At 43.9% G+C, this 57,877-nt stretch overlaps 1 protein-coding gene across 1 annotated transcript; it reads right to left on the reverse strand.

Moving 5' to 3' along the window:
- Positions 1-700: 700 nt before the first annotated feature.
- Positions 701-41,548, reverse strand: LOC138783270 (acetyl-coenzyme A synthetase, cytoplasmic-like). Its single transcript, XM_069957765.1, has 18 exons — positions 41,204-41,548; positions 39,320-39,515; positions 30,607-30,698; positions 26,114-26,217; positions 24,966-25,038; positions 24,430-24,505; positions 23,952-24,030; positions 23,107-23,244; positions 18,749-18,919; positions 14,937-15,070; positions 14,496-14,628; positions 13,874-13,930; positions 9,607-9,687; positions 8,744-8,852; positions 8,493-8,561; positions 6,577-6,753; positions 4,910-4,984; positions 701-4,252 (listed from the first exon to the last, which is right to left on the reverse strand). Exons 1-18 carry the CDS (start codon positions 41,355-41,357, stop codon positions 4,125-4,127), a joined length of 2,046 nt encoding a protein of 681 aa, XP_069813866.1. The 5' UTR covers positions 41,358-41,548; the 3' UTR covers positions 701-4,124.
- Positions 41,549-57,877: the final 16,329 nt, after the last annotated feature.

Consider the following 57,877-nt stretch of genomic DNA (forward strand, 5'->3'; position numbering starts at 1 on the left):
ATACCTTGTTTTTGGTGACCTAGGCATGTTGCTGTGATGAAAATGTATTGTAAGAGGACAAACAGCACCAATGCAAATAAGGAACATGGAAACTACAAAGCACCACAAACTGTTAATGAGGTGATACTGTGGGGGGTTGAACGACGGCTACAAAGGTGCACAAAGACGGACTAAACTGCTACAGTGAAAAAGCTCACTGACAAAATTATCCGGAGGCTAAAATCACAGGAACAGTCGCGTTTTGTGCTTTATTGAACAGATAGATGTTGGTGTGTCAGAGAAAAAACATCAGAGAACAAACATCCTGCAACCATTGCTAAAAGAACACAAACTGGTGGAGGCAGTGTTATGGCCTGGGGAATGTTTTTGTGGCAATCGCTGGGCCACTAATCCATGTGGAAGGCAATCTCAGCCAATTTGAGTATGAATCCATCCTTACAGGTCACATACACCCATACATACTGATCGCCTTCCCTGGGGGCACATGTGCTCTATGAATCTCACCCTGTGCCCCCTCCAGAAGCTATCAGGTGCACAGTAGTCAACATGGCTTCAGATACTTGTGACCTTATTGAGTCACCCCCAGCCCGTCTAGCTGCTGTCAGTGCTGCACATGTTGTTACTGTGGGTTTTTTTTATAAAAAAAAAAGTACAAAACATGAAAAAGAAAAGTGGAATACATGAAAAAATGGACACTGCAGTATATTACACTTATACAGTATTTATTGATTGGGAACTGGTTTATTACAATAGATTCATAAAAAGGCATCAACAGGTCATTAACCAATAAAAAGTCCCATTTTTATATTACAGGCCCTGTAGTATATGTAATTCATGTACAGTACATGGAGAAATTCAATCGTAAATACATAAAATACAAAGAGAAAGCCAATCACATAATTTAAGAATGATCTGTGCTGTGACAGGACAAGAATATCTTACATGGAAGGTCATATTGTGTATAAAATCAGTATGTACAGCCATTTATAGCCTCCCATCTACCTACACATCACCTGGTTGTTATTAAGAAAGGGACTCAGAACTAGTATGAAAGTGTTATATTGTAACAATTTCTCATTTACCCCAAAGCCTTGTGCCTAGAAGCAGTAAAGTGCTGTTGCCAGTATATGTCAGGTACATGAAAGTGTCCTTGTCATTTAGAAAACTTTTGCCATGTCAGACAGTGCTCAGACTCAGAGCGATCTCTATATTTCACAGGTAGAAGTGTGCAGTAGTGTGCTTAACTGGGCAGGGGGCACTGGGCAGGCTCCGTTATAAGTCTAGAGACTCACAACCAAAGTTGGGAGTGACAGATCCCCTTTAAAATAATGTAGAACAAACCTCTAAAGTGTTCTGTAAGTTGGACATGACTTCCCCATGTGCACACATTTCTGGAAGCACCCCTCAAATAAATGGGATAGTCACAGAGATGTCAGCAACAAATTTGGTGCCAGTGCGCTTACTCTTAGCCCTTGGTTAGATGACGGCTTTAGACCCACTATTTATAAATAGTTATCTATGGATTCAGTCACACTGTCTAAGCAACTCAACAAACAAAGCTGCAGAACAGGGAGAGAAAAGACATTATTGACTAGCACTAGACTTATAGACCACTACATTTCAATCAATATAGATCACAGACACAAATATATTATATACAGATGACTAATAAAGCACAAACAAAAAACACAAAAATAAAGAGAGGAAATAAAGAATGCTTTAGTGCTACAAAGAGAAAGTCTTCACAGACATCTTCATGTGTTGGATTGGAAATAGGGTCATACATTTCTCCAGAAACCGCACTACTCTTGTCCATGGGCTGTTTATTTTATTGCAACTCCTGATCTATTTCACTAGTTTTCCGCCCATGCACTTTAGTCAAAAGACGATGAGACGCTCTGACTTCTGCAGGTTCAACCAACTGTTTAAAAAAATCCAAGAACATTTCTTCAGGCAAAAAATACGCCCTGTGAACATACCCTTTAACTGCTTGGGTTGACCTTTACTGCTAAAAATATACCATAAACTGCCCGAGGGTAGTCACAAATGACTTCACTTATGTGTATTTACAACATTACCATCAATCTTTAGATCGCCTACAAAAACTGTGATTAAAAACACAATCACCATCAAGTACAGTGGTACCTTGGTTTAAGAGTAACTTGGTTTAAGAGCGTTTTGGTTTAAGAACTCACCGTTTTTCAAAATTGTGACTTGGTTTAAGAGCATTGCTTTGGTTTAAGAGCTCCCTGTACTGGGTGGGAGCGCGAGTGGGGGAGGGGCATGGTCTGCATAGCGGAGTCTACAGCACTGTACTCCGACCATGAAAGCCTCCCTCAGCTTCCAAATCATAGCAGATCCACTTCAGGCTGGGGCTTACATCAGGGGACAGGACTGTGGAGGTAATCTCTCCATAGCTGTAACCCCTCTCTCTCCCAGGACAGAGTGCTGCATGCATGTGCCCATATCTGCCCTGCTCATTCCTTCATGCTCCCTGCAGTCTGTCAGCCCTTGTGTTTCCCATCCTCTCCATTACTGTACAGTAACTTATAATATCACATATTCTGCTGTTTCTGAATGTTTGTTTCATCTGTTCTACATTATTCAGAATAAAAAATCATTATTTTTGGGGTGTGAAACCAATTGTCTGCATATCAATGATTTCTTATGGAAAAGTTTGCTTTGGTTTAAGAGTTGATTTGGATTACAAGCATGGTCCCCGAACGAATTATGCTCGTAATCCAAGGCACCACTGTATATGTAATTTCTCTATATACACCAATACTGGGGTGTATCGTATCCTAGGATATCCACTAGCAGACTATATACTGGATTGTGGTTGTGTTTGTTTGTTGTAGATGATCCAAATAAAGATGTAAATACACATAAATTAATGGAAAAAATAGGCTAATTAGTGGTAATTAACCCTACATTCTCTGGTCTCCAACTCACTACTGGCGCCATATTGCTACTCTATTATGGTGCTGTTTTTGACGGGGAAAAAAATTGACCCCTTTTCTAACCCTCCAAAGGTCCTTTTACATGTAAAGATTTTATTCAATCTTGGGCTTCACACAAGTGCGAGTCAGTGAGATCAGCGCTCGCTTGCACTGCCTTTACAAGTCACCATGAATCTCACGGCTGGGCTGCATGAACAATCGCTGCATCGTTCGTGCAGCCATTAACATTCATTGTTATTAGCTGCACATCTCCTCTTTACACAGGGAGATGTGCGGCTGACAATTCATTTTACCACCACACAAAAGACCAGATCAGCCGCCGAGCATCATCATCTGATCGCTGTCACTTGTACACAGGCAGATTATCAGACGAATGAGCATTTTTAGATAATCGACCTGTGTAGAAGGGCCTTTAGTCCATTATTTGATTTAAAAATTGGTTGACAAAGAATCCAGGAATAATTTGTTACAGTGTAGATTACATAGCCCATTAATTAATCCATAAGTGTAGATATTCCCTTATCCTGTGGTTTCTCTACCTGAAGTAAACATAAGACATTGCTACTCGCAGAAGGGCCAGGGTCCAAAAGCTGTGTTTTTTTGGGATGTGCATTGGACCTGGTATGACCTATTTTGACCTGAATATTTAATGGATTTGACTGACAGGTCACAAGACATATGCTGAGTAACTTATTTTCACATTATTTTACATTCACACTTATTAAATGTACAAAAATCAATGCGGCTTTTTTTAGCGATTTCATATATTACAACCTACAACCGCTATTTACTACTGCAATTTGCATAACCTGGAAAAAAAAAAGTAAAAATGAGGGCTTCAAGTAAAAATTTAAATTGTTGTTTAAAAAAAAAAAAAAAAATAAATCACTATAGTATTATATGACAGGGTTCCTAATGAACACATTGTTGGATTATTAAAACATGTTAAGTGATCCAGACAACACTTCATGTAATGAAACCAGGATGCACCAATTTCAGTAATATTGTGGCCAAAAATCTGGACTTTTCTTCACGGACGGAGCTTGATATTTTAAATATGTAAACTATAAAGTTTAGATATTTAAAATATATTTTAAAATATTAAATTCATAAAAACATTATAAAAAAAAAGATTGTCAAATACAGGATTGTGCTGAAGATCCTTCAAGCTGCTGCTTCACATCTCTGACTGAACAAAACTTCAACTATACTTGGGTCAGCAAGCGTTGAGATGTCTCCCAAATCCTTCTCATTCCGAGCAATCTGCCGCAGCACTCGCCGCATGATCTTACCTGCAATAATAGAGCATAGTTTATACCTGCAAGCTATAAAGCAATACATGTCACTAGTGTGTATTAAAGGGAGACTTAGAGGGGTTGAATGAGATTAGAAAGAATCTACTTTTTTCTAAAGTAGCTTCAAAGCGTAATCAAAGTGGATCAAGCAGAGAATATTTGTACAGTGCTGTTATATAGGTAATAAATAGCCACATAGACATGATAATGCACACAGGCGTACAAGAGGTACGAGTGCCGACTACATAAGACTATATCTGTGCTTCATGATAACACCACAGCTAAGGCCTATTTCCTGATATGTCTCCTTAAGACTTCATCCAGCCAAGCCAGATTTATTGTTGATCTGATTCTTGGAAAAACAATATATGTTATAGTGACAAGATATATGGGAAGTGAGTGAGTTATTACAGCTGGAAAGCTATAATCCTAGTCCCTAGAAAAAGGCTGATAACCCTTACATATAGGAGTGCACAGATAATACATTATATATATTCTGCGAAAATTGTTTGTCACTAATGACTAACTAAGCGATTAGTAATTCTGTCTGACTAAGTCAGTCAGTAAGGATCAATGTGCTGGCAATGGCTTCTACACATTTACAGGTCAGTACCAACCTCTATTCCATGGCAGAATGTAAAACAGGGGTTTTACCTGATCGAGTCTTTGGCAATCCCGGAGCATTCTGTATAAAATCAGGAGTTGCTATTGGTCCTATTTTCTCCCGAACTGCAAATAGTGAGATTAAACATGTCTCTTTAATGTATATGTATACTACTAACTATGTTTTATAAACACACAGTCAAAAAGAATATTAACAGTGTTCGGGAAGAACTAAAGATTTTTTTCCATTTATCTGCTCCACCATCGGAGTTGTAGAACAAAAAAAATTGAAATGGCAGATCCACCAGAGGGAGGACACTAATGCTGCGTTTACACAGACAAATTTATATGACAGCTCTTTGAAGCCAAAGCCAGGAACAGACTATAAACAGAGAATGGGTCATAAAGGAAAGCCTGAGATTTCTCCTCTTTTCAAATCCATTCCTGGCTTTGGCTTCCAAAATCTGACAGATAAATCTCTCTGTGTAAACACACCATAACAGAGCCCGATGGAGCCATTAGTCTATAATTGGATCTGTTACCTAACTGCTTGCTACCTTTTTTTGTCCGGTAATGTGGACAGAGTCTGTGACAGAGGCCTCCACTAAAGCCTCCAACCCAGATATGAACTCAGCCTAAGCTCTTTCGGGGAGATTTATCAAACTGGTGTAAAGTAGAATTGTCTTAGTTGCCCCTAATCAGTTCCTTAGTTGCAACCAATCAGATTCCACCTCTCATTCCTCACAGGTTCTTTGAAAAATGAAAGGTGGAATCTGATTGGTTGCTAGGGGCAACTAAGACAATTCTACTTTACATCAGTTTGATAAATCTCCCCCTTTGTGTTTAAATAAGTAGAGGACCCATATATAATAAAGGGGTTATCCAGGTTTTAAAAAAACATGGCCGTTTTCTTCTAGAAATAGCACCACTCTTGTCCTCAGTTTGGGTGTGGTTTTACTGCTGCTTACCTGAAGTGAATGGAGCAGACTTGTAATACCACACACAACCTAAGGACAGGTGTGGTGCTACTTTTGCAAGAAAGTATCAGTATTTTTCTCATCCTGGATAACCCCTTTAATCCCGTACCTCCTAAGGCTGATGACATCGCAGTTGCCAGTAAAACAACACTTGTTTTTCTGATGTTTTCTGGTTTTCACTAGAAAAAGACACTGTAGTCTGGCCTTTGCTAAAAGACAACAGTAAAATACAAAATACTCCACAGCAATGCTTTTTTTTGTGGACTTTTTTCTTCATTTCGGCATTTTAGGCCAGTGGTAGTTCTTTGCCTTTTTTTACATCCTTGAATCACATGATTTGCAATAGAAAAGATGCTACAGGATAAATGCAGACATATTTACAGCTGGTTTTTCAAGCAAAAAAATATTTTAAAAAGTGTGTTCAAAGGAGGCCTAAAAATTGCATTTTAAAGAGTAGTTGCTACTGTGAGACTGACCATGCCTCCCAGCAGAAGTTTAAAGTGACAACAAAGGAACGCACTAGGAGAGGCAATAATCTGATTGCCTAGGGAACCATATCACACTAAAAGCCTTTCCTCTCCTAAAACTGATGAAAGTGAATGTATTTTCAGTCATTACACTTCTGGAAGACATGGCCAAACCTGTAGCGGCAGTCACTGCTTACACCAGCTTTATAAAAGAAAAAAGTGGGTAAAACGACAGAAAAACTGAATGGGTCAGATAATGTATTCTTATTCTTACCTTGTTTTTTAAGTTCGTCAGCAATTAGCTCTGTAAATTTCTTCCCATCTTTCAAGATTACAAAGCAGTAAATACATTCTCCTTTCACAGTGTGTGGACGGCTGACCACCGCGGCCTCCACTACTGCAGGGTGCTCCGCCAGGGCAGACTCCACCTCTGCTGTGCTGAGCAGATGACCTAGGTACAGGTACAATATCTTACTGTACAGTGAAACTGCTGAAAATTGTTTACTCACATAACTATTACTGTTGAATCACATATAAAAGATGGTCGCTTAGGCTGGGTTCACACTACGTTTTTTTCAATCCGTTTTTGCAAGAAATGGATGAAAAACTGATGAAAAAAACGGATGCAACTGTGTGCATCCGTTTTTCCATTGACTTCCATTATAAAAAAAAAAAAACGGGTCAAAACGGATCCATTTTTTTTTTGACGGACACAAAACGTGGTCGACCTCATTTTTGTGTTCATAAAAAAAAACGGATACGTACGAGACGTCATACGTCATACGAGAGTACTGGGTATGACAACCATCAGAATATCAACAATCCATGGCAATTTTCATTCTTAAACTGCAATGTAAAGATACAAGTAATGGCACTGACTAAACGGAATTACAGCAAGTACAGGAACTAGAGACTTCGATTACAAGGTGAATTAATGCGCTTTTCCTTTGATGAACACTGAAGGCACTGCTCCGGAGTGACAGGCAGACTTGTGCATGTAGGTGGCAATGCAAACAAGTCATACAGCAGTGTTCAGGAATGGGTACAGATATGTGGGGGATACTGAAGTACTGAATTGTGGTTTCTGAATTAGTGTGGATGTTACAATATTTAGACACACATTGAAATATTACATATTAGGAAGCGGTTTTACCAAGCAGTAAGGACAATAAGGTGTGAGTTCACACGCTATAAAATGCCATAAAAACTGCCAAAAATATGTGAAAAAAATAAAAAGTGGTTTTTTTTTTTGTTTTTTTTTTATCTAATATTGTGTGACCAGTGTGTGAACCCAGCCTTAGAGGGAAACTAACTAACAGCAGATTAGAAGACCTGGGCTGCAGATGCTGAGAACGACGGTAATTTTCTCACCTTCATCCTCATTTTCTCACCTTTCAAGTTTTAGTTAAATCCTCCATTTTATTAGAAGAGGTTATCCAGCGAGCAGAAGATGGCCCCTCCCTTCTGATTCCACCCCTGGAATCTCAGGAAGTAAGTAGCAGAGAGCAGAAGCCTTCCTCAGTCTTCTGCTCCCCAGACAAACCCTTTAATATGGAAATTAGCTCCGATCAGCCCAGACCCTCCTCATAAATTTAGAGGTGATGCTCTGCAGTAACGTCACTCTGGGCACTTATTAATGGAGACTGCTTGATGAATATTCATAATGATAGCGGATCGATGCACTAAGGACTATAACACTCCCCCAGTGCACCAAACTGCCTAATTTACATATTAACAACAAGGAGAACATATCAAAAAATGATGCTGAGGAAGCAGGTAAGAAAATTACTTTCATTCTCAGCTCAGTGGGAACGTAATAGCAGAGTCTAGTCTTATAGAAGAGTTATGTAGGTGTACTATACTATATTACAATAAGAGCTTATCCACAAGAAGCCATAATGGGGCTCCCGCAGAGGTACACTAGTCCTCAACTGTACTGTATAAGTCCAGCATGCTCCATCAATGCCATATATGAGAGGCTGTAGTCCCAACTCCCACCCATACCATCCATCTATTATTGATTGATCGTGGAAATAAGCCAACAATTTATATCAGGATGGATATGGATAGAAATCATACACTCTTTACTCGGAGAGCCATATGGCTCTATGCACTGGGCTCCACCATGTACACAAACCCTCAAAATGACAACACACAGGTAGTGCTGTAACCTACTGTTCATTCACTTACCTGAAACATTCAGCATGTCATCAATGCGACCTGTAATCCAGATGTATCCATCTTTGTCTCGTCTGCATCCTGTTAGCCAGATAATAAAGAACAAAGTTACCAGTCATGGTATGTGAAATACACTGCGTCATGTACATGCATATCAATGAATATATTTGCTATTTAGCTCTTTCTTCAGTGCTTTTCTTTTTTTACAGTCAAACAGCTACTAAGATTTAATTTCCGGATTTTATATGTAAACTATAGCTTACCATCTCCAGCAACGTAATACCCAGGAAACTTTCTGAAATAGGTGTTTTCAAAGCGCTCATGATTGCCATACACGGTCCTCATAATAGATGGCCATGGCTGCTTGAAGACCTGAATGATTAAAAAAAAAAAAGAAGTGGGAAACTGGTAAATTTTAAGTTTGAACACATTGGTCAGTGACATGTAAGTGCACCACCCAGCGCCCACCACTCCTCTGAGAGGCAGGGCACAACTAAAGCACCTCTCTATTTAAGAACACCACAAAAAGATACCTAGTTTTCTTAAAACCTAGTACATCATGGGTTTGAGTAATATATTAAAGTGAATGTACCATCAGATACATCTTTCTTTTTTTATTCTTTACATAAGCCGATCGGCACCAGCTTGTGGATCCCAGTGGTGCAGTCCTTTTTTTGAACCACCACCTATATCCTGCACTCAGCGCCATTCCTTTCCCGTACAATGGCCCGGCTCAGAGCACTGGGGGCAGGCCGTTTTTTATTTGGACCTGGTTTCGTGGAGCTCGAGGCTTTGCTGCAGCACTTTTGAAGCTTCTGGACTGGAGCTTTATGGTATGGGCAGCATGGAAGCAGGGAAGGTAAATGTTTTTATTTACTACCTCCAAGAGCATAAGAGTCACACACAGTAAAATAAAATATGTGCACACATTGTACACAAAAAATGTTTTTTCTTTATACTTTTAGGCTATGTTCACATACCGTCAAAATGATTATATTGTATGAATAATGGCCGTTGTTATAAAATAAAATGACGGTCATCCAATAAAGACGGATGCCATTTTTACAGTGTGTGAAGATAGCCTAACATATCACATTATCAGATTAAGTAAATGGGATAAACTTACCAGGTAGCCCTCTGCTTCCCCTTCTAGCTCCTCTCCATGTTCATTCAGTACTGCAGGAACCACTCCAAAGAATGGAAAAGTCTGTAAAACCCAGAAACCGATCAAACACAAGCAGTGAGAAATAGCAATGTAAAGGAGTATAAGACAGAAATACAAATACGTTCAGCACTATTTATTAACAATGGGGGGGGGGGGGTTTCTGTGCCAAATTCAATAATTAAATCTGGAAAGCGTTTTTACAGGACAAAACTAAATCCTGAGAACACACAAAATGATGGATTTGTCAGGTTTTTGAAAAAATAGTGTTGCACACCTTTAGCAAATAATTCAGAACACCAAACCGGGAAAATGGACAAAACCTGTCAATTTTCTGACAGGAACACGTTAGTAAATCAGTTTAGTTATGTCGGGAGTAAACACCAGCATCATTTATATACAATATATTAACTAGAAATGATACATTGATATGACAATGAAACATGTGAGGACCAATTGAGCTGCTTTGGTTTACATGATATAATAGGAGCCATGTTTAAAAATGCTTGCCTGCAGATATACAACCTGGACATAGAACACTACGTGGAGGTTAGATCTTATAATAGGAAACATACCGGTAAAAACTGAAAACAGATCAGGAATGCTAATAACTTTCTGGTCTTCCCTGGACACAAAGGAATAGCTGTAAAATGCCTGTAGCTTTCTAACCCTAAGGGCCAATATATGTTTACATTCAGCTCCTGATTTATATGCAGCATTATGGTGGACAACAACTACATAAACAGAGAATTCACCAGGTAGTGTGTTGCCATAAGCCAAATGTTATTACTGCGCACACACCTCCAGCAAAACAGGCTACAACCCATTACCTCAAGTTCAACCCATTCTATTGTGTATTCCACTGATAACTATCGCTAGTACAAAAATAATCAATATTGTCCACTCAGTCATATAGAGCCTAACTTCTGTGATGTTAGGTAAGTGTATAGCAGAATTTACTGCCCTGATTGTCTTGAACATATGCTGACCACTCTATGCCTGGTATAAGCCATGTGCTGCTACCAGGGCCGGCGTCAGCACCCGGCTAAGTAGGGCAAATGCCGGGGCCCCCAGCTCCTCTAGGGGCCCACTCCCGTTTGTTACTACATTTTTTTTGTTAGTAAAAAAGAAAAAAAAGTGTAGTAACAAAGGGGACTGGGCCCCTAGAGGCCGCATGTGACAGTTAGGGGCCCGCCGATCCATACTGGGGCCCCCGAGCACCTGTCTTCCATCACAAATCTTCCCTACAGCCGAGTAGGAAAGAGGACCTGTGAGTCTGAAGGACCTTTGATGATGTCACGGGTCATGTGATCGGACACATGACCTGAGGGCAGCAGGTAGGCTCTGCAAACTAAGTGTCCTGTATGTGCTGGTTCTTCTACTTGTTTTGTGTATAGAGGTCCTGCTGTAATATATCTATATCTATTACAGCAGGATATATATATATATTACAGCAGGACCTCTATACACAAAACAGATAGATAGATAGATAGATACAGATATCTAGTTATCTCCTATCTATCTATCTATCTATCTATCTATCTATCTCCTATCTATCTATCTATCTCCTATCTATCTCCTATCTATCTCCTATCTATCTCCTATCTATCTCCTATCTATCTCCTATCTATCTATCTATCTATCTATCTATCTATCTATCTCCTATCTATCTATCTATCTCCTATCTATCTCCTATCTATCTATCTCCTATCTATCTCCTATCTATCTATCTCCTATCTATCTCCTATCTATCTATCTATCTATCTATCTCCTATCTATCTATCTATCTATCTCCTATCTATCTATCTATCTATCTATCTATCTATCTATCTATCTATCTCCTATCTATCTCCTATCTATCTATCTCCTATCTATCTCCTATCTATCTATCTATCTATCTCCTATCTATCTATCTATCTATCTATCTATCTCCTATCTATCTATCTATCTATCTATCTATCTATCTATCTATCTCCTATCTATCTCCTATCTATCTATCTCCTATCTATCTATCTATCTATCTATCTATCTATCTATCTCCTATCTATCTATCTATCTCCTATCTATCTCCTATCTATCTATCTATCTAATCTATCTATCTATCTCCTATCTATCTATCTATCTATCTATCTATCTATCTATCTATCTATCTATCTATCTATCTCCTATCTATCTATCTATCTATCTATCTCCTATCTATCTATCTCCTATCTATCTATCTATCTATCTATCTATCTATCTATCTATCTCCTATCTATCTATCTATCTATCTATCTATCTATCTATCTATCTATCTCCTATCTATCCATCTCCTATCTATCTATCTATCTATCTATCTATCTATCTATCTCCTATCTATCTATCTATCTATCTATCTATCTATCTATCTATCTATCTATCTATTTCCTATCTATCTATCTATCTATCTCCTATCTATCTATCTATCTATCTATTTCCTATCTATCTCCTATCTATCTATCTCCTATCTATCTATCTATCTATCTATCTATCTATCTATCTATATCCTATCTATCTATCTATCTATCTCCTATCTATCTCCTATCTATCTCCTATCTATCTCCTATCTATCTCCTATCTATCTATCTATCTATCTATCTATCTATCTATCTATCTATCTATCTATCTCCTATCTATCTCCTATCTATCTATCTATCTATCTATCTATCTATCTATCTATCTCCTATCTATCTATCTATCTATCTATCTATCTATCTATCTATCTCCTATCTATCTATCTATCTATCTATCTATTTCCCTATCTCCTATCTATCATATGAACATGGTGAGACCTCTAGTTCTCCTATATTCAGGCCCTGCAGTGATATACAGTGTGTGTGTGTGTGTATATATATATATATATATATATATATATATATATATACACACACACACACTGTATATCACTGCAGGGCCTGAATATAGGAGAACTAGAGGTCTCACCATGTTCATATTATAAATAAATATATATATATATATATATATATATATATATATATATATATAATGCTGGTGCTGCTAGTTCTCTAGTATACAGCTCCTGCTCTGTGTGTGTGTATGTATATACACACACACACACACACACAGAAGGAGCTGTATACTAGAGAACTAGCAGCACCAGCATGATATATATATATAATCCTGTGACTGGGTCTGACTCCTCCAGAGTCCTGACTACTGCAGAGATCAGGAGATACAGGAGGAGAAAGATATGCAGCAGCCACATGTTTCTTCTGCTGCAAATCTTTCCTCGCCTGTCTCTCCATGATTTGCTCCTCAAAGGGGCCCGCCGAGGCTCTGTCGCCCAAGGGCCCACAAAAAGCTGGAGCCGGCCCTGGCTGCTACCATAACAGGTATAGCCTAAGGCTATGTGCACATATTTTTGTGTCAATATTTGTTTTTTAAAAAGTTTTCCATTGTTACTTTTTTTTGCTGCAGCTAATACGATTATGCAATTTGCAATTTACAAAACAGCAGTTTGTTTGTTTATTGAAACAATACAAAAAAATGAAAATTTTGACCTGAAAATGACCTTAAAGGGGACCTTGCACTTAATTTAAGTAACATAAATGACAAAGTGTCTTTAAAGGGAATCTGTCACTGTAATTCACATCCCATACTGCTGACAATGTTAGATGGTGTTGTGTCACCTTTGCTTTTATTCTCTAGCACAAAGAGAGGATTTCCCAGGCTCCTGAATAGCTGCAAGCTGGAATGTCTCCTCTCCTCCTTGCTTGACTGACATCTGGAAGGTATGGGAGGGGGTAGTAAGGAGACCTTACAGCTTGCTGCACTTCAGGAGCTCAGGAAAGCCTCTTTGACTATTTTTATTATAGAATCAAAGCATTTTTTATGTTCTGGAAACACAGAAAGATATGAAAGGTACCTTGTGTCTCTTTGATCTAACAGCATCTAATAGTGTTAGCAGTTTGTCACCAATCCTCTGCTGCCGTTCCAATGCTCACTGGATCCCAGCCTGTTAACCATTGATTGGCTGGTAATATTGCGGCCAGTGATTGCAGGGGTGAGCATTTCCTTACAGGAAAGTAAGAAGCAAAGCAGAGCCAGAGAATGGAAGAACAGCAGTGGCGGGGGATAGGAGAGGCAAGTAACCAGTTGTTGGTTTTTTTTTGCCCCTTTTAAAAAAAATATTTTCCCTCCGGACAACCCCTATACTCTGCAGTATATATAATTTATAGCAATAATCACTTACAGCCGATCCTGGTTTCAGAGGTGTAGCTGCTGGCAAAGGCGTTATAACATGACCTCCCTGAAAATAGAAAGTAAACAATGCATTTTCCATAACCTAAAAGACTTGTTGAATTTTATCTTAAGCTTTTCTTGTTTCGGTGTCTACCATTTATAAAAAAAATCATTCCTGACAAGTCAGGTCAAGTAAATTCTCATATTTCCTGTTAACTAATATTGCTGGATCATCTTTTCTCATATCTCTGCATTGCGTGATTGTTTTGTCACTGGTGCTGCCGGAGAGTCACTGTCACACTCTGGAGTCAGCAGCACTATTAGCAAGCATCCACCAAGGATGCAATCATGCACTGCACACATGTTTTAGCGTGGGGGCCCGGGCCCCATAGCAACGGCGTACCCTGCCCCCATGGTAGCTACGCCACTGATTATAGTCGCCCTCTAAAGAAAATCATAAGTAGCTTCTTAACAATAATGGTGCAGAGTCTATTCTAAACTTCCATTTTTCTCCATTTCCAAGTTTATTAGAAACCCCCTCCCCCCACAAAACATCAATTCAGGGGTCCAGGGTACATTTAATCCACCCCTAGAACCTCCTCTGACTATAGCATCCATGCCTGACCACTTACTGTTTCTGTCTGCCAAAAAGTGTCAACGATGGGACATCTCTGACTGCCGATAACATTATAGTACCACAGCCACGCTTCTGCATTTATGGGCTCTCCTACAGTACCCAGAATTTTCAAGGAATTCAAATCATACCTGTGGAAAAATAACACAAAGGACAATATTATCAATAATTATAAAGTTCATGGACACCTAAAGGACCTTTTATTATTCCTTTTAAAAGCGCATAGACGTAGATCCTAAGAAGCTTTTCAACAAATGGGCACCACTGACAGAAGACGAGAATATTACAGAAGTAATTTTGTCAGGATGGGCGGTTATTAGGAAATGAGCAATGTATTATAATGTTATTATGTATTATATTATTATGTTTTTATATATACTATTATTATGTATTATAAATGAGCGATGGCGGGAGACGGCGTCCTGCTGAATAAACTTACTTTCGAATGACATCATTCCCGTACTTCATCAGTAAACGTATGGCAGTGGGTGCCGTATAAAATTGGTTCACTTTGTACTTCTCAATGATTTCCCAAAATCTCCCCTCGTGTGGATAGGTAGGAATGCCTTCAAACTGAATAACACAGGGAAAGCACATTAAAATAATTCATAAAAATATGACAATGCCGTCTAGAGCTCAAAATAAAGTTTGGTGACAATAAGGCTAGGTCCACACTGCGTTTTTGCAATCTGTTTTTTTCATCTGTTTTTTGCAAAAAAAGGATAAAAAAAACAGATGCATTTGTGTGCATCCGTTTTGATCTGTTTTTCCATTGACTTCTATTGTAAAAAAAACGGATCAAAACAAATCCGTTTTTTTGACAGACACAAAAACGTAGCTGACACTATTTTTGTGTCCGTTAAAAAAAAATGCATCTGTTTTTTTTTCATCTTTTTTTTGTGCAAAAAAACGGATGAAAAAACGGATTGCAAAAACACAGTGTGAACTTAGGGCCCTATTCCACCGGACGATTATCGTTCAGATTATCGTTAAATCGTTCGAATCTAAACGATAATCGTTCGGTTGAAATGCAGTTATTGATTAACGACCGAACGAGAAATCGTTGATCGCTTTATAAGACCTGGACCTATTTTTATCGTTGCTCGTTCGCAAATCGTTCGCATTGAATAAGACATCGTTCGGTCGTTCGCAATAGATACGAACACAATAGCGAATAAATACGGAAGAAGAAACGATCGCAATTACGATCATAAGTAACGATTATCGTTCCATGGAAATGAGTGAACGTTTTCAGGTCTTTCGCAATAGCGGTCGTTTGAGATCGTTAATCGTTAACAATTATGCTAACGATAATCGTCCGGTGGAATAGGGCCCTTGTGGCCCTATTCCACGGGTCGTTTTAGAGGAGCAAACGAGCGCTATTAGCGCTCGTTTGCTCCTCGTTCCCCGCTCGCTGCCGCCGCTATTCAACGCGGCTGCAGCGAGCGGGTGAGTGCGGGAGGGGCGGCGGAGAGCTGCGGGGGGGCTGCCCGGGTGATCGCTGATCGTCCGGGCAGCCCATAGGATATAGCAGCGTCTGCTGCCGATGCTCCTATTCAACGGAGCGACGGCAGCAGATCGCTGCTATATCAGTCGCTTGTTTTTCAACATGTTGAAAAACAAGCGACTGCAACGATCAGCCGACATGAACGATGTCGGCTGATCGTTGCACTCTATTCCACGGAACGATTATCGTCCGTAGCGGTCGATATCGTCCGAAAACGAACGATAATCGTTCCGTGGAATAGGGCCATTAGGCTTATTGAAATCTTTCCAGTAAGCTTAGCAGGTGGCTGGAGGAGCTGGATTGGCCAGATTACAGTCATTTATAACCAGGGCCGTTTCTAGGGGCGGACGAGCCGGGCCACCGCACGGGGCGCCCACAGCTAGGGGGCGTCTGGCGGCGCCCCCGACAGTACCCGGCCCGCAGCCCCCGCATCATTAGGACTGGCCCGAGGATCTGGAATCTAAGTTCCAGATCCCCTGGCCAGAGAGACCTTTAGCTGTGCGTACAGCAGGCACAGCTAAAGGAAACAGCAGCCGGGGCAGAGACAGAGAGGCTTCCTGTGCAGGCGGCTGTGTATGACAGGATGGCTGCCTGCACCGGAAGCCAGAAGAGGACGGAGGGACGAGAAGAGGAGCTGGAGGCAGCAGGGACAGAGGTGAGTATCTGGTGGGGGATCCTGTACAGAGGGAGCCCCGGATATGTCCCGATAAGCCCGCCCCCCCCAGCGATATGCCCCGGCGCCAGAGCTGACAAGTCACCCAGCTCTCCCCTAATCCTGTATGTCAGTATAATGGAGGTCACCCAGCTCTCCCCTAATCCTGAATGTCAGTATAATGGAGGTCACCCAGCTCTCCCCTAATCCTGAATGTCAGTATAATGGAGGTCACCCAGCTCTCCCCTAATCCTGAATGTCAGTATAATGGAGGTCACCCAGCTCTCCCCTAATCCTGAATGTCAGTATAATGGAGGTCACCCAGCTCTCCCCTAATCCTGAATGTCAGTATAATGGAGGTCACCCAGCTCTCCCCTAATCCTGAATGTCAGTATAATGGAGGTCACCCAGCTCTCCCCTAATCCTGAATGTCAGTATAATGGAGGTCACCCAGCTCTCCCCTAATTCTGAATGTCAGTGTATAATGGAGGTCACCCAGCTCTCACCTAATCCTGTATGTCTGTGTATAATGGAGGTCACCCAGCTCTCCCCTAATCCTGTATGTCTGTGTATAATGGAGGTCACCCAGCTCTCCCCTAATCCTGTATGTCAGTATAATGGAGGTCATCCAGCTCTCCCAGCATCCTGTATGGCAGTGTATAATGGAGGTCACCCAGCTCTCCCCTAATCCTGTATGTCAGTATAATGGTGGTCACCCAGCTCTCCCCTAATCCTGAATGTCAGTATAATGGAGGTCACCCAGCTCTCCCCTAATCCTGAATGTCAGTATAATGGAGGTCACCCAGCTCTCCCCTAATCCTGAATGTCAGTATAATGGAGGTCACCCAGCTCTCCCCTAATCCTGAATGTCAGTATAATGGAGGTCACCCAGCTCTCCCCTAATCCTGAATGTCAGTATAATGGAGGTCACCCAGCTCTCCCCTAATCCTGAATGTCAGTATAATGGAGGTCACCCAGCTCTCCCCTAATCCTGAATGTCAGTGTATAATGGAGGTCACCCAGCTCTCCCCTAATCCTGAATGTCAGTGTATAATGGAGGTCACCCAGCTCTCCCCTAATCCTGTATGTCTGTGTATAATGGAGGTCACCCAGCTCTCCCCTAATCCTGTATGTCAGTGTATAATAGAGGTCACCCAGCTTTCCCAGTATCCTGTATGTCAGTGTATAATGGAGGTCACCCAGCTCTCCCAGTATCCTGTATGTCAGTGTAATGGAGGTCACCTAGCACTCCCCTAATCCTGTATATCAGTGTATAATGGAGGTCACCCAGCTCTCCCCTAATCCTGTATGTCAGTGTAATAGAGGTCATCCAGCTCTCCCAGCATCCTGTATGTCAGTGTAATGGAGGTCACCCAGCTTTCCCAGCATCCTGTATGTCAGTATAATGGAGGTCATCCAGCTCTCTCAGCATCCTGTATGTCAGTGTAATGGAGGTCATCCAGCTCTCTCAGCATCCTGTATGTCAGTGTAATGGAGGTCATCCAGCTCTCCCAGCATCCTGTATGTCAGTGTAATGGAGGTCACCCAGCTCTCCCAGCATCCTGTATGTCAGTGTAATGGAGGTCATCCAGCTCTCCCAGCATACAGTTTGGGACCTTATAGGTGGGAAAGGGGAAGGAAGTTCCTGGATATGTGCGGATCCTGAGATGTTTGTCTGGCAGGTTCAGAAGAGATGAATTGTAGCTGCAAGAAACCGTCATGGAGGTCTGAGCCGGATGGAGAGAAAAAGTGAAAGTGACGCCTCAGATCAAAGAAGACGTCACCTGTGAGTCACTGTATGATGAATTTGTATTGAATAGAACATTATCTGTTAGGAGCGCTGCACTGCTCTATGCTGCAATACACACACTGCTTCTCCCTAGTATCCTGAATCTTGATAAAAGCCCCCCTACCTTCCCCAGAGCGGAACTGAGTGAGGGGGGGGGAGGGCGCTTTTATCAAAATTCGCCCTGTTGCCAAAATGACCTAGAAACTGCCCTGTTTATAACCTTTACTCCTTTCCACTGGCCTGATAATGATTAAATATACTGCATAAAAGGATATAGGTGGTTACATAGTTTAGCAAGCTTACCATCACACTGGTGGCACCATTAGCTAATGGACCATAGGTAATATAGGAATGACCTGTTATCCAACCAATGTCAGCTGTGCACCAGTAAACGTCATCTTCATGGTAGTCAAACACGTACTTGAAGGTAAGAGCGGTGTAGAGAAGATATCCTGCAACTGTGTGCAAAACCCCCTGGAGGAAATGAAGTCGAGCATTAGCAGAAGCATATATGCACAGTATTCTTTAAAGTTAGTCACTTTAAAAAAAAAGTTTTACTGTTTTGATCAGTCAGGGTCTTGGTGTCCCGACCCCCACCAATCACTAGATAAGGCCAGGATATGCACGTGGTCTTCCCTGGGCTTGCTGCTACTTTTTCCTCACCGAAGTACACAGGTTCCAAAGACTTAATACAGAATCCTGGAGAGAGCAGTAAGCTGGGGAGTGAAGCGCTCAGCCACACGCTTCTCTTGGCTCAGTCTAGTGATCACTGGATGCCCAGACCCCGACCAATCAAAACTTCTAACGTGGCTGTTTTGTATAACAAAGCTCAGTAATACATTGGGTATAATAACCTTACTATACAAATGTTATGGAAGTAGAAAGCACTTTTAGGCTGAGTAGTAGAAGAGAGGGAGGAAGAAGAAATAAATTGTATATAACAGTGCAGTTTTATATGTCCCTGCACATGTATGGAATGCTAGATGACTACCCCTGCAGACAGTGTAATGTGGGGTCATTATAATGTCACATCTGTTACTTATGTAGAGCATAAAAAATTAAGCATCATATACAATGAAGGCACCGGAGCAGAAAAATGGAGAACTTTCTTTTCCTGGTCACCTGTGGATTATAGGTGGGAGATACTCTGCGAGAGGTAGCAGGGTGGAGGTGACACTTCATGAAAAATGAAAACCATATGGATTTACAATAAATGTTCTTTGTTTTTCCATCCATAGGTTAACACATACTATTTCCACCAGTCTTTTTCAAACCAAAACCAGAAGTGGGTTGAAAACACAGAAAATGTTGCACATTTTCCCGTTATAATATTGGTCCACTCCTGATTTTGGTTGAAAAAAAAAAAAAGGCTGATGGAAATACTGTGTGAACACAGCCTAAAAGCAAGAAACAAAACAGTTATTGGCCATATCTAAGGGTGCTATTAGATAAAGTGATTTTTCCTTTTCTCCAATTAATGATAAACAATCCCAAATGAGCACTTATGGTAACAACCTGAAATCGTTCACCATAATACACAGAACGATAGTGGTTAGTTACAATCCCAGCGAACAAACAAAAGATGTGTGCATACACTGAAGGATTTGCTAACGATTAACAATGATTTTATGGTAAGCTGAAAAGCTGCGATAAGCGACACAAACATTTTTGCTGCCTGCATCACTTAAATTTAAATGATATAAAGATTTTTTTTGCATGAAAATCTTTCTGTATGATAATACCCTAACCTGTAAACATTATCCTCATAACATCCGGAGCAGCAGCTTCTTACAATAGATGAAAGAAAGAAAACATAGATAATGACGCCCGGAGCACTGACGCGTATTGAGAGGAGGTGTCCTCTGAAATCGTACTTTACCAATGTTCAACTTTCTGAAGAAGTGACAGGTTAAAGCGACTCACCCCCCCCCCCCCCCCCAAACCGCTTGTACCTTCGGATAGCTGCTTTAAATCCAAGATCTGTCCTTGGGTCTGTTCAGGAGGCGATGCAGTTATTGTCCTAAAAAACAACTTTTAAACTTGCCGCCCTGTGTCAAATTGGCGTGGCCCAGAATGTCTGTGCCCTAGTCCTGCGATGCCTCTCCTTTCTTCCTCCCTGCCCTCTTCATCTTTAAGAATGCCCCCAGGGAGAATTTCTCCTATTCATCACTTGTCTAAACACTGCACATGTGCTGGATTATTAAGGCCCATGTGCAGTGTTCAGACAAGTGATGAATAGGAGAAATCCTGTCCAGGGGCATTCCTAATTGTGAAAAGGGTGGGGAGGAGGGACATAGGGGTGTCACAGGCCTAGGGCACAAACGCTCTAGGCCACGCCAATTTTGGACAGGGCTGCAAATTAAAAAGTTGTTTTTCAGGACAATAACTGCATCACCTACCGAATGGACTCCAAGGCACATCTCAGATTAAAATCAGCTATCTGATGGTACAATCGGTTTGGAGGGAGCAGATTGTGGGTAAAGAGTTGCTTTAACCTGCCTCTGACAGTTCCTATGTAAGAGAGATTGTTATGATGTGTATCATGACTGCACATACTGAATTATAGCGCAAACAGTATGCCTTCCAGGATATTGTAAGAAAAAGAAAATAAATAGGTCACACTGCTCTAGCTAGAATGTTTAGTCAGGGAGTGGTGCGGTCTTACATGTCATAAAACAAAGAATGTGTTTATAAATGGCCCTATATACGTGGACACGGCTGACGTGACATTTTCTTGCCTGAGTTTCCTGGTACCTGGCTCTCAGACAAAGATGTTTGAAGAAAATCAAAAAACATAAAGTCCACACTTGTATTAGGGAAAAAAATAAATAAATTAGTACAAGGTGGATGTTAAGGAGTTACCCCAAGATTTTAACTTAGAGACTTATCACCAATCCTGGATAAATGCCGACTGTTGGGGGTCCGACGTGGGGATCCCCATCTATTAGTATATAGACTTAATTTTCAGGAGCTGCTCTATGGGGAAGAGGTGGATAAATTAGTTTTCTTCAGTCTAGAGGAGAACTGTCTCTGTTACTAGCCAAACCAGAGTCTCCTACAAGAAGAGTTACCCATCTGTAGAGAGCAATGGGGGGGGGGGGGTGTTCTTGTTTGCTACAGAGAAACACATTAGTTGCCTGGAGAGATGCCTCAAGCTGGCCATACACTTTCAGTGACTGTCAGCCAATGGTTATCTCTCCTGACCTTCCTATACATATTAACGTATGGAATGGCCAAACATTCGTGTGTTTTCTAGGCAAATTGGTAAGCCACAGCCAGACTCCCTCCCTTTCAGGCAATGCTCCATGAGGATAATCACAGATACGTGGTTACAATAATGCAATTCCACCGAGGGGTATCTGAAAACAACATATGATCACAGATAGATAGCCCAAAACAAATAATAAAACATAACTTTTAATCCAATAATTCAAAATAATATCCCCACCAATATCCAAAGCTCATAGAGCCAACACATAGACAAGTGAGTAATAATCCAGAACACGTATGACAATACAAAGTAATCCCTGTCACCAACTTAAATCAATCATAGAGTGCGTAGCTCAGTTAGTTACTCTGAGCTAAGCACTCTATGATTGATTTGAGTTGGTGCCAGGGATTACTTTGTACTGTCATACGTATTCTGGATTATTACTCACTTGTCTGTGTGTCTATGTGTTGGCTCTATGAGCTTTGGATATTGGTGGGGATATTATTTTGAATTATTGGATTAAAAGTTATGTTTTATTATTTGTTTTGGGCTATCTGTGATCAAATGCTACATGAGGAAAAAAAATTACGCAGATTAGTTTTGCTCAAGGAAGAGAACTATACTAGCCATGAAGTGGAGACTATGGTTTGGTCAGTGTGAAAAGACTTTTTCCTTCTGTAGAAGAGTGAATTTGCAAACAATTACTTTTTTCCCTCTGTCTAGATTCTTTTTTAGGGAAAACAATATACACATGGATCACAGACTACTAATCTGGCCCAAGAGGGTGCTTCTAAAGAGTCCTAATATATAGAACATAAAAGGGTTTGTACAGTATTAGTAAAATATCTCAGATTTCTTCTACACCTCTCTGTGACTTGTGCCTGGTACTACAGCACTGCTCTACTGAAATAAATAGAATGAGATGCAGCACTATACTCAGCACACTCAGATTTGATAAATTAAAATAAAAAAATAAAAAAAACTCCTTACTGCATCTTCTTGCATTATAAGAGCCCTTACTTACCCTCCTTGCTTCTGTTGTGCAATATTCCAGACCGCATTCTGGCAGCTTCTGATAATGTCACACTCCCCCGCTCTGCAATGTAAATGGCTGAACAAGGAGCGGGACGTCGCTGAAAGCTGGCGGAATGGACCAGTCAGAACCAGATGTGACAGCGGTAGCAGTGGGGAACAAGAGAGGCAAGTATGAGCTCTTTTATTGCTTGAGGAGGCAGTAAAGAGCGTTGGGCTGACACTGTGTCTGCAACTACAGAGCAATGTTTTTCTACTATCACTTTTAACTATGACTGGTAGTGGGTAAACAGTAAGTAGTGGGTGGTAGTGGGAAACACTCACTAATCTAATTCAATTTCTCAAGAAGGTTTACAGTAGCTATAGCATTTTTCATGGCTACATTACATTGCTTACATTTAGATTACCACCTAATTACCTTTGGCTTTCCGGTGGAGCCACTAGTATAAAGGATGAAAAGAGGATCTTCTGAATCCAGCCACTCAGGTTCACACTCCTCCTTCGCCTCGGCCATCAGCTCATCCAGCCACCTGTCAGTCTCCGGATTCCAGGCAGTCTGCAGACAGGGCCAAAATATTCATCAGCAACCAGCACTACCAATGGGCATGAACAGCTGCAAAACATAATGTACTCTGCACTGCACACTCATGTCAGGAATAGAAATCTACAGGATTATTCTTTCTTGAATAGCTACATAATATACTGGGGGTAAACACGCTCATATATCTATCAGCTATTTGCTTAGCTATTTATAGATATTTTTACTGTAAGGGGGCAGTCACACGTTTGCTGTGGACTTCATGCGGATTTGGGGCTGTGTTCAATGATTTATGTACAATACTTTACACTGTATAAAATCTGCACTATGAAATCCACAGGTCAGAAGGTATTAACAACTCAAAAGAAACAAACGTTATTGGCAAGAAGAGTAGACTATAAAGCCCGTCTTCTACAATGAGATGCAGAGTGCAGTGAGCCGGAGAGAGAAGTGCCCAGTCATGTGCTTCTGCTTGCTAGTTCTAGTGATTGGTCAATGTCTAAACCAAAACAATTAAAACTTTTAAAATTTCTATCAAATTTTTACGTTTTTTTAAAGTGACAATGTCACTTTAACGATTAGACAGGGCCACTAAAAAAAAAAAATTCATCAGTATAGGCATGGAGCCCAATTGTTATAATGATGAAGAATGGTGATGAAAAAGAAACATGCCCAAAGCAGAAAAGGAAAAAACTCTAATAAATAAACACTATTTCATAAATTACCTGAAGTTTTGATTTGTTCTGGTTGTTCAACCTCCCAATGAGGTGTCTCACCACAATGCAATTCTTCACAGTGTGTGCCCTTTGTGACAAAAAAACAACAACATTAACACATGCTATAATAGATATAATATATATATACAGTATATATATATATATATTTTTATATATATATATATATATATATATATATATATATATATATATTTGAGAACTTTTTCTCATTAATACATGAGAACATTTTCAATAATTTTATTATATATTTTTTTAATATATAATGTAATTATTGAAAATGTTCTCATGTATTAAAGCCTATTAAAGGGGTACTTTTACAACCAGCAATCATCACCTATTCAGGGAATATGCAACAAATGGGGACCATAAAATGCCTATTCTCTTGATCGTTGAGGGTCTCTGGGGTAGGACTCAAAATCAAATATAGATCATATATTACAATAGAAGCTAAAAAAAAAAGGCTTACTTTTCCTTGCATTTGTGCACAGCCTCGTCTGCAATATGTTTCAAGTTAATAGGTTTTTCTCCTCTAAACACACCATCTAAAAAAAAAAAAAAAATCTCTGATTGATAACCACACACATTCTAACTCTCAATATATCACAAATTCTATAAGGCAATGCTTACACACGGCAGATGAGCTGCAGACATTTTGGCAGCTGTTACATATACACTTAAAGGGCAACTCCAGCGAAAAATAATTCTTTCAAATCAACTGATGTCAGAAAGTGGCACAGTCTTCCAGTACTTATCAGCTGCTGTATGTCCTGCATATCTATGTCTATAACATACAGCAGCTAATAAGTACTGGAAGACTTAAGATTTTTTAATAGAAGTAAATTACAAATCTCTGGCACTTTCTGACACCGGTTGTTTTGAAAGATTTTTTTTTTCACTGGAGTACCCCTTTCAACAGGGTTTCTAAAAATCCTAGCAAAGACTTTTGAAAACCCCCCACAGACGTAGAGAGTGCCATCTGCAATTCTATGAAGCCTCCCATACCTGCAGTAATAAGGACGGCACACTGCGAGTCCAGGATTCTTTCACAAAGAGAATCAGAGGAAAATCCTGCAAACTAAAGCAATGAACATTAAGTGGAGCCTGTCGCTGTTACATTTCAGAATCTAGATTACAGGAATGAAAGTACAAATGTTTATATAACACGTTCACACAGGGTTAAACTGGCAAGGAAGGAAATGTTGTAAACCTTCTGCATTACTTTATTTGACTGATTTCTATATAAGTTTAGTTTCCTCTATAGTTAGGTCTAAAGCCAAATTTGGAATCCTTCTGGCATTGTTTGTTTCCATAGAGCACTGGATTAAGTGGGATTAATGTGCGTTACATATTAGCGTTCATGCACAGGACTGAGCCTCTCTGTGCTGTCATACATAAGGAAATACTCTTTTCTAGATGCCCTAAGCGAGAATGGTTCTGTACATACAGAGGTATAGTATACATAGGTATGGGAAGAGAATGGACACTGCATTACAGTTTACAGGTTATATGGAGTCATAATAGATCTGTGTGCAGGGCCCGGAGATTTGTGCAATCTTATTTCATTGACTCTGATCTGTCTCATTTCTCTAGTGAAATCAGACCGTCATGATGACAACTGATGGAGCAGATTTCCCTAAAGGAAGGTGTTCTGTTCTCTCCTCTAAAAACCCAAGATATAACTCAGAAGTGTGTTATTCAATCACCCCAACTCAGAGATAAAAGGAGTTATAGGATGGAGTCTGTGCAGAAACCCTTTAACATTGTTACCCAGTACAGTAGTGCCCGACCACCCACTGTGCAAGGGAACTGCAGCACAGCCTTATTCAAGGGAATGAGGGGCAGTTCCGTACACAGCCAGGAGGTGGGGACACTGGGCAAATTTGTGCTCTGGTCTTATTTCTCAGAATTGTTGGGGGTCCCAGAGGATGTGGGGCTCTTAGTAATATTAAAATGATATGATATCCTAGCAATGTGTCACCACTTTTCAGCATTTTGCTGCATATCTTTGCAAAACCTCAGCATGCATAAATGTAAAAGATATGTAAAAATCCATATATCTTGGTAATACTGTGTTCTTTTAAAAATGGAGAAAGACATGGTATCATGATGCAGTTCTAGCAACATGTTCCAGTGAACATAGAGGTACCTACCACTATAGAGTGAACAGCACCAATCCTTGCACACGCCAACATGGAATATACAAGCTCTGGGATCATTGGCAAATAGATGGCCACCCGATCTCCTTTCTTTACTCCTTTAAAGGAAAAACAATACAAGATATGAGACATTAGATTAAGGATTAAGATGAAACCCTATAATAATAGAATTCCTTTACCATACTTATTTTCTGTCAGACTTGGGTTTCTGCAGAATTGCCAGGCAAAGCAGTGATAACATTAACGTCAATGTGAATTCTATCTCAAGTTGATACATCCTGATTTACTGACGTTTGGTATGAATAGAACATTGCAGTTTTCCATCTTTAGGACTGGAAATTGTAACACACTGACAATTACTTTAAAGGGGTTATCCAGCGCTACAAAAACATGGCCCCTTTCCTACAGAGACGGACCCACTCTTGTCTCCAGCTTGGGTGGGGTTTTGCTGCTCAGTTCCATTGAGGTGAATGGAGCTTAATTGCAAACTGCACCTGAACTGGAGACAAGAGTCGTGCTGTCTTTGAAAGAAAGTGGCCATGTTTTTGTAGTGCTGGATAACCCCTTTAAGCAACCATGAACTTATCAGCCAGGGTGCAGTACTGTGTCCTCTGTGTTTCCTCACATGAGTAATAGGCCCTATGCATTTGACTGTGTAAATCTGTCCATATACTGAAGATCTGCAATTTTGGATAGTATAGGACCAAATTTATTTTATGGGCCATTGCACATAACTGTGGACTCCAAGATCCATGCATTTGCCAGGAGCCAGGACTGCAAAAATCTATGACATGTCATTATACAGTCCAGGGCTTCTATCCATCTATTATATGCATGGTCCAGGACTGTGGAGGGTTATCTGTGCCAACAGATCAGTGGTTTGTGGTCAACAAACCACTATGGTTGTGTACAGGACACCTCAGACTGGCTTCTGCTTTCAAGGGATCCATTATATTTGATCCACTTTAATCCATTTTGTGTTTTATCCCATTGACCTATAATGGGTCAGTAAGGTTAGTTTTTTTTCAAAGCAAATTGTGGTTATACAGTTGTCTAATAAATAGGTGAAAATTTACTTCCTAATGGTAAGTTCTTTTTTTACAAATCTTTTAACCTATCAGAAAATGTTAGCCATTAGTGGACATCCTAACAATATCTAAATTCAAGGGGCACTACATATCCTATGTAGTATCAAGACTCCAAACTGACGTCATATGAACAAAATATTTCCATTATACTTCTTAATGTAGGTTCTACTCTAGATATTTGCGTACAACTACTGACCAAAACACTTCTGTGGGACAGTGACCTAATTTGATTGGCACATAGGAAACTGATGGCCGGACATCCCATTGCCTGACCCGAGGCTTATTATAAAAAAATCAAAGACACCTAAATACAGTGCTTCGCTATCGCAGTCAGTGCCACAGCAACTGAATGGATAAGTAGTGTTAACGCTCAACTACTACTCCATTCAAATAAAGCACATAGCACATTTGTTCCCATAAGCTTCCTCAGTGATTGATGACCCCTGATGAAGCTGTGATTTCAAAGCGATACATGTGGGGCTCTGGGAGCAACACATGGTTTGCCTAACACTTTAAAGCTTTGTAACACTTGTTTCACCCATTTTGGTTGGATCTTTTGGTCTTTTTAATTCACTTGGCATTTAACCATTTATTATTTTTAGCTTTTTAAAGTGTTTTCAACTTTGATATGTTTTGCTCATGTTTATTTTTCTCACATGCGTGTAGCACCCTGTAGCGGTCGATCTTACACATGGACACAATTCCAAAATGCAGGTGGGACCGGGACTTGCTTCATTAAACACTGACAAATCCAGCTAGTACCACCTACAATTCAGGCGCTAGCCATGGCTGCTAGCACAGAGTGTAGAAGCTCCCTTACATAATGAAGCCACCTGTTGTGTTACATGATTAACCTAATAGAGCAGCACGTGTAAAAAACATGTAAGGCAGCACATATTCTTCAGCTTTATTAATATTAAACCAGAAAACATAAACCCTGACATTTAGGCGCAGATGAAAGGTCAATTATGCATTAATGTCTCCACAGACATTTACCATGGATGCCAGATCATTGGGTGCAAGACTTACAATTACACTTGGGTGCAAGACACTTAGAATTACTTTATAGTATAACAAGCAATGCCGGACACAATTAAAAGAAAATGACTAACTGGATATGGTTATAAAGCGAGTGAATCATTGACAGAGAAAGCATATTGGACCTTCTACATCTGTGTAATGTAGCACATGATTTATAGGTCGCCATAACCTATAAAAAATGACTAAATGTGACCTAAACATGAAGGTTCAAGTGGCATGACAGGCCTCAGTATCATTATCTGGAGTAGCCTCTCCATTCAGAAACCTTACTTAGAGGGCAGCAGTTTTACTCCATCTGCCCACACATATTAGCTGTTACTTGGCTGAGCTATTGTGGCAGATAACACAAGTGATGTATTTCATAGCATCTGCTCATACACTACTCAGGAGAAGTTAGAGGATTTATTACCAGTTTCTTTTTTGTTCATTAACCAAATGCGTCACCTAGATCAGAGACAGATATTGAGACATGTCCTTTTTTCTAATACATTCAATTTTTTGGCTCGTACTTTTTTTCTACATTTAATTTTAAATGGTGTACTGGAGTACCAGTGTGCAGGGAGAAAGCCAGAGGGGCCATGTTCCTTCATTTGCAGGATTATAGATATATATCTGTAATCTTGGAAAGACGGAACATATATATATATATATATATACTGTATATCTGTAATCCTGGAACATGGCCCCTTTGGCTTTCTCCCTGCACACTGGTACTTCAGTACACCAACTGTGCAGGTTCTGCAGCACAACTTCCTTCAAGTGAAAGGCGTTGTGTTACAGCCCCCTGCACAGTGGGAGAGGGGGCACCAATAAATTGCACTGCAGTCCACTCATCCTAAGAATTGGTAGAAGTCTCATGGTCAAACCCCCACCAATATTTTTAAAGATTCTAAAATTCTAATGACAGTAACATCGGAAAAAATTAAATGTGAAGATATAGCCTGCAGCTCCTCCACTCCACCTTCTTGTTGTGGGTTCTGATAATATATGTCAATAATATACAACATAGAATTTGAACAAAATTCTAAATATTACTCCAATTTATGCTACCTATATCTCTATTGCCTATGAACAGTTTTTCACAACAACAAGGAGCACATGAAGCAAAAGATTGAACATGGTCAGACTGAATCATCTCTGCATCGGCATTAGAGATGAGCGAACTGGGTTCGGGTTCGAGTCCATCCGAACCCGAACGATCGGCATTTGATTAGCAGGGGCTGCTGAACTTGGATAAAGCTCTAAGGTTGTCTGGAAAACATGGATACAGCCAATGCCTATATCCATGTTTTCCACATAGCCTTAGGGCTTTATCCAACTTCAGCAGCCACCGCTAATCAAATGCCGAAAGTTCGGGTTCGGATGGACTCGAGCATGCTCACGGTTCGCTTATCTCTCAGTGTGTCCAAGTCTAGTTATTGGATTTATACTCATCACTTAGTCTGAGCAGCAGGGCGGTCTCTACGCGTTTCTTGTCCCCCATCAATCATCAGGAGACCTATTGGGGGGTCTGATGTAGGACATCTGTAGCCATGATAGACGTCATGCCACGATGATGGTTGTTAGGCGTCTATACCTTTCTGGCCGCCGCGCTTCTTTTTATATCCAAGACTCCTCCCATCTGTATCCTTATTGGTTGAGGAGTCACGGGGTACTCAGTCTTATAGGACCTTGCCGGAGCAAGCATGTATGACGTGATCCCACGCGTGCGCTCTAGATAACGTACCTTGCGCATGCGCTGTAATAATCCCGCGCGTGCGCTCTGGAAGATGTACCTTGCGCATGCGCTGAGGTGGACATATATCGGCATCAACCATCGCTGTAATGATCACGCGCATGCGCTCTGGAGGATGTACCTTGCACATACGCTGTAGTGGATATGTATCGGCATCAACCATCTAAGTAGAAGATCAGGTTGACTACGCATGCGCAGTGCAATACCGCATACACAGGTGTACCTTGGCCCGGCATGAATGTGTCAAGGATATGCGCAAGCGCCAATATAACGGCGTGTGCGCACTAAGACATATCTGACAATTAAAACAGATTGAACATGGTCAGACTGAATCATCTCTGCATCGGCATTAAAGATGAGCGAACCGGGTTCGGGTTCGAGTCCATCCGAACCCGAACGATCGGCATTTGATTAGCTGGGGCTGCTGAACTTGGATAAAGCTCTAAGGTTGTCTGGAAAACATGGATACAGCCAATGCCTATATCCATGTTTTCCACATAGCCTTAGGGCTTTATCCAACTTCAGCAGCCACCGCTAATCAAATGCCGAAAGTTCGGGTTCGGATGGACTCGAGCATGCTCACGGTTCGCTCATCTCTAATCGGCATCAATCGCATTATTTACCTAAATTCTTCAAGACATTTGCAAACTTGCAGACTTGTTTGAGTAACTCGGCATAGGAAATCACTGAGGAATCAGAGGGCGAATTGCCTTCCCTGAAATACAAAAGAACAAGGAATATGTTAGCTGCAATCTTATATCTCTATAGGAATCGTTAATGCCAGGCCATAGTTGCTCAGCTTACTCTATTCTCCAATGTTAATGAGCCGTGGTAAGAACTTAGTCACAATTTTACAGTATTTGTAAGGATCTGGATTTTTCTTCTTCACAGAAAAAGGGGAAGAATAAGGGCATGTTCACATGGTAAAAATCTAAATCAGAATCACAGTATCTGCCGAGTTCAATGCAGTTTTCTAGACCAGTTGTTATTAATTCCTTTTGATTTTAATGAGAACTTAAAGTGGAACTTAATGCTTTGCTGGTTACAAACAGATCTGTGTTGCTTATTGCCTGGATGCTGTCAGCAGGCAGTCATGCATTGCGGTATTAGGCTGGGGTTACACACAGTATTTTTGACTGTTTCTGGCACATTTTTAACAGTATTTTCTGTTTTCTGCTTAAAAGACTATAGTAAACTATGAAACAGACAGAACATTACTCTAGTGATGTTTTTGCATTGGCTTTGGTCTTTAGTGAGAAGCAGAATGCCCTATAGTATTCTCCTGACCATATTCTGTTTGCATTCCCTAATAACAGAAAGCAACATCTCCGGTACCCTAGGGATAGTTGGGAATTTTTCAGTGGAGTGAAATCTCACACTGATGCAACACTATCACCCTGTAGTATTATGGCACATACATAGACTATGAGACTCCACTGAATGTGCATCCGCTGTTATCAGGCTTATGGAGTCTACAAGAAACAGGATTGGTAACAGTAGTGTTTCCATTAAAAGCCTTTGCTACAAAGCCTATTCTAAAACATCCTTTATCTTGACCATGAACATCTCTCTCTAGTCCAGGCAGTACAGAGAAGATGTCATTATATATACGTGTAATAGATCACACTACATGTACTAAATACAGGATATTAGACAAGACTGTCTTTAGCTATGTCAGCAGTTAAAGGGACGCAGCTGATTGTAAAGAGCTGTGTACACAAGTCCTGCCTAGAGCCCTGCCCTTACTGACGTGGAACCAGATGCTGTTATACAGGTCTACTGTTACCACAAATAGAGATAAACACCCTCTAGAAGCATACAGACTACAAGATAATGATCCAAATACTAAACATATACAGGGCACTGAACAAATAAAAGACCAACACAGAAGGCTTATAATAAGAAACAAACAGCTATGAATCTCCAGTAAAACAGTGATAAAATATGAAACAGATTATTCATATTGTAATATGGTTTTCCATGAAAAGACATCAGCATTCATTTTTTCTTATTCCAAACTATACTGGGAATGAAACATGGACTCAGATTGGTATGGTGCACAAAAACACCTCTAAGCTATAGTCCCTTATGTGTATACAGTTGTTGAACATGTCATGTCAGAGTGCTGGTTGCAAATTCTGGTAAGTTTCCCATCTCCATGTCCTTGAGGTGATGTCTGGCAATCTTTGGAACACTCTGTCTATTGCAATGAAACCTAGGGTCTCATAAATGTGAGTGAACTTAAAGGAATCATACAAGATTACACAAATATTGCTTCTTTCTAAAAAAGAAAAAAAAAGCAGTGCCACACCACTCCACAGGCTATACACAGCTGGATACTAACTAAGCATCATTTGGTAAAAATGGTGGTACATATCAAAGTAACATCCACATGAATGTAAGGACCAATGCTACCAGTAGAACACTGCCTAGATCATCACACTACCTTGCCAGCTTGATTTCTTCCCATAGTGCATGGATCCAACAAAAACATGAATCATCACACCAGACCAGCTTCTTCCACTGCTTCATGGTCCAGTTCAGATGCTCACATGCCCAATGTAAGTACTTTTAGTGGTGGACAGGAGTCAGCATGTGCCCTCTGATTTGTTTGTGGCGAATGCACGAACCCTAATTCTAGGTATATCCAGGTACATCCAGGGCTACATCCATCTTCCCCAGCCACCGGGACTCTAATACTGAGCGTTTGGCTTAGTAGGTACTAACCCCTGCATACATGGAACACCCAACAAGACCTGCTATTTGGAGATGCCCCCCCCCCCCCAAGTCATCTAATCATCGAAGTTCAGACTTGACAGTTTTTCCTCTGACCAAATTGATATTGCTTATTATTTTAGACACACTCAGATCAGGGCCGCTTTAACCAGAGGGCACATGGTGCACGTGCACCGGGCCCACTGGTTAAAGGGGCCCACCCTGCGTAGGGCCGACTTTTGCTCTGTGCGACCAGTAGGGTCGCACAGGGCTCCAGCCACAAGCCTGCCAGGGGGGCGCCATCGGGATGGGGAACGCGCAGACCCAGGTGAGTATAAAGTGTTTTTTTTTTTATTTGCTATATGGGAGGGGGGAGCACAAAGGGGGGCTATATAACGGGGGGCAGCACACAGCGGGGGTCTATACTACTAGGGGTGCCACGGGGGGGGGGCGCATAGGGGGTATATATAACTGGGGGAGCGCACAGGGGGGTATATATAACTCGGGGAGGGCACAGGGGGGCTATATACTACTGGGGGGTGCACAGTGGGGTATATATAACTGGGGGAGTGCACAGGGGGATATATATAAATGGGGGAGCGCACAGGGGGTATATATATAACTGGGGGAGCGCACGGGGGTATATATAACTGGAGGAGTGCACAGGGGGGTATATATAACAGGGAGCACAGAGGGGGACTATATACTAATGGGGGGTGCACAGGGGGGTATATATAACTGGGGGAGTGCAGAGGGGGGCTATACACTACTGGGGCGCACAGGGGATATATATACAACTGGGAGGTGCACGGGGGTATATATAACTGGGGGTGCGCAGGGGGTATATATAACTGGTATATATAACAGGGAGCGCACATGGGGGCTATATACTACTTAGGGGCGCACAGGGGATAGATATATATATATAACTGGGGGATGCACAGGGTATAAATATATAAATGGGGGGGTGCACAGGGGTTATATATAACTGGGAAAACGTACTGGGGGAGCACAGGGGATATATATATACTACTTGGGGGTGCACAGGGGGACTATATACTACTGGGGGGAGCACAGGATATATATACTACTGGAGGGTGCACAGGGGGGTATATATACTACTGGGGAATGCACAGGGGGACTATATACTACTGGGGGAGCACAGGGGATATATATACTACTGGGGGCTGCACGGGGGTATATATACTACTGGGGGATGCATGGGGAGGCTATATACTACTAGGGGCCGCACCTAGTGGTCTATAGTACTGGGGGCAGCACACAAGGGGTCTATATACTACTGGGGGCAGCACAATGGGGTCTATATACTACTGGGGGGTGCACAGGGGGTATATATACTACTGGGAGCAGCACCTAGTGGTCTATAGTACTGGGGGCAGCACACAGGTGTCTATATACTACTGGGGGCAGCACACAGCTGTGGGGGAGCACAGAGGGGTGTAACTACTATATAGGGGGAAAGAGGGGGGTAACTACTATATAGGGGTACATAGGGGGGTAACTACTATATAGGGGTACAGGGCACCTTACTACTGTATGTGTTGGAGCCTAAAGTGTTTCTCTGGCAAATTCTGGAGAGAAGATTCACAGCCGGGGAAGACTTCAAGGTGGCCCAGGCTGGATTGAGTGAAAGAAAAGGTGAAAGACGCCCCCTGTGAGTAAATGGATGTAACTGTTATAGGGCTGTAGTGATAGTGGTCATGGTGTGGCAGTATTATATAATGGTATCATTGGTGATATCGTTATGAGGTAACTACCGTATGTATTGGGGCTCTTAATACAGTGTGGGGACATTTTCAGGAGGGGGGCCCACTCTTGAGTCCTGTGCACTGGGCCCACCAATGTATTAAAACGGCCCTGACTCAGATGTTACATATCCCAGTCTAGGCTAGACTGACCTGTATTTGTGAGCGACTATAAAACAACAATAAAAAGGTAGGAGATAATTTTAGATCAGACCAAACTTGTTATCTGAACATGTTAATGGCATTAACCTCAATAGCCCGGAACTCTTCCCTTCTTCTACCGTCATTGCTCTATATAAAGATAACAGTGCAGTTTACTACCTGGATAAGTTACGTCTACACAATACATACAAAGCCTCCTTCTCAGCCAACCCTGATAATATGTGACACACTTTAAAGGCAAATATTTTCCACTGTTTTGTAAGAACTCTGCTTCCTCATTTGATATATACAGTATGTATTTACTCCTGTACATTTTAATTGGTAATAAGGGTAAAAAGAACTCTTATTTTATAAAGGTCCATGTGCCCATTGTGAGAATAGGCATCTCCTGACAGGCCCCTTTTAATATAGGAAATAAAACAGGTGTAAAAGGTTTAATTTGCAGAAGGGTGATAAAACTGCTTATATAGGTCGTCCAGGGAAAACTTTAGCTCTCCCCACTGCTTCTCTGTGGCATAAAACAACAAATGAACCATTCATACCCCTCACCCCTGCTTCTCCGGATGTGGGATCTTCCGGTTCCGACTATGCTCCCATTCTGGTGAGTTCCACTCCTGACCGCACTTAGCTCTGTGATTGGCTGAGCGGGCAGCAGGATGTTGGCAGAAGCCGGGCAATCTCTCTAGTGCTGAAGAAGAATTTGGGGGCTACATACATGTACACTCTCTCTCATATAGGCACTGTCATTAAACTCTCTGTCTTCTTTTTACAGCCATGGGGCTTCTGGACAAAGATGACTGACAGCAGGGAAGTGTAGCGTGCTGCTCCCTGCTTGTTCTTGTTACCATAAATAATAACAGATTGGATATACTGATAGTGTAATACTGTATCTAAACAATGACTCAGGATTAGATATATTCAGGCAAAGCTTCACAACTAGTATTGTTTGTCACCGTCCTTACCAGGTCATTCAGATCTATTAGCATGTCCTTTAGGACATTCAATATCTATCCTGTTGCCCACAAGGAACTAAGAATATCACTGAGCGGTGACACACAGGCTCTGTTCCTTTGTAATGAGGACAGAATGTTGTGTGTCTTTATTCAGTAACAAGCTGCAATGCTGACAAGCCGAAAAGTGAGACTAGTCTTAAATCTGGATCACTTCCAAAGTGACCAATTTCTTCTACACCTTGGATTTGATAATACAGTCTCTGTACAGGTATTACAATGTTTTGGTAAATGGGGTATAAGAGTCTTTACCACAGCAAGCAGTCACTTTGTGCGTTTTGTTAGGCACTGCACAAAAATCTACAGGTATAGATTTTTGCCTGGTTTACGTCCGATTCCAGGCGTTACCTTAATAAATCTAGCACTGTAGGAAGCAAAGGCTCCTCCTCATCTTGCGAGCAGGGGATGCGGCTGGCGTACGCCACGGAAAAGGGGCGAATCTGCGCCTATTCTGTTGAGGGGAAATGACTAGCTGATTGTCGAGGTCTGACTAGTAAGGGTCTGACCCTGACCATGATGCAGCCTGATCCCCTCCCTGCTAGGTGCCTGAGACTAAGATGGCCTCATAGACTTGCATTGGGAGTCTGTCTAGGTCAGTGTTCCTCCAGTCCACAAGTACCCTCAACCTTTAGGCTGCATTCACACGGAACACGGATGTGGAATGCCTGTAACAGACTCTCCACCGTCCGAGCAGCATCTGTGATAAGATGCTGGGAGAGGGGGAACTGTACTGATATGCGCCACGCTGTAGTGAAGCAGCTGCGCGGCTCTTTCATTACAGTGCGGCGCATATCTGTATGGTTCCCCCGCACCCAGCATCTTATCACAGATGCTGCCTGGGCGGGGGAGAGTCTGTTACATGAACGTGTGAATGCAGCCTTAAGAATTTCCATAGTATTTCACAGTATTCACGAAGTATCGCCTCAGCTGTTCTATGTATGGAATATCCTCAAATCATGACCTGTTTACCAGTTGGGGCACTTATGGTCTGGAGTTGAGAAACACTGATCTAAGTCATGTAATGTAGACCCGGAAGTGAACACGCTGCACATATACTTCTCCTGGCTCGTTCTCCTGATTAGTCGGGTTCTGAGTGTTATTTTTAATGACAGTGCCCATTTGAGGTGCATTCGTAGCCTGTTGATGCTAGGGGTGATGGATTTTCAATGCCTCATCCTATTGTTCTTGAAGTGATAAGAAAGTGCCAGAGCTGTCTGGCTGCAGCTTAAAGGGCCTATTACACGGGTCGTTAAGAGGAGCAAACGAGCGCTGTCAGCGCTCGTTTGCTCCTCGTTCCCCGCTCGCTGCCGCCACTATTCAACGCGGCTGCAGCGAGCGGGTGAGTGCGGCGGGGAGCTGCTGGGGGGGCTGCCCGGCTGATCGCTGATCGTCCGGGCAGCCCATAGGATACAGCAGCGCCTGCTGCCGATGCTCCTATTCAACGGAGCGACGCCAGCAGATCGCTGCTATATCAGTCGCTTGTTTTTCAACATGTTGAAAAACAAGCGACTGCAACGATCAGCCGACATGAACGATGTCGGCTGATTGTTGCACTCTATTCCACGGGACGATAATCATCCGTAGCGGCCGATATCAGCCGAATACGGACGATAATCGTTCCGTAGAATAGGGCCTTAAAGCGTAACTGTCATGTTTTTTTTTATTGCAGAAATCAGTAGTATAAGCGATTTTAAGAAACTCTGTAATAGGTTTCATCAGCCAAAAAAGCCTCCTTCTGTACTCAAGAAGCAATGTCCCAGACTCCCCCCCTGACTTCTTATCTGTGCATTATCAGGCAAACACGTCTTCATTACAGAGAAGCCAGTGAAGACGGGCTCTGCTCTCCCATTCTATCCTTATGGAGGGGGGAGGGGCCGAGGGAGATGAGGGAGCAGGAGAGGTGACATGAAGGTCAGCTGTCTGTAGACTCTCTGGGAAGCTAAACCGCTAAATTCAGGTGTCAGAAAGGTCAGTGCTTATCTATGAACTTACTGAGAGAAGATTGCAGGGTGTTGTGCTTTGCAGGACTGCTCCGTGCTCAGTCACTCCTAACAGCCCCTCCCCTCTCCATAGCCACATAATGGAGACAGAAATCCTGCTTCATTTGATGTGAGGGGGGAGGCTGGGAGATTGCTTTTTCACTACAGAAGAAGACTCTTTTAGTACATAAAACCTATTACAGAGTTTCTTAAAATCGCTTGTACTGTTGATATTTAATGTTTTCAGAAAAATGACTCTGAAATGACAGTTACGCTTTAACCCTCCCCATAGAGAACACATAATCGTTCAGCCATGCTGAAAGTTCATGTATAGGGGAGGACGGCTGAGATAATTAAAGGTATTGTTACACCTTCAGTAACTGTTGGCCGAACGATCATTACAGACAGTTATCTCTTCTGTCCTCCACATTCACAAGTTCTCTCTGGGAAGGGGTAAGTTGCTTATCTATCCAAGAACAAAGGGGTCTGGTAGTGAAATTGCATCACATCTGACCACCCAGGGAGACTCCCATACACCTTACACTGACAGCCATGCCCACCTCAAGCAGCGGGTTCAGCTGACATTAGTATAAAGTGTATGGGGACCTTTATTTATCTCCCCCATTGTATATCACATTCTTTACATCTAAAGGATTACGGTCTTTACAAGAATAAGGATTGAATAGGGATTTCCCATTCTGTCTGGCAGGAGTAAAGTGAGATAAGTATTGGTAAATATAGACTAAGAACATTTTGGCTGATGATGTGGCCTAACCCATTTACTAGGACTCCTCCAAGCTCAGGGGTAGACGGTGTAACCACTAAAAGAGACGCCTAACAACCTCTGCAAGTGCCCAAAGGGGCAGCTGAAAGCGGAGGACCAGGTATGTTACAATGTAGGCTTGTAGCAGAATGCCCCCAGCATACAACGCCTGGAACAATAAAGTAGTCACACCTGTATGGCCGGTTACACTCTCCACATTACCTATATACCAACACTATGCAGGGGGAGCCAGGCTGGAAGGATTAAAGGGACATTTTCAACTGTTTTGTAGACAGGATTTCAAGTCTTCACATCACAAGCTAAGCGTGGGTTTAGTGCCATGGGCTCTTCTCATTTTTCACGGCATAGCAGTGACACCCCAGCGCCACCCACACAATGTACAGGAAACTGTGGCACAATCCCCTTTAGGTAAATGGGGCAATGCTGCGGATCCTCCCCTAAACAGCGAGTGGTTGGGGGCAACGCTGTGCAGGAAAAAAGGGGTTGCAATACTATGTGTTATCAATGTTAGACAGGTGGGGTTCCCACCTCTATAAGGAGAGGTGAGCCCTGTCCACTAACTTCATGCAGGACATACAGCAGCTGATAAGTACTGGAAGAGATTTTTAAATAGAAGTAAATTACAAATCTATATAAGTTTCTGACACCAGTTGATTTGAAAGGGAAAACAAATTGCAGAAGTTCCCCTTTAAGAGTCTCTTTCCATTCATCTCTATAGGCGTTATAAAAATGCCTAGGCTTGTGGATATAGGAACACCCCCTTTAATTCTGCAGCAGGGGATTTGATATGTTATTGCACTTATTATAGAAACACGTATCTATCCACATCCAGTGGGGAGTCATGTTGCTGAGTGGTAGACATCCATTGTTATTTGTGACCACCTCCGCTATGTTCTTACAGTAAGTACTATCTATATTACCAGAAGTAAGCGATCTTATCCCCAAGGTTCTTCTCCAAGACGTTCCTGTCCAGGACATTGTAGCAGACGTTGGTCTTGGCCCCTTTCATGAACTCCACGAATATCTTGCCTTTGGTAAGATCAAAGTTATAGTCCAGCACCTTCCCAGTAGGGGGAGACTTCCAGTGGAACTGTGAGGAGACCTCCATCCAGAATTCTGAGGAGAAGGAGGAGGAAGCACAAAGACATGTTGTCCTCATCTCACTACTGACTCTCACATTGTAGGATAATACAGCTCATTGTGTCTATGGCTGATGCAGCAGAGTGATCGCAGTACACTGAGACACCCTGTCCCAGACATCGTATTGCCCCTGTCCCAGACATCGTATTGCTCCTGTCCCAGACATCGTATTGCCCCTGTCCCAGACATCGTATTGCCCCTGTCCCAGACATCGTATTGCTCCTGTCCCAGACATCGTATTGCTCCTGTCCCAGACATCGTATTGCTCCTGTCCCAGACATCGTATTGCTCCTGTCCCAGACATCGTATTGCCCCTGTCCCAGACATCATATTGCCCCTGTCCAAGACATCATATTGCCCCTGTCCCAGACATCATATTGCCCCTGTCCCAGACATCATATTGCCCCTGTCCCAGACATCATATTGCCCCTGTCCCAGACATCTTATTGCCCCTGTCCTAGACATCATATTGCCCCTGTCCTAGACATCTTACTGCCCCTGTCCAAGACATCATATTGCTTCTGTCCCAGACATCATATTGCCCCTGTCCTAGACATCATATTGCCCCTGTCCCAGACATTGTATTGCTTCTGTCCCAGACATCATATTGCCCCTGTCCTAGACATCATAGTGCCCCTGTCCAAGACATCATATTGCCCCTGTCCCAGACATCATATTGCAGTCCTATGTAAAATTTAAACTATGCTCCCTGGTATCTCAATGCATTGTGTAAGTGACAAATTGAAGATGTGTATTTTCTGCCTTGATCTCACCTACATGAGACACCAGCACATCACCTACATGAGACACCAGCACATCACCTACATGAGACACCAGCACATCACCCACATGAGACACCAGCACATCACCCACATGAGACACCAGCACATCACCTACATGAGACACCAGCACATCACCTACATGAGACACCAGCACATCACCTACATGAGACACCAGCACATCACCTACATGAGACACCAGCACATCACCCACATGAGACACCAGCACATCACCTACATGAGACACCAGCACATCACCCACATGAGACACCAGCACATCACCTACATGAGACACCAGCACATCACCCACATGAGACACCAGCACATCACCTACATGAGACACCAGCACATCACCCACATGAGACACCAGCACATCACCCACATGAGACACCAGCACATCACCTACATGAGACACCAGCACATCACCCACATGAGACACCAGCACATCACCTACATGAGACACCAGCACATCACCTACATGAGACACCAGCACATCACCTACATGAGACACCAGCACATCACCTACATGAGACACCAGCACATCACCTACGTGAGACACCAGCACATCACCCACGTGAGACACCAGCACATCACCCACATGAGACACCAGCACATCACCCACATGAGACACCAGCACATCACCTACATGAGACACCAGCACATCACCTACATGAGACACCAGCACATCACCTACATGAGACACCAGCACATCACCTACATGAGACACCAGCACATCACCTACATGAGACACCAGCACATCACCTACATGAGACACCAGCACATCACCCACATGAGACACCAGCACATCACCTACATGAGACACCAGCACATCACCTACATGACAAGCTCCACTCCACCTGTAACAGCATCTATATGGAGCAATACCTTGCGGACTGTGGATGGACTTGTGGTAGAGATCTCGGTATGTTCTTAGGTCTGGCACATAGGCGTGCTCCCGCAGGGGCTCTGCAGGATGGTAGATCACGTCCTCCAGCTCTTCTGCACCCACTTGTCCCGCTGCCCTCACCTGGCTCGGCATGGTTGCTGCTTCAACCACAAACACCTTATTGCGAGAGTTAGGATGAGTGATGTGGCTGTGCGGTGACGCCCCCTCCGGCAGATGTGTGCATGGACGGAGAGGTGACAGGAGACTACCTGGGCTCAGCAGCGGGTCAGCCCTCCTCCGGCTCAGCAGCGGGTCACTCCTCCTCCTCACCCGCAGGTCTCTCTATCCTGCCGCTCCACTTGATTTGTGAATCTCGCCCGGGTCTGTATTCTCATAGAACGCCATCCAATCAGCGCACGCCCTGCTCACACTCCCTTTTTCTGATTGGCTGCGACGCGCTCGGCTCATCTCTTCCCATTGGCCTCTGAGGAGATGGTGCGCGCACAAGACGGTGGAGTCAGCGGGCGGAGGATGAGGAGGGGGCAGAGCGGGACAGCGGCAGCGGGTGTAGGAGCAGGGCGAGCCGGGGAAGGAGAGCAGGGACCCCGGGAAGGAGAGCAGGGACCCCGGGAAGGAGAGCAGGGAGGCGGACACTACACAGGCTGCCCTTGTTGTGCACCAGGTGTACAGTGACAGCTGAGGGTGTGTGGTGGGTAGGACAGGTTTACATTACACTGAGGTGTGAAAGAGCCATTCACTGACATGTACAGCACTACTCATAGGGGGCTCCACAGCTTACCTATCAGGGGGGACTCCTACAGTAAGAGCCCTGTATGTGCGGAGCGGACCATAACATAAAGCAGTACTCTGTATCAGTGTACAGAAAAAAAGAAAAAATTGGTCAACTCTCCTGGAACACCGTTCACACTAGGCAGGAGCACGTTGCTATGGCTGAAATTGCAAACACACGAAAACACAGAAAAATGCAACAGCTCACTGCAACCGCAAGATACAGACTCACTACAGACATGAAAATAATTAAACCTCCCAACTGCCCAAAAAACGTCCACAAAAATAATGAGTCTCTTGGTTACTATTTGCAAACAGTGTAACCCACCCCACCACGGTAAGGTGGACTCATATCGAGGCAGACCCTACACTGTAATGGCCTCTCCATGGCATGTAATACGCCTATGCTCTGGGCATGCAAGATCCGTCTAATACCTGCAAACATGATTGCACCACCTGGTGTAATATACAGCGGCACAGCCCGATACATTACGTGCGGCGGCACAGCCCGGTACATTATATAGCACGAGCCTGGAGAAGAAGAAAATGGCTGCATATCTCACACGTTAGATACTAAAGTTTATTCAGGTACATCAAAAACCAACATCAGAAGTAGTATATAATTTGATCAAACCATATTGCCTCATGTACCACGTGCAGGTCTTCTGATACACGAGTCCCTACTCTGAGGTGCCGTTCACACTGAGCAACACAGGCGGAATCCCGGCATGTTCAGTGTCCTGCAGTGAGTGAATGAGAGGGCGTGCGCGCGTCCGCTTCCTCCCCTCTCCGCTCAAAGATTTGACATGTCATTTCTTTGAGAGGAGAGCGGCGTGAACAGTTATAAGCACGCCCTCCCATTATGAATTCAGTCGCAGAATCCCGCCTGTCTCAGTGTGCCATAGCTCGTTTATGGGAGAGCGCACGCTCCGCTGCTGCCACTGCTCTCCGCTCGGTAAGTGACATGTCGGCGACCACCACCGCAAGGCTTTGCAGTGGTGGTGCAGGAATTAATTTGAAAGAGGAGAAATCTTAGTCTTTCCTTTATCATCTGTTCTCTGTTTATAGTCTGTTCCTGGCTTTGGCTTCAATGATTTGTCAGATAATCTGTGTGTGTAATAGGGCCCTAAACTGCTTTGTGTAATTAAAGTGGATTAGTTGTCAGATTTTGCTGCCCTGTGTAATTTAAAGCAGATTTGTCATCAGTTTATGCTGTTGTATGGAAAAAAAATTATGTTGCAGGTCTCCGGGTCCCCTGCTGACTGCAGCTACCCCGACTTCTGAGACATCCTGGTCTGAGACAGTCTGATTAGCCAATTACTGGCCGAGACAGGACAAGGCCGTGGCCAGTGAATGTCTGAGCAGGCTGGCACTGTCTAGATGAGTCTGTCTCGGAAGTGGGCCGGGATCCGGAGACACTGGGGTAATGCAGAGAGGTAAGCATAGGCTCTTTGTTTTTTTCTATATACCTGCAACAACATATAAAAAGTTTTCCCATGCCAGATAACCCCTTTAAAAATGGTCAAACACTACTGTTGGCTGAACAAACTACAGTATGTGTATAAATATCACTGTAGGTGAGAGCTCTGTGGTGCCTAAGTAATTATGTTTTTTAATTGTTTCAACCTGATTAATACAAGATAAGTAATTTGATGAGATCAGGTGAACAATGACTAGGTTGTGTTCCCACATTTGCATTTGAGAACTACTCAAAACACTCATTGTCACAAACAATCAGACAAGTCTGGTAATGCTGATTACACAAGACAGGTTAGGTTCTTATCATGTAAACAAAGAAATGCAACAAAAACGCAAATGTACGAACACAGCCAACGCCGTATTACAAGGCACAATCTGTGGTATAAGCGAGCGCCAATCTAGATCGCTGCTCACTGGCAGAGCCTATTAGACGGCTCGATAGATAACGATATTTCCGCAGCCCATTCCATTAATCAGCTGTCAGCCACACTTATTACACATAGAGATGTGCAGCCGGTGGCAGATTATCTTTTGACATGTTGAGAGACAGCAATCATCCGATGGGCGAGCATTTGCTGTAGAGATGATTGAACATACAGTAAGGATCCTATTACACGGGCCGATGGGGGCCCGATCAATAATGTAAACGAGCATCGATCTGCTAGATCGGTGCTCGTTTACTGGGCCTATTACACGGCCCGATAATCGTTTAGCGAGCAGCCCTTGTTTATACACCATACTTTACCTAAACATGTTTCAGGGCTCCTCCTGCACTCCTTCTGCCTCCCTGTCCTGCGTGCAGCAGCAGCTTCGGTGCGGCCTGTCTGAGCTGACAGACCGCTCAGCCAATCACTGGCCGCGGTGATCCTGGCCAGTGATTGGCTGAGCGGTCTGTCAGCTAAGACAGGCCGTGCTGCTGCTGCGCATGGGACTGGGAGGAAGAAGGAGCGCAGGAGGAGCCCTGAAACATGTTTAAGTAAAATATGGTGCTTGTGAAATCGTCGGTCGCCCGCAGCCCATCGCTATTCCACCCAGCTATGTGTGGTCGGTGGCAGATGATTTTAGGTTTGAACCTAAATAAACGATCAGCCTATGACACGATCATTGGCTGATTGTTGTCTCTATTCCACGGAGCGATAATCGGCCAAATCACTCTGTTTACACAGAGAGATGTGCGGCTGATAACAATGATTTTCACGGTTCTACAAAAGATCTAATCAGCCAATGGGCAGGCGTTTCCTTGCTCATCAGCTGATCCCTGGTACTTTTACATGGGTCAATGAGCGTTCCTAGGAACAATCATTAGCAGTTATCGGCCCGTGGTCTTGAGTGTTTGAAATATTTTCCCTGTGGAAATCCTTATATAATATAAATTTTAAATCCTCATCATTTCAAGATACTAGTATGCTGGTAATAAATAAAAAGTTACAAAACCTCCAGCAAACCTGACTAGTCCTGCTCTGAGTTGAGAAATGTATACAGTTGTATCCTATGCTCTGTGAGTGAAATATGACTCTAGATTGATACATTGTAGCAGAGAAGCAGCAATCTCTAATGTTTAGCCTTCAGAACATTGCCTAGACTGGAATATACGTGTATACACTTCTCCGCTGAGGACAGGACTGGCCAGGTTTGAAGCCTGTGAGTGTAAACTGGTCAGTTATTTACTGACAGCAAACTAATATCTTCCAAAAAGTGAGCACCTCAAACCTCAAAGTATTTAGCAAAAAAAATTAAAAATAAATAAATTTTATATATATATATATATATATATATATATATATATATATATATATATACATACTGTCTGGGTTGCTCCTAGTAAAAGTAAACAGAAACACAATACATTCCAATAAAGTGAGTAGCCAGTTAAAGTGCACAATGGGATTTGTTGGCCATTAGGGAATCCAGACATTTGGTCATTTAGGATTATGAATTCTGGCAGAGTTACAAGCTCACGAAAGGCACAGTACTCAGCATAACAGAGATGACAGTAGTTGTTTGGAGGGACAACAACTGGAAATTCCTGTTCATGATCAATAGTCGGACCACTGGGCAGGAATGGGAGGTTTGTATATTGTTCACCTTTGTACTCGTGACAATGAGACATTGTTCATTTAACTGTCAGTTGAACAAATAATATAGAGTAGCCTTTTGCTTCACAACTAATTTTCAGACCAAAAATCTCCTATAGGTAATAAAAACACTACTATCTCTTATACTATTAGGGCCCGGTCACACTACAGAATCTGCGCGGATAAGCTCTGGCGGATCCTGTGCGCCAGGGGGAAACTTTTTGAATAAGTAGACAGGATATCTCACTTAAAGAGGTTGGCCACTTTGTTCAGTGTTCCCGGCTGGACATCCCTGCCCCGACACAGCACACTGATTGGCTGAATGGGACGTCTAGCTGAGAACCCCCGAAGCATTCCGAATCCTGGAGCAGGTACAGTATGCTCCGGCTGGCGGTGGGTTAACAGGGCGGTCTCCTTACATACTCGAAGCTGGATGTCCATCCCGCTACGAGTATGTCTTCCATACAAACTATAGGCCAGGGATCCGCAGTGAATTTCATTGCGAATTCGCAGCGAGAAATCCACTGCGGATCCGTCCTGTGTGTTTGTAGCCTAAGATAATAAGAAGGGAAATACTAAAAGGGCAGACTACATGGACCCAGTGGTCTCTTTCTGTCAACAGTCTTCTATGTTTCTATATTCATCTCCACTCTAAACAGCTTTAGGGTAGGTGCACACTACTGAATCCAGACGGAACACCCGTCGCGGATTCTGCAGTTTGCGCCCACTCGCGGACACTGGTGGACGCATGCATCTCCGCTGCTATCATAGGCTTCATTTTATGGTTTGCCAGATTCTGCCATCTGCCCGAAGAATGAGGGGGTTCATTCTTCGGGCAGGCTGTGGAATCTGGCAAACCATAGAATGAAGCCTATGGGAGCAGCGGAGATGCTCCTCCACGAGCGGGTGTGAGCTTCCAAATCTGCAACTGGTGTTTCCTTCGTGATTTCATAGTGTGCTTCTACCCTTGGTGAGCAGTAAAATAGTTATAATAGATATTTGAAAGAAGAAAAGTTCCATAGATCTCCATCATAGTCTCATAAATATAGAGGGAACAGCACAGCGCATGCAGATGCATGCATCTTTCCCTTTATTCCAGCATCTGGAATCTAAATCTGTATTGTCTGGAGTAAAGAAGGGAAAAAGGGGAGTTGATCGAAACCTTTAAAGTGACTCTGTACCCACAATCTGACCCCCCCCCCCCCCCCAAACCACTTGTACCTTCGGATAGCTGCCTTTAATCCAAGATCTGTCCTGGGGTCTGTTCAGCAGGTGATGCAGTTATTGTCCTAAAAAACAACTTTTAAACTTGCAGCCCTTTTTCTCCATGCTGAACATTGCAAAGGTTCCTTAACAATCCAGCCCATGTGCTGGGCTGACACAGGTGGGGAATAGGAGGCAACATTCACACTAGGCAGGAGCACGTTGCTATGGCTAAATTGCAAACACACAAAAACACAGAGAAATGCAACAGCTCACCGCAATGGTAAGATACAGACCCAATACAGATTTGAAAATCTCTAAAAGCAGCCCCCCAACTGCAAAAAAAAAATCTCCATAAAAATAATGAGACTCTTGGTTACGATTTGCAAATATTGTAAACCATCTTACCAACGATAAGGTGACCTCATGCTGGGATGGGCCTGCACTGCACTTTAGCAGTAAGCCAACTAATACTGGCAAAAATAATAACCACCTGGGTGGGATGGGATGCCCCGTGCCCTATGGGCGTGGCCTACATTGTATATGCATTAGGCTGGCACAACCTCTCTGTCCCTCCTCCCCTCCCTCTTCATCATTAGTAATGCTCCAGGCAGGTTGTCTCCTATTCTCCACCTGTGTCAGCCCGGCACATGGGCTGGATCGTTAAGGCACCTGTGCAATGTTCCGACAGGAGAAAATGTTTCAGTGGCTTTTAAACAGTCACTTTTTTTTCTTTTTTTTTTTTTTTTGCAGATATCAATAGTCCAGGCGATTTTAAGAAACTTTGTAATTGGGTTTATTAGCCAAATATGCCATTATCTGCATTTAAAAAGCCTTTTCCCAGGTCCCCCCCTCCTTCCTCTTTTCCATCCACTGCAAAAAATCTGAAAATTGTGACTTGTTGCATGAGTCACACTCTGTCTGCTCTAGGGAGAGGGGAGGGGGGAGGAGGAAGGAGGGAGTTAGCCGGCAGCAGAAAGCAGATAACAGAGGATAACAGGCACAGAGCTGGGTGACAGCTGTAATCAGAGCTCAGAGAGGTCAGTGGTGACTGTCAGAGGAGATAGAGGGTGAGGTATTTGTAGATTAACTCTTTGTTGTCCTGTTTTGGTCTTTTATTTAGCTCTCTCCATAGGAGAACAATGAAGAGAGGGGGGAGAGCTTCAAACTGCTTTTTCATTATAAAAATGCATTTTTCGGCAAATAAACCCAATTACAAAGTTTCTTAAAATCGCCTGTACTATTGATTTCTGCAAAAAAAAAAAATCATGACAGTGACACTGGGTGGTGCTCAACACAAAAAACATAGTCTGTAAAACTGTATACATGTAGCAAAATGTGGCACTTACCTGATGTTCATGCAAAAAAAAGTGAAAACTCATGCTGGTACTGGGATGTGAACTAGCGGGCGACGATTGTTTCACACGCACACCTGTGTCGCGCTTCCTTGCGGCCTAAAGGCATGAGGCCACCTCATGAGATTTTTTTAGCAGTTGGGGGGCTGATTTTACTGATTTTCATATCTGTATTGGGTCTGTATCTTGCCATTGAAGTGAGCTGTTGCATTCCTCTGTGTTTTTCTGCAAAGATTTAAAGTGTGTCTCTGCTCCCAGCATGATGTATCAATATTATGCCAGGGGCGGGGAGACAGTATAGGACAGGCATTTACCATCCGTACTGTGTGTGTTACACAAATAGAATGCGGAATGTGTTAATACAGCCTAAGGTTGGGTTCACACACAGTATATTTCAGTCGATGGCCGCCATATAACGGTAAAGAACTGCCATTATTTCAATACAACAACCGTTGTTTTAAAATAACAGCAAATATTTCTCATTAAATGGCGGCCATCCACTCAATTTCAACATTGTGTGAACAGAGCCTTTCTGTGTTTTCAATCCACTCCTGGTTGAGGTTGCAATATGAGGACCACAGTACGCTACATTGTTGAAATTAGCAAGTGGCCAAGGAGTGGATTTACATTCAGTTACTGTAGATTTACCAACCACATCTGCTGGAACGTCTACTACTCTTTCAGTAAAGTAATATTTTATTTCTCCAGACTATACAGATTATATGGGTCCTTTTACAAACATAGATATCTGACCAATTTATCTGACAGATTTTTTAAGCCAAAGACAGGAATGTAGAGATCCCAGCCTTTCCTTTATGACATGTTCTCTGTTTACAATCTGTTCATGGCTTTGGCTTTAAAAATCTGTCAGATAAATTGGTTAAATATCTGGGTGCTGGAATAAAGGGACAGAAGCGTGCAGCTACATGCACTGTGCCCTGCATCTACATATATGAAACTATAATGGAAGTCTATGGGACTTCTTTGCATACAGAAAGTCCCACTCACTTCTATTACAACTATACAACTACTTGTGAGACCCACAGCGATCAATTGTTTTTGACATGCCTGATGACATGTCCAAAGTTATTTTTAATGACAGGTAGACTTCTGTATATCCTAAGATAATAAGAAAGAAAATGGACCATCTTGCTAACAACCTTGTATGTGTGGAGACCTGCCTCAGAAACTAATAATGGGTTCCCTTTAACTAGAACCTATAATATGTCGGTTTCCAGACTAGTTTTAGGTACTAAGTAAATGGTTTATTTCTACATCTCATATTTATCTTGCACCGCCAGACAGCACTACCCTGCCATATTGCATCAGTTTGATTATTTCAGTTTAAGAGAGTTCATTAAAGTTCAAATGAAACTATGAATTGTCTGCCAGAATAAGTGTTTTATATAAAGATGAATCAGACAATATTCACCCTGGATGCAGGGCCCTATTACTAGCTGCTGCTGCCCTAGGCACTAGACCTGCAGACGCCCCATCTTCACTCACCAATTAGCATCAGGATTTTCTAGTTTCTGAACATCGTATCGATATCTGATCAGTCCAAGGGTACAAACCCACTGGGCGGATCCGCAGCGAGTTTTTGCTGAGAATTCGCAGCAAGACCCGCTGCGGATCCCTGCCTTGTACAGTCTATGGGCAGACAAACTCATTGCGCACTGATTGGCTGAGCGGGACGTGAAGACACCAGTAGCCCCGAAGCAAGCCGGAGCGGCGACCTGGTGAAGTTTACACTCCAGCCGGCAGGGGGTTAATGGGGCGGGCTGCGGATCCGCCCAGTGAGTTTGTACCCTTAGGCTATGTTCACACAACGTATAGAGATCGGCTGTTCCGTGACCCGGATCATCCCGGCCGGTAGGGTACTTCGGCTGCAGGGTTCTGATGCAGGTGCATCAGCGCGCGCCCGCATCAGAACCTCCCATAGCAAACAGTGAAGCGAGCGGTCGGTGTAAAGCCCCTCGCTTCACTGTGTGAACTGACAGGGTTTCCTACGGCCGCAATTCATTGAAGTGGATTAGGTCTATGTGTTTGTACCCTAAAGAGTTATTTCAGCATTAGAAAATTGACTTAAATTAAACCCCAGGATATGTAACTTTGTAACATAGTGTCATCAAGGATAGCACTAACTTCAGCATGTTTTGTAAGTTTTTTGCGCCTTTAGTTTTTTTCACGGAATACCCCTTTAATAGATACAGATTATACTTCTTGCTTTGCCAGTAGTGACTATTTCCTCATGCTCTTCACATGGTCACTGTACGGCCTTTCTCATAAATTATCAGTTTGCTCACCTTGTCCTTTGCCTTTCTGGCCTTTCCAGTACTGCAACTCTAAATATATGTCCAGGCTATGTGTAAGTGCAGCCAAAAGTCACTGGAGAAGCCAGTCAACTATATAACCTTTATTAAGGTCTGTGATGGGAAAGAAGCAGCTAAAAACTCTGGCTTAAAGTATTAAATGTACAGTTAAAGAAATTCTCTAATTTTCTTCTTGAGGCCAAATGTTTTACTTTTTTAATCTGTTACTGAGTGACCCAGAGCTGTCCTTTTATTATAAAATACACTATTACAATATAAGATATACCTTACAAATGGAAAATTAGTACAGCAGGTACTATACAAGTTTTTGTCAGGTACTGCTAGGGATTGGGGTGAACAGGTTAATTACATTATGAGAAGGGAAGATAATGTAGCTAGTCACCTGGAACTAAAGGGTAAATATTAAGTGAAAATGCCAACTGTTGCCCCATAGAATAGATCCAGCGGTCAGCTGAGGAACAAGCAAACGCAGCACCAAAAATCATCAGTAGTTGGCTGCACATCTCCCTTTGCACTAACAATAATTTATCTGTCTACGGCTGCTTTTAATGAGTGACGATCTCCTAGATTAAATTGTAATAAAATAAAAAATAAATCGAACCAGATGCAATGGCTCTTCTAGGTAGGTAGAGTTTTAGGTAGGCTTTAGTAGAGGAAAGGTAAATTAAGGTTTAAGATGAGTACTTGGTGGAGGGGCTTCCTCAAGGAGCTTGCATGCCTTGGTGATCCAGTGAGCTATGCTGGTGGGAGTAGTACTCATGGCGGGGCCACCCATGCCAGATAAGTCAATGGGGAGAGGCCAGACTAAGCAACGCCCTGGGAATAAATAGCTGTTATCCTAGAAATATTTAAAATACAATGGACATATATTATCGACATTACATCTATCATCTACACATATCAATCAAACCACACACATAGAAAGCCTCTTCTACTCTGGAGAGTTCCTGTCTCGGCCAGAGATGTCAGCAGAGAGCACTGAGAGAGCAGAGAGAAAATTACAAATTTTTATAACTTTCTGACACCAGTTGATTTGCAAGAAAAAGATTTTCGCTGGACAACCCCTTTAACCCCTAAACGACACAGGGCTTATATATACACCTTGTGGCCGCCTCGGGGAGTTCAGAGGGGGCCCGTGCGGCGACCCCGCTCTGAACCACTGCGGTCCCGGGTGCCTCATGTGGCCCGGGACGGCGGTTATTAGTGGGCCGTGCCCGCTAATAAAGTAATCAGATGCAGCTGCATCTGATTAATCAAAACCCAAAAGAAAAAAAGGGGGGGGGGGGGAACCACCCCACTAACGAAAAATGCAGGACCAGAAATTGAGAAAATATATTGTTTTCCTTTATTCACATATATATAGAAAATACATTTACAAAAAAATACTTTAAAAACAGTAAAGGACCTGACCCATAAACAGATCCCCAAAAAATAGGTGGTAGAAAATTAAAGAAAACAATGAATGTTCACAATACAAATGTAATAAATTAATTTACACAAACAAAGCACTGGGCATTGGGCATGTGTAACGCCCGGAGTAGTGGATCCACTGGACCGGCACCAGCGATGGCACAAACCTCACCAGGGAGCGGAGTCTAAGGGGCCGCTGGTTTTCACCAGAGCCCGCCGCAAGGCGGGATGGACTTGCTGCGGCAGGCGACCCCCAGGTCGCTACCCCTGGCTTGGTTGCTGGTGTCGGCAGGCGAGGCGTGGCAGGAGATGGTACAGGCAATAGTCTGCAGATGAGAGAGCACGTGACTGGCTGGACACAGGAACAGGTGGAGTGACAGGGGAACAGGAACCAGGAACAGGGACTTGGGACCAGGTAACGGACAGGACTCAGGAACAGGGACTAGGGACCAGGTAACGGACAGGACACAGGAACAACAGGGAGCTGGGCCAAACGCTATGGGAAGCATGTAGAGGCTCCAACACAGGGTACAGGGCATGCTGGGATTTATAGGGGAGTGATTGGTGCAACTACCAATTAGGAGCGCACTGCCCCTTTAAATCTGAGACAGCCGGCGCGCGCGCGCCCTAGGAGGCGGGGACGCGCGCGCCGGCCGGCACAGCGAGAGACAGGAGCGTGGAGAGGTGAGGCGCCCCCCGGGGCCGAACGTGTAGCAGCGCCGGGTCCCTGCACCGGGACCCCGGCAGCTGCATAAGATGGGAGGAGGTCGCGGCGGCGGCCCGGAGCATGGGACGCCGCCGCGGCCGTGACAGTACCCCCCCCCTTTGGCCTCCCCCTCTTTCTAACCTGCAGGAACCTTTTGATGAGATCTTGGTCCAGGATGTTAGTCTCGGGTTCCCAGGACCTCTCCTCAGGACCAAATCCTTTCCAGTCCACCAGGAAGAACCTTCTCCCTCTGACAGTCTTCATAGCCAGAATGTCCTTAACAGCGTAGACGTCGTCAGAGACGGCTTGAGGAGCAGAGAACGAAGACCTATCGGAGAACCGGTTCAGGACCACTGGTTTTAAGAGGGAAACATGGAAGGAGTTCGGAATCCGCATAGTGGGGGGTAGGCGGAGTTTGTAGGTGACAGGGTTGATGCGTCTTAGCACCGAGAAAGGACCGAGGAATCGAGGGCCCAACTTGTAGCTGGGGATCTTGAGTCGGACATATTTGGCCGAGAGCCAGACTTTGTCACCTGGGAGAAAATTCGTGGCAGGTCTCCTCTTCTTATCAGCCTGGTCCTTCATGCGTTCCGAGGCTTTGAGTAAGGACTGTCGAGTTTGTTCCCAGATCGATTGCAGGTCAGATAACAACTCCTCCACGGCTGGGACTTCAGAGGATGGAGAGAGAGGCAGAGGAGGACGAGGATGATGCCCGTAGACCACATAGAAAGGGGACTTGCCTGTGGAAGTCGAGTCCAAGTGGTTATAAGAGAATTCTGCCCATGGGAGTAGATCGGACCAGTTGTCTTGGCGGCTTGAAACAAAATGGCGTAGGTAGTTGCCCAGAATCTGATTGACTCTCTCCACTTGCCCGTTGGTTTGAGGATGGTAGGCCGATGAGAAGTCCAGCTTCACTTGGAGTTGCGAGCATAGGGCACGCCAAAATTTAGAGACAAATTGAGAGCCTCGGTCGGACACAATGTGAAGAGGAAGTCCATGCAGGCGAAAGATGTGTCGGAAGAACAACTGAGCCAGACGAGGAGCTGAGGGCAGACCAGGAAGGGCCACGAAGTGAGCCATTTTAGAAAAGCGGTCCGTCACCACCCAAATAACTGTATTGCCCGTAGATGGAGGTAGGTCAGTGATGAAATCCATCCCAATGTGGTGCCAGGGATGATCCGGGACTGGCAAGGGCAATAGTAGGCCGGCAGGTCTTAGACGGGGAGATTTATTCCTGGCACAGACTGCACAGGAAGCCACAAAATCCTTGACATCCTGGAGGAGATTGGGCCACCAGTAATGACGGGAGATCAATTGCCCGGTCTTTTGGGCTCCTGGATGCCCGGCTACCAAAGAGGAATGCCCCCACTTCAAGATGCGTTTACGGAGTGCGGGACGCACATAAGTCTTCCCGGGAGGCAGTCTCTGCAGAGCAGAAGTGGCAACTGGTACTAGGCGGTCGGGAGGTATTATGTGACGAGGAGATTCCTCTTGCCCCATGACATCGGATGCTCGGGATAATGCATCGGCCTTTAGATTCTTCTCGGCTGGACGGAAGTGGATGGTATAGTTGAACCGAGAGAAGAAGAGGGACCACCGAGCCTGCCTGGGATTGAGGCGTTGAGCCGATTGGAGGTAGAGGAGGTTCTTGTGGTCCGTGTAGATGTTAACCGGGTGTTTGGCCCCCTCTAATAGATGACGCCACTCCTCCAGTGCCAACTTAATGGCCAGGAGTTCACGGTCCCCAATGGTATAGTTCCTCTCGGCAGGGGAGAAAGTCTTAGAGAAGAACCCACAGGTTCTGGTCTTGCCTGATGTGTCCCTTTGCGAGAGAACGGCTCCTGCGCCCACAGAAGAAGCATCGACCTCGAGAGAAAACGGCCTGGAGACATCCGGGCGGACTAGGGCAGGAGCGGAGGCAAAGGCAGACTTGAGGCTATTGAAGGCTTGTTCGGCCTCTGGAGGCCAACGTCTGGGGTCCGCCTTCTTTTTAGTGAGAGCCACAATGGGTGCGACCAGGGTAGAGAAGTGAGGGATGAATTGCCGGTAATAGTTGGCGAAGCCCAGGAAACGTTGGATAGCTCTAAGTCCCACAGGGCGTGGCCATTGAAGGACAGCTGCGAGCTTGGCTGGATCCATTTGTAGGCCCTGATCGGAGACGATATAGCCAAGAAATGGAAGACTGCGCTGATGGAAAACGCACTTCTCAAGCTTGGCGTATAGATGATTGGCCCGTAGTCTTCGTAGAACCTGACGCACTTGTGCCACATGAGTCTGCTGGTCCGGGGAGAAGACCAAAATGTCGTCCAAATAAACAATGACGCAGACATAGAGGAGGTCTCGGAAGATATCGTTCACGAATTCCTGGAAGACCGCTGGGGCATTGCATAGGCCGAATGGCATGACCAGATATTCGTAGTGCCCATCCCTGGTGTTGAAAGCGGTCTTCCATTCGTCTCCCTTACGAATTCGGACCAAGTTATACGCTCCCCTGAGATCCAGCTTGGAGAAGATCTTTGCTCCACGAAGACGGTCGAATAGTTCCGGAATAAGCGGAAGAGGATAGCGGTTCTTAACGGTCACCTTATTTAAACCCCGATAGTCTATGCATGGGCGGAGGGAACTGTCCTTCTTCTGAACAAAGAAAAATCCGGCGCCAGCTGGAGACGTGGATTTGCGGATGAAGCCCTTTTGTAAGTTCTCCTGGATATAGGAGGACATGGCTTCAGTCTCGGGCACAGAGAGAGGGTATACTCGACCACGTGGAGGAGAAGACCCAGGAAGGAGGTCTATAGGGCAATCATAGGCCCGATGGGGTGGTAGTGAGTCCGCCTCCTTGGCCGAGAAAACATCGACAAAGTCTTGGTAGTCCTCCGGTAGCCCGGATAGAGGCTTGACACAAGCAGGTGACCTTGTAGAGCACTTGGGTTGAGGAGATCTCAGACACCGGTTATGACAGTCCTGACCCCAGCTGAGAACCTCCCCAGTTCTCCAGTCCAGCTTAGGGGTATGGATTTGCAGCCAAGGAAGCCCCAGCAGGAGGTTGGAAGAGGAATGGCGCAAGACATAGAAGGAGATCTTCTCCTGATGTAAGGCTCCCACCTGGAGGACTAGGGGTGCCGTCTGGCTGTACACCGCTTCGGTAAGAACCTCCCCCGTAACCGAAGAGATAGACCGGGGTTGGGCTAGCTGGATCACGGGTAGCCGCCATCTTTGGACCAACGAAGCAGAGATGAAACTGCCAGCAGAGCCAGAGTCGATGAGGGCAGTAGTCTGGAAAACTTGCCCAGAGGGTGTCTGGATGGAGACGGGCATAGTCAACCTTGGAGAGGTGGCATTCACACCTAGGGAGGCCTCTCCTACCGGACCTAGGTGCGGGCGTTTCCCGGACGCTGAGGGCGTTGGGGACATCTCTGTCGATAGTGATCCGCGCCACCGCAATAGAGGCAGAGATTCTGGTCCAGTCGACGGGTCCTCTCATCAGTCGTCAGGCGAACACGTTCCACCTGCATAGGAACCTCTGGAAGCGACTGGGACATAGGAGCAACAGGATTCTGGAACACCGGTGCCAGCCGAGGATGGCGACGGGGCAGACTCAGACGCCGTCCTTGCCGAACCTCCTCCTCTCTCTCGGAAAACCTGGTGTAGACTCTGGTAGCCAGTAGAATAAGATCGTTCAAGGAGGTAGGCAGATCCCGGGCAGCGAGCACATCCTTCACTTGGCTGGACAGGCCCTTTTTAAAGGTGGCAATCAGAGCGGCCTCATTCCAGTCTAGTTCCGCAGCCAGGGTGCGGAACTGGATGGCGTAATCACCAACGGAGGAAGTCCCTTGGGATAAATTGAGGAGAGCAGTCTCAGCCGAAGACGCACGGGCAGGTTCCTCAAAGACCGAGCGGAACTCGTCCAGGAAGATTCGGAAATTGGCAGCAACCGGATCATTACGGTCCCATAGTGGCGTGGCCCAGGCCAGAGCTCTTCCCTCCAATAGGCTGATAATGAAAGCCACTTTAGAGCGCTCGGTGGCAAACTGACTGCTTAAAAGTTCGATGTACATGGTGCATTGGGTCAGGAACCCTCTGCACAACTTGGGGTCACCTCCATATTTACTTGGGAGAGCCAGTCGTAGTTTTGAAGAGGCTGCCGGAGGTGATGACTGCTGAGCTGTGGTATGCTGTTGAACGGCTGCAGTCAGTTGTTGAATCAGCTGTGACTGTTGCTGAATCTGTTGAGCCTGTAGGGCGACCACTCGGGCTACCTCGCGGATATCAGGCACCTCGCCGGGATCCATGGTTGGAGCCTACTGTAACGCCCGGAGTAGTGGATCCACTGGACCGGCACCAGCGATGGCACAAACCTCACCAGGGAGCGGAGTCTAAGGGGCCGCTGGTTTTCACCAGAGCCCGCCGCAAGGCGGGATGGACTTGCTGCGGCAGGCGACCCCCAGGTCGCTACCCCTGGCTTGGTTGCTGGTGTCGGCAGGCGAGGCGTGGCAGGAGATGGTACAGGCAATAGTCTGCAGATGAGAGAGCACGTGACTGGCTGGACACAGGAACAGGTGGAGTGACAGGGGAACAGGAACCAGGAACAGGGACTTGGGACCAGGTAACGGACAGGACTCAGGAACAGGGACTAGGGACCAGGTAACGGACAGGACACAGGAACAACAGGGAGCTGGGCCAAACGCTATGGGAAGCATGTAGAGGCTCCAACACAGGGTACAGGGCATGCTGGGATTTATAGGGGAGTGATTGGTGCAACTACCAATTAGGAGCGCACTGCCCCTTTAAATCTGAGACAGCCGGCGCGCGCGCGCCCGAGGAGGCGGGGACGCGCGCGCCGGCCGGCACAGCGAGAGACAGGAGCGTGGAGAGGTGAGGCGCCCCCCGGGGCCGAACGTGTAGCAGCGCCGGGTCCCTGCACCGGGACCCCGGCAGCTGCATAAGATGGGAGGAGGTCGCGGCGGCGGCCCGGAGCATGGGACGCCGCCGCGGCCGTGACAGCATGTAGTTAACCAAATTTATGCATAGTGCCATATAAAGTGCATACAAATCCACAATACCATGTATACATACTACCCATATGTCCTTACCACTATACCACTCACCTGACTGTTTCGCGTACTTGCTTTATCGACCCTCTCACTGATCTATGCTGTATTACTATACAGCATAGATCTCAATGAGAGATCAGTGCACTTACACTAGAAGTCCCCCAGGGGGGAATAACCCTAACCCCAGGGGGGCTTCTAGTATAAGTGTAAAAGAAAAAAAAAATGTTATTAATAATAAAAAGCCCCCTCCCCTAATAAAAGTTTGAATCACC

Source organism: Dendropsophus ebraccatus, chromosome 2 (assembly GCF_027789765.1).
Source record: "Dendropsophus ebraccatus isolate aDenEbr1 chromosome 2, aDenEbr1.pat, whole genome shotgun sequence".
Taxonomy (NCBI): domain Eukaryota; kingdom Metazoa; phylum Chordata; class Amphibia; order Anura; family Hylidae; genus Dendropsophus; species Dendropsophus ebraccatus.

Excerpts from the sequence above, each read along its gene's own strand:
- LOC138783270 (XM_069957765.1), bottom strand. The coding sequence starts at position 41,357 with ATGCCGAGCCAGGTGAGGGCAGCGGGACAAGTGGGTGCAGAAGAGCTG. Across the intron at positions 15,071-18,748 it reads ATGGTGCCACCAGTGTGATG|TTTGAAGGCATTCCTACCTA; the intron begins GTAAGCTTGCTA and ends TGTGTTATTCAG. Across the intron at positions 4,253-4,909 it reads ATTGCCAAAGACTCGATCAG|GTAAGATCATGCGGCGAGTG; the intron begins GTAAAACCCCTG and ends CTATTATTGCAG.